At 44.0% G+C, this 72,089-nt stretch overlaps 1 long non-coding RNA gene across 1 annotated transcript; it reads right to left on the bottom strand.

Moving 5' to 3' along the window:
• Positions 1-40,841: 40,841 nt before the first annotated feature.
• On the bottom strand, positions 40,842-61,056 carry LOC122221476. Its single transcript, XR_006203242.1, has 3 exons — positions 60,972-61,056; positions 59,041-59,185; positions 40,842-41,329 (listed from the first exon to the last, which is right to left on the bottom strand). It is a non-coding gene; the product is annotated as an uncharacterized LOC122221476 (long non-coding RNA).
• Between the last annotated feature and the right edge of the window lie 11,033 nt (positions 61,057-72,089).

Genomic DNA, 72,089 nt, shown 5'->3' with positions numbered 1-72,089 from the left:
GCACACAATATAATGTTGGAAAGAGTTTTTTATCTATTCCAGTCACAAGGCTCATAGCATACATTCTGAAAAAATTCATGGCCTACACTGAAATAGGAAAAAATGAAAATAATAAGGATAATCCTATGTAAAGAAGGTGTGGAAGGAGTCAGAAGCTCCAGAAGACTTGAGGGTGCAGTGAAGTGTCATCCTCCTGAAGTTATTTCCACGAACACAAAGTGAGAGTCACATGGTCCTCAGCCTCCATGCACTTGTGGCATCCAGAGGCACTAGCTAACATGATGATGTTAAACTGGAGAAGCCTGGAGGCTTGACAGGACATAAATAGTAAAGACACCAGAGGACATAGAAAACCAGACAAGGCCAGATAAAAGTTTTTCAGAAAGCATTGCAACTGAAATGGGCAAGATAATTTACCTTGTCTTTCTCTGCATCCTTGGTAGAGACACGACTGATATTCCCCATGGGAGCTGCACCACGTTCTAGGTCTCATAACAGATGGAGGTGGATGGAGGTTGATTCTGACTTGCATAGAGTGTGTGGAAGAAAAACAAACCATCCACCACATGTTTCATTATATTCAACTCATTCACACTCTTGGGTCCCTTACCAGGGGCAGAGGGTATTTCATGTGCCTCGGGTGACCCTTGAGGACAAGAGGGAGATCTGATCCTGTCTCTTGAGGAAGGTTTACAGGACCTTGTTTTGGGTGTTTTTATAACTAATCAAGTAGCTGTGAACAGCTCAGGTCTCAACTCGCTAGAAAATAAGTTAGGGGTGTGTCTCATCCCTCAGAGAGCCCAGCACATGGTCTCTGTACAAGCTACATCCTAGGGAGTGCTATGTCTGTCAGCATGTATAAGGCCTCCTTCCTTCTCTATCAGAGACATGTGTTGCCCAGCTCACTATGGGGAAACGACTGCCCATTTTATGCATTTCCTGAACAACTTGAAGAACATTACAATGTCCTCACTCAGGCTGACCTGAAAGCCCTGTGGTGCCATCACTGCCTCTTCTCCAAACACATGACAAATAAAAGACAAAACGTGTTTTATAAGTCAACTCATACTGTCATATCATCTTCTACATGGTGGAGGAGAAAGGTGAAGTCCCAGAGGACTCCAGTTTGGAGAAGGTGGGGGTGGCCCAATGCCCACAGATAGTGATAAAGGGCAGCCCATGGGGTATGACATGGAGGGCACTTCTGGGAAAGGAGGAAATATCCTGGAAACCATGTGGACCTGCAGGACAGAAATTAAACTTTTGAGATTTGGTAGGGTAAAAGGTGAAAAATCCAACACCAACACCAACATACCTGAACCCCAGTGAAGCCGGAATGGTACCTGTCTCCTTCCCTTCCACCTGGTCTCAACAGGGCGGCATCAGTGCCACTAAAGTCCACCCTTCCCACTGGGTCCCACCTAGAAATTCTAGGAGTTGGAGGAGACAAAGCAGTGCATTGCTGGCAGCATGCAGGGTACTAGCTGTGTCTGCAAATGTAGCGAAGGAAGTGGATAGTCTCAAAGGATCAGAGGGATAATTCCAGACTACTAAAGAAAGTCTGTTCCACACACAGTCTTTTATTTCCAGGACTACTCTCCACCCAGCCCTCACCACCTCAACAGCTCCGTCTTGGCATAATAAGAGCTGAAATGATGAGGAAGAATTTTGTTTCCATACCATTCATTTACATCTTTAATCCATTTCAAGTTAATTCTTGGAGTGGTATAACAAGGTGCTAAGCTTTATTCTTACACATGTGAATATCCATTTTTCCCAGCACCAGTTATTCAAGAGACTACCCTTCTCCACTGTGTATTCTTGACGCCCTTGTCAAATACTAGTTGACTGTGCATGTATGGGTTTAGTTTTGGCTCTCAATTTCTGTTCCATTGTCTTGTGTGTGTGCTTATGCCAGTGACATAACTGATTTCTTTGTGTTAGAATGAGCTTGAAATCAAGAAGTGTGATGCCTCCTGTTTTGTTCTTTATTGCATTGGCTACTTGGGGTCTTTTTTGTGGTTCCAAATACATTTTAGGATATGTGTTTCTAATTGCATAAAAATTGCATCAGAGTCTTGAAAGAGATTGCACTGAATCTCTAGAGGGTTTTGGATAATATGGACATTGTATGTATATTAATTCCTCCGAAAGATGGATGTGGGATGGCTTTTCACTGACTTGTGTGTTCTGCTGTTTCTTTCTTCCAAATTGAATTTCTTCCATTTCTGCACACAGGTTTTATAGTTTTCTGTAGAGAGATCTTTCACTTCCTTGGCTAAATTTATTACTATAAAGTTTATTGTTTTTGATGCTACTGTAAATGGGATTGTTTTCTTTCCTTCTTAGATAATTTGGTTAGCGTATAGGAACGCTACAGAATTTGATATGGTGACTTTCTAGTTTGGAACTTACTGCATTTCTTGATTATATATTTACATTAGTAAATTATTATATATTTATATTAGTTTTATTTCATTCTTTTACCTTATTAAAAAAATCATGTTATTTGGGAATAGCTGTTACACTGTTACATTAGTTTCAGATGAACAACGTAGTGATTGGACAAGTGTATACATTTTGCTACGCTAACACATGTGTAGCTATCATCTGTCACCATGCATCACTATTAGAGTACCACTCTCTATGTTCCCTATGCTATATCTTCTATTTGTGATTTTTTCATTCCATAACCAGAAGCCTGCATGACCCAATCCCCTTCACATATCGAGGGCATCCTTGTCTTGTGCCTGATCATAGAGGAAAGTCTTTCACAATTTCACTATTGAGTATGTTGTTAGCTGTGGGCTTCACATACATGGCCTTTCTTATCTTGAGATATGTTACTTCTACACGGAATTTTTAGAGTTTTTTAGCACAAATGGATACGGAATTTTCTCAGAACTCTTTGCTGTGTCTATTGACATCATCACATGAGTTTTCTTTTTATTTTTTTAAATTTTTTTAACGTTTATTTATTTTTGAGACAGAGAGAGACAGAGCATGAGCAAGGGAGGAGCAGAGAGAGAGGGAGACACAGAATCTGAAACAGGCTCCAGGCTCTGAGCTGTCAGCACAGAGCCTGACACGGGGCTTGAACCCACGGACGGTGAGATCATGACCTGAGCCAAAGTCGGATGCTTAACCGACCAAGCCACCCAGGCACCCCTCTTTTTAATTTTTAAAATGTATGGGGCGCCTAGGTGGCTCAGTTGCTTGAGAGTCCGACTTGGATTCAGGTCAGGATCTCACGGTCTGTGGGTACGAGCCCCACATCGGGCTCTGTGCTTACAGCTCAGAGCCTAGAGCCTGCTTTGGATTCTGTGTCTCACTCTCTCTCTGCCCCTCCCCTGCTCAGGCGCTGTCTCTCTTTCTCTCTCTGTCAAAAATAAATAAACATTAAAAAATTTTTAAAAAATAGTATTCATTTATTTTAGTTTAAATTTATTTATGTATTTCTTTAGTATTTATTTTTTCAAGTTTTTATTTAAATTCCAGTTGGTTAACATACAGTGTAATGTTAGTTTCAGGTATAGAATGTAGTCATCCATCACTTACATACAACACCCAGTGTTGCTCACTACTAGTGCCCTCCTTAGCCCATCACCCATTTAACTCATCCCCCTGCCCACCTCCCTTCTAGTAACCTTCCGTTTGCTATTTATAGTTAAGAGTCTGATTTCTGGTTGATTTTTCTTTCATTCAATTATGTGAGGGGTCACATTGATTGATTTGCATTTCTGAAACATCCTTCCTTTACAGGGAAAAAATCCTTCATCAGGGCCAATGATCCTTTTAATGTGATGCTGAATTTGGTTTGCCTGTATATTACTGGGAATTATTCATCCATATTCATCACGGGGATACTGGCCTATAGTTTTCTGTTCAGGTAGTATCCTTCTCTGGCTTCCTACCAGGGTAATTCCAGTGTCATGAAATGAGTTTGGTGGTATTCATTCCTTCTGAGTCAGTGAGACGACTGCTGTTAGTTTCTTCTACAAATGTTTGGTCACATTCTCCAGTGAATCCACCTGGTCCTGGGCTATTCTTCCCTGAGAGAATTTCGATTACTGATTCAATTTACTTACATTGGTTATCTTCTTGTATTGATACAGCCTTCCTTTAATGGGTCCGTGCAAACCTTCTATATCTTCCTGATACAGTCTTGGTAGGTTGTGTGTTTCTAAGAACCTATCCATTTCTTCTAGGTAGGCGGTTTGCTGGCATCTAATTTGGCCATAGTTGCCTGTTTGTCGCCTTTATGTTTCTTTGGTATCAGCAATTTCTACTCTTTTATATATAATTATTTTGAATTGGGTCCTATCTCTGTCTTCGCATAGTCTATGTATAATCTTGACAATTTTGTTTCACTCTTCTGAAAACCCACTTTTGGTCTTCTTCATATTTCCTATTGATTTCATGGTTTCAGTTTCATTGGTTTCCACTCTCATATGTATTACTTTATCCCTTTTGAGAACATTCGACGTAGATTACTTTTTTTCTAGTTCTTTGAAGTTAAAGGTAGGTTGTTCAATTGAGTACCAAATCTACCTTCCATGCATGCAAATCTAGTGACTCATCAGAGAACCTTCAATAGGTCTTTCCTGTCCTATTTCTCGTTCTCAGAACTCTGAGAAATGGAACCAGAAAATTTATTTGAAGACACAATAGATGAAAACTTCCCTAATGCGGGGAAGGAAACAGATCCAGAAGCAGGATGCACAAAGAACCCCCAATATATTCAACAGAAGCAGATCCACACAAAGTCATATAGTAATTAAAACGCAAAATGTCATGATAAAAATTTTAACAACAGGAAAACAAAAGATGACAGTTACCTGTAAGGAAATCCCCATAAAGTTATCACTGCATGTTTTTCAGAAGAAACTTTGAAACCGTAAGTGAGCAGTATGGTATGGTAAAGGTGCTGAATGGAAAACATCTGCAGTCAAAGAGAGTCTATCAAGAACACTATCATTCAGATGGAAGGAGAAATCAAGAGGTTCCCAGATAAATACTAAGTAAGCTCACAACCAACAAACCACCCCTGCAAGAAATGTTAAATGGGACGCTTTAAGTGGAAAAGAAACACCTAAAGTGACAGTATTAAAGTGCGAAACGGAAAAGCAATAAAAATAAGTATATCTGTAAAACATCAGCCAAAGTATTCACGATATGAAAGGTTTTAAAATATGACACCGCATATCTACAACACAGGGAGGAGAGGAGTAAAGAACTGGTTCAAACTTAAACAACTGTCAACTTAATATAGACTTCTATATTCACAAGTGTTTAGGTACAAACCTAATAACCACAAATCAAACACCACTAATACATATGCAGACTATAAAGACAACCAATTTCAACTGTGCTACTAAAGAAACCCAGCAAACCATAAAAAAGAGAAAGAGAAGAAAGGATCAGAAAGATTCAGAAACAACCATCATCAAGTAATAAAAGGACAAGTACATGTATATCAATTCTTTGAAAGGAAACAGAATAAATGTTCGAACCAAAAGCACTGGGTGACAGTTAGGGGCACATGAATGGCTCAATCGCTTGAGATTTCCACTCTTGATTTCAGCTCAGGCTATGATGCCAGGATCACAGGATCGAGCCCCAGTTGGGCTCTGCACTGAGCATGGAACTTGCCTAAGATACATCCTCATTCTCATTCTCTCTTTCTATCTTCCCCCATTCCTCCCAACCCGCCCTCCCATGCCTTCTCTCTCTGTCCTCATAATAAAGGCACTGGGTGACAGAATGAATAAAATATATGACCCATCTATCTTCTACCTACAAGAGACTAATTATAGAACTAAAGTATCAAAAGAAAACTTCAGTATCCATACCTATATCAGACAAATAGATTTCAAAATAAAACCATAACAAGAGACAAAGAAGGACACTATAATAATAAAAGGTATAATCCAACAAAAAGAGAGAACAATTGTAAACATATATGTGCTCAACCTGAGAGCATCCAATACACAAAACAGTAAAAACCTAGAGTAAAGAATTGATACTCATACAAATATAGTAGGGCACTTTAACACCCCAATGACATCAAAGGAGATATCATTCCATTAGAAAATGTACATTTGTATATTTTCTAACAACATATGCACATGGGTTCGAGAATCGGTGAAGAAATACTTGACATGGAACGTGGAATATTACCATGTCATTTCCAAAGCACGATTGCAGCTGCACGAGATGATTCCTAAAGCCTACCCGAAGGGTGGCACATATATTCGTCCAGCCTTGGAGCCAGAGAATAATCCTGATCGGCACAGACCCTAGTGTACTCCATTCAGCCCTTTGGGGAGACAACTGATCTGTTGTGGGGTAACTGCCTGGAGCCTCCAGGGACCTAACCCTAAATCTAACGGTAACCCTAACCAGAACCCTCACCCTACATGTAACCCTATATATAAAACTAACTCTACAACAGATCCACATCCGAGCATGTGCCCTCACTTCAGACTTCCATGCAATTCACAACACTGGTGTTGCTTTGACCCTGGCAACATCTCTGGACCGAACCATAAATCTAGCTAAGGCCCTCTCCTCATGTCAACCCAATTCCAAAGTCTGACAACAGCAAGCACAAGCGTTCGAAACTCATTGCAGAAATACTCGGCATGGAAGATGGAACATCATCATTTCATTTCCAAAGCTTGACTGCAGCTACAAGAGAGGATTTCTGAGGCCTAAATGAAGAGCATCCCATAGACTTGTCTGGCTTGGAACCCAAGGACCAATCCTGACCGGAACCCTCCCTTGTGCACTCCACTCATCCATTAGTGGAGACAAATGAATTGCTGTGAGTTCAGTGCCTGGAGCCTCCTGGGACGAAACCATAACCCTAACTGTAACTGTAACCATAACCCTGAACCTACACATAACCCTATCTCTAAATCTAACCCTACACTTGACTCTCACCCTCGCGTGGGTCCTCAATAGAGCCTTCGAGGGAGATCACGAGACTGGAGTTGTGTCAGCCCAGGTGACTTCCCTGCACTGACCCAAACCCTAGCTAATGCTCTCTCATGTTGAGGACCCAATTCCAAAGTCTGACAACAGCAGGAACATCCGTTCGAGAATCAGTGCAGAAATACTCGGCAAGGAAATTGAAACATTACCATGTCATTTCCAAAGTGCAATTGCAGCTACAGGAGAGGATTTCTGAGGCTGACCTGAAGAGTGGCCATAGAGTGTCTGGCCTTGGAACCCAGAGTCTAATCCTGACTGGCACCCTCCTTTGCGTACTCCAATGAGCCCTTCGGGGAGACAAATGCTCTGCTGTGGGGTCAGTGCCTGGAGCCTCCTGGGACCTAATCCTAACTGTACCCATAACCCTAACCATAACCCTCACCCTACACCTAGCCCTATCTATCACATTAACTCTACACCAGACCCACAGCGGTGCATGTGCCCAATCTTAAGCCCTCCATGGAATTCACAACACTGGTGTCCCATAGGCACTGGTGAAGTCCCTGGACCGACCCAAACCCTAGCTAAGGCGCTCTCCCAATGGGGACCAAATCCCAAAGTCTAACAACAGCACACACACGAGTTCGAGAATCCTTGCAGAAATATCGGCATGGAACATGGAATATCACCATGTCATTTCCAAAGTGCGACTGCAGCTAAAAGAGAGGATTTCTGAGGCTTAATCAAAGAGAATACCATACAGTTGTCTGGCTTGGAACCCAAGGACTAATCCTGAATGGCACCCTCCATTATGCACTCCATTCAGCCCTTTGTGGAGACAACAGCACTGGTGTGAGTTCAGGTCCTGGAGCCTGCTGGGACCTAACCCTAACCCTGAACTTAACCCTTTTGTACATTACCCTAATGTACACCTTACCATAACTCAACCATGACCCTACACTTGACCATGCACCCTCTCATGGGCCCTCAATTCAGCCCTCGAGGGAGATCATGACAAGAGTCACGTTGGCCCTGGCAACATCCCTGGACCAAATGCTAACACTAGGTAAGGCTCTCTCCCCATGGGCACCCAATTCCAAAGTCTGATCACAGCATGCACACGGGTTGGAGAATCGGTGCAGAAATACTTGGCATGGAACCTAGAACATCACCATGTCATTGCCAAAGTGTGACTGCAGCTGCACGGGAGGATTCCTAGGCCTACCCGAGGGTCGCCCACATATTTTTCTGGCCTTGGAACACAAACACTACTCCTGAACGGCACCCTCATTTGTGTACTCCACTCAGACCTTCACAGAGACACCTGCTCTTCTGTGGGGTCAGTGCCTAGAGCCTCCTGGGACCTAACTCTAATGCTAAACTTAACCCTAACCATAACCCTCAAACTACACGTAACCCTATCTTTCTCACTAAATCTACACCAGACCCACAGCCACGCATATTCCCTCACTTCAGCCCTTCATGGAATTCACAACAGTCGTGTTGCTTTGACCCTGGCAACTTCCCTAGACTGATCCCTTACCCTAGCTAAGCCTCTCTCCCCATGGACACCCAATTCCAAAGGGTCAAAAAAGCATGGCCGCGGGTTCGAGAATTGGTGCAGAAATACTAAACATAGAAGCTAGAACATCACCATGTCATTTCCACAGGGCGACTGCAGATGCCAGAGAGGATTCCTGAGACCTACCTGAAGTGTGGCCCATAAATTTCTCTGGCCTTTGAACCCAAAGAATAATCCTGATCAGTACCCTCCCTTGTGTACTCCACTCATCCCTTCAGGGAGACAACTGCTCGGCTGTGGGGTCAGTGTCTGGAGCACCTGGGACCTAACCCTAACCGTAACCCTATCTATATCCCTCAACCTACACCTAACAGTATCTATCTGACTGAGTCCACAATAGACCCACAGCTGCCCATATGCCCACATTTAAGCCCTCCATGGAATTTACAACACTGGTGTGGCTTCAGCCCTGAAGACGTCTTTGGACCGAACCCTTATCCTAGCGAAGGCTCTTTCCTAATGAAGACCCAATTTCAAAGTGTGACAATAGCACGCACATGGGTTCAAGAATCGGTGCAGAAATACTCAGCATGGAACCTGGAAAATCACCATGTCATTTGCAAAGTGCGACTGCAGCTGCACTAGAGGATTCCTGAAGCCTAAATGAAGGGTGGACCATACATTTGTCAGGCCTGGAAACCCAAAGACTAATCCTGACCGGCACCCTCCCATGTGTATTCACTCATCCCTTGGGGAGACCACTGCTCAGCTGTGGGGTCAGGGCCTGGAGTCTCCTGGGACCTAACCTTAATCCTAACCATAACCCTAACATATAAGCCTCAACCTATACCGAACCCTATCTATCTCACTAAGTCTACACTAGACACACAGCCACGCATGTGTCCTCACTTCAGCCCTCCATGGAATTCACAACACTGGAGTCGCTTCAGCACTGGCAACTTCCCTGGACTGAACCCTATCCCTAGCAAAGGCTGTCTCCCCATGGGGACCCAATTCCAGAGTGTGACAACAACACGCATATGGGACGAAAATCCGTGCAGAAATACTCGGCATGCAATCTGGAACATCACCAAGTCATTTTCAAAGCGCAACTGCAGCTGCATGAGAGGATACCTGAGGCCTACACGAAGGGTGACCCATACATTTGTCTTGTGTTAGAAACCAAAGACTAATCCTGACCGGCACCCTCCCTTGTGTACTTCACTCAGCCTTTCAGGGAGAGAACTGCACTGTTGTGGGTTCAGTTCCTGGAGCCTTCTGGGACCTAACCCTAACCCTAGCCATAACCCTGACCATAAACCTCAATGTACACCTAACTGTATCTGTAACCCTAAACCTACATTTGACCTTCACCCTCTCATGGGCCCAAACCTCAGGCCTTGAGAGATCTCATGAAACCAGAGTCGTTGCAGCCCTGGCAACATCTCTGGACGGAAGCTTAACCCTAGCTGAGGCTCTGTCACCTTGGGGACCCAATTCCAGTCTGACAACAGCATGCACACGGGTTCGAGAATCGGTGCAGAGACACTCGGCATGGAAGCTGCAACATCACCATGTCATTTCCAAGGCACGACTGCAGTTAGTTGCAAGAGAAAATTCCTGAGGCCTAACCGAAAGGAGACCTACACGTTTGTCTGGCTTTGGAACACAAAGACTAACCCTGCCCGGCACCCTCCCTTGTGTACTCCACTCAGCCCTTTGGGGAGACAATTGCACTGCTGTGGGTTCAGAGCCTGGAGCCTCCTGGGATCAAACCCTAACACTAAACCTATAACGCTCAATCTACACCTAACATACCTATCTAACTAAGTATACGCCAGACCACAGCCAGGCATGTGTCCTCACTTCGCCCTCCATGGAATTCATAACATTGGTTTCCCTTTGGCCCAGGCAACTTCCCTGGACCGAACCCTAACCCGAGCTATGGCTCTCTATCCATGGGGACCCAATTCCAAAGACTGACAATAGCATGCACACGGAGTCGAGAATCAGTGCAAAGATACTAGGCATGAAACCTGGAACATTCACCATGTCATTTCCCAAATGCAACTGCAGCTGCATGAGAGATTCCTGAGGCCTACCCGAAGGGTGGCCCACACATTTGTCTGGGCTTGGAACACAAACACTACTCCTGACCGACACCCTCACTTGTGTACTCCACTCAGCCCTTCACGGAGACAACTGCTCTTCTGTGGGGTCAGTGCCTGGAGCCACCTGGGACCTAACCCTAATGCTAACTGTAACCCTAACCATAACCTTCAAACTACACATAACCCTATCTATCTCACTAAGTCTATACCAGACCCATAGCCACCCATGTGCCCTCACTTCAGTCCTTCATGGAATTCACAACACTCGTGCTGCGTCGACCCTGGCGACTACCATGGACTGATCCCTAACCCTAGCGAAGCCTCTCTTTCCATGGATACGCAATTCCAAAGTGTGACAACAGCATGGCCGTGGGTTCAAGAATCAGTGCAGAAATACTTGGCATAAAAGGTGGAACATCACAATGTCATTTCCACAGGGCGACTGCAGATGCTGGAGAGGATTCCTGAGACCTACCCGAAGTGTGGCCCATAAAATTATCTGGCCTTGGAACCCAAAGACTAATCCTGACCAGAATCCTCCCTTGTGTACTCCACTCATCCCTTCAGGGAGACAACTGCTCGGCTGTGGGGTTAGTGTCTGGAGTCACCTGAGACATAACCCTAACCCTAACCATAACCCTATCTATATCCCTCAACCTACACCTAACCTTATCTATCTCACTGAGTCTACACCAGACCCACAGTCGCCCATATGCCCTCACTTAAGCCCTCCATGGAATTTACAACACTGGTGTGGCTTCAGCCCTGAAGACGTCTTTGGACCGAACCCTTATCCTAGAGAAGGCTCTCTCCCAATAAAGACCCGATTTCAAAGTGTGACAATAGCACGCACATGGGTTTGATACTCGGTGCAGAAATACTCAGCATGGAACCTGGTACATCACCATGTCATTTGCAAAGCGTGACTGCAGCTGCACTAGAGGATTTCTGAGGCCTAAACGAAGGGTGGCCCATATATTTTCGTTCCTTGGAACCCAAAGACTAATCCTGACAGGCACCCTCCCATGTGTACTCCACTCAGCCCTTCGGGGAGACCACTGCCCGGTTGTGTGGTCAGTGTCTGGAGCCTCCTGGGACCTAACATTAACCTTAACAATAACCCTAACATATAACCTTCAATCTACACCTAACCCTGTCTATCTCACTATGTCTACACCAGACCCACAGCCACGCATGTGTCCTCACTTCAGCCCTCCATGGAATTCACAACACTGGTGTCGCTTCGGCACTGGCAACTTCCCTAGATCGAACCCTATCCCTAGCTAAGTCTCTCTCCAATGGGGACCCAATTCCACAGTGTGACAACAACACGCACACAGGTTGGAGAATCGGTGCAGAAATACTGGGCATGGAACATGGAACATCACCATGTCCTTTCCAAATCACCACTGCAGCTGCATGAAAGGATTCCTGAGGCTTACAGAAAGAGTGACCCATACATTTGTCTTGTGTTAGAACCAAAAGACTAATCCTGACCGGCATCCTCCCTTGTGTACTTCACTCAGCCCTTCAGGGAGAGAACTGCACTGCTGTGGGTTCAGCACCTGGGGCCTCCCAGGACCTAACCCTAACCCTAACCACAAACCTAACCTATAACCCTCAATCTATACCTAACCTATCTATCTCACTAAGTCTACATCAGACCACAGCCACACATGTGCCCTCACTTCAGCCTACCATGGAATTCATAGCATTGGTTTCGCTTTGGTGCAGGTGACGTCCCTGGAACGAAACCTAACTCAACCTATGGCTCTCTGTCCATGGGGACCCAATTCCAAAGACTGACAACAGCACGCACTAAAGTTCTAGAATCGGTGCAGAGATACCCAATATGGAAACTGGAATATCACCATGTCATTTCCAAAGCACGGCTGCAGCTACAGGAGAGTATTACTGAGGTCTCCCAAAGGGTGGCTCACACATTTATCTGGACTTGGAACCCAATGACTATTCCTGACTGAAACCCTCCCTTGTGTACTCAACTCATTCTTTCATGGAGAGATCTGCTCTTTGGTGGATTCAGTGTGTGCAGCCTCCTGGGACCTAACCATACCCTAATTGTAACCCTAATCATATCCCAAAACCTACACCTAATCCTGTCTCTAACCTCAACCCTACAATTGACCTTCACCCTCCATGGGCCCTCAATTCATCCCTCGAGGGAAATTATGAAACTGAAGTCGCTTTGGCCCTGGAGACGTCCCTGGACCAATCCCTCACCCTAGCTAAGGTTCATTCCCCATGGGGACCCAATTCCAAAGTCTGACAATGGCATGCACACGGGATCGAAAATCCCTGCAGAAATACTCAGCATGGAACTTGGGACATCACCATGTCATTTCCAAAGCACGACTACAGCTGCATGAGAGGACTCCTGAGGCCTACCAGAAGGGTGGCCCATACAATTGTCTGGCCTTGCAACCCAAAGACTAATCCTCTCCTGCACCTTCCCTTGTGGACTAGAGTGAGCCCTTAGGGAGACAACTGCTCTGCTGTGGGGTCCGTGCCTTGAGCCTCGTGGGAAATAACCCTAACCCTATCCATAACCCTCAACCTACACCTAACTCTAACTCGAACCCTAACCCTACACTTGATCTGCACCCTGTCCTTGCATGGACCCTCAAATCAGCCCTTGAGGGAGATTATGAAACTGGAGTCGCATCAGCCCTGGCGACATCCCAGGACCATTCCCTAACCCTAACTAAGGCTCTATCCTCATGGGGAACCAATTCCAAAGTCTGACAACATCAGGCACAGTTTGGAGAATCGGTGCAGAAATACTTGGCATGCAACCTGGAACATCACCATGTTATTTCCAAAGTGTGACTGTAGCTGCCCAAGAGGGTACCTGAGGCCTACCCAAAGGGTGGCCCATATATTTGTCTGAACTTTGAACCCAAAGAATACTCTTGACCAGCACCCTCCCTGATGTACTCCACTCAGCCTTTCGTGGAGACAATTGCTCTGTTTTGGGGGAAGGGCCTGGAGCCTCCTGGGACCTAACACTAACCCTAACCGTAACCCTAAGCATAACTCACAACGTACACCTGACTGTATCTCTAACCCTAACCCTACATTTGACCTGCACCCTCGCATGGGCCCTCAATTCAGCCCTCGAGGGAGATCATGAAACTGCGTCACTACGGCCCTGGCGATGTCCCTGGATGGAACCTTAACCCTAGCTAAGGCTCTCTCACCTTGGGTACTGAATTCCAATGTCTGACAACAGCATGCGCACAGGTCCAAGAAATGGTACAGAGATACTGGGCATAGAAGCTGAAACATCACCATGTCATTTCCAAAGCACGACTGCAGCTGCACGAGAGGATTCCTGAGGCCCTCAAGAAGGGTAGCCCATACATTTGTCTGGCCTTGGAACACAAAGTCTAATCCTCTCTGGCACCCTCAGTTGTGGACTAGAATGAGCCCTTCAGGGAGATAACTGCTCTGCTGTGGGGTCCATGCCAGGAGGCTCGTGGGAACTAACACTAACCCTAACCCTATCCATAACCCACAAACTACACCTAATCCTAACTCGAACCCTAAATATACACTTGACCTGCCCCCTCGCATGGACCCTCAAATCAGCCCTTGAGGGAGATCAGGAATCTGGAGTCGCATTGGCCCTGACCAGTTCCCTGGACCGTACCCTAAACCTAACCCTAGCTAAGGCTCTGACCCCATGGGGACCCAATTCCAAAGTCTGACAACAGCATGCACATGGGTTGGAGAATCAGAACAGAAATACTGGGCATGCAACCTGGAACATCAGCATGTCTTTTCCCAGGCCTGGCTGCACTTTCCAGGAGGATTCCAGAGGTCTACCCGAATAGTGGCCCATAGAGTTGTGTGGCCTTGGAAGCCAAAGACTAATCCTGACCAGCACCCACCCTTGTGCCCTCAACTGAGCCTACCAGGGAGACAAATGCAATGCTGTGGGTTCAGCGCCTGGAGCCTCCTGGGACCTAACCCTAACCCTACCCCTAACCAGAACCCTCAACCAAAACCTAACCTGATCTCGAAACCTAGTCAAACACTTGAGCCTCACCGTTGCCTTGTCCCTCACTTCAGCCCTCGAGGGAGATCACAAGACTGGAGTCGCTTTGGCCCTGGTGATGTCCTGGACCAAACCCTAATCCTAGCTCAGACTCTCTTCCAATGGAGACCCAAGGAACAAACCATAAATCATCTATGAGAAAAATTTAAGAAACCCAAAGAAATGGAAAAAATTCCATGGTCATGGATTAGAAGAACAAACATTGTTAAGATGTCAATACTATCCAAAGCAATGGACACATTCAATGTAATCCCTATTAAAATAACAAGCTTTCTTCACAGAGCTAGAACAAACAACCCTAAAATTTGTAAGGAGCCAGAAAAGACACCAAATAGCCAAAGTCATATTGAAAAAGAAAACAAAGCTGGAGACACAACAACTTTGGATTTATGGTGTATTAGAAAGCCACAATCATCAAGACAGTACAGTATGGGCACAGAAACGGAGACAGACATCAATGGAACAGAATAGGGAACCCAGAAATATACCCTCAAACATATGGCTGAGTAATCTTTGATAACGCAGGAAAGAATATTCAATGGAAAAAAAAAGTGTCTCTTCAAATGGTAATGGGAAAACTGGACAGTGAGAAGAATGAACCTGGGCACTCTTCTTAAAGGACACACACACACACACACACACACACATACACACACACACACCTCAAAATAGATGAAAGATCTAAATGTAAGTCAGGGACCATCAAAATCCTAGAGGAGATAACAGGCAATCTACCTCCTTGATCCTTGCTGCAGCAACTTCTCGCTTGTCATGTCTCCAGAAACAAGGGCAATAAAAACCAAAATGAACTATTGGGACCTGAATATTAAAAGCTTCTGCACCGCAGGGGACACAATCAGGAAAACTCAAAGGCAACGGAATGAAATGGGAGAAGATATTTGCAGGTGACTAATCAGATAAAGGGTTAGTATCCAAAATCTATAAAGACTTATCACACTCAACACCCAAAAACCAAATAATCCAGTGAAGAAATGGGCAAAGACATGAAGAGACACTTTAACAAAGATGACATCCAGATTGGTCACACATGAAAAGATGCTCAATCTCACTCATCATCACTGAAATACAAATCAAAACCACAATGAGATATCCCCTAACACCTATCAGAATGGCTAAAATTAACATTTCAGGAAATGACAGATGTTGGCAAGGATGCAGGGAAAGGGAACCGTTTTTGCAATGCTGGTGGGACTGCAAAATGGTGTAGCCACTCTGGAAAATAGTATGGAGATTCGTCACAAAAACAAAAAAATAGAACTACACTAGGACCCAGCAATTGCACTACTAGGTATTTATCCAAAGGATACATAACGCTGACTCGAAGTGGCACATGTACTCCAATGTTTAAAGCAGCACTATCAACAATAGCTAAATTATGGAAAGAGCCCAAATGGCCATTGACGGATGAATGGATAAAGAAGATATGTATATTCATACAATGGACTATTACTCGGTGATCAAAAAGAATGAAATCTTGCTCTTTGCAACAACGTGGATGGAACTGGACTTTATTATGCTAAGCAAAATATGTCAGAGAAAGACACACATCCTATGATTTCTCTCATCTGTCGAATTTAATAAAACTGATGAACATAGTGAAAGGAAAGCAAAAATAAGATACAAACAGAGAGGGAGTCAAATGATAAAAGACTGTTAAATAGAGGGAAGAAGCTCAGGATTCCTGGAGGGTTACTGAATAGGGGTATGAGCTAAATGGGTAATGGGCAATAGGGGTGGCACCTGGGATGAGTATTGGGTATATTTTGTACTTGATGGATCACTAAATTCTACTGCTGAAACTGTATTCCTCTATAAGGTAACTAACTTGGGCTTATATTAAAAAAAAGAAGAAATATTAAAAATAAGTAAAGAAATGTACTACCAGTCAAAAGAAAAGAATATTTAAATTGGGCTCTTTGAGTGGAAATGAAAGACTAAAAGTATTACAGACAAGAAAGGATCAGAGAAAACATCAAGAAACAATGACAAAACAACTAGTAGAATGGGACTAAATATATACCTATCAATAATCAACCTGAATATAAATGGAATAAGTGCTCCAATCAAAAGACATAGGATAGGGCGTCAGAATGGACAAAACAAACAAACAAACAAACAAACAAACAAACAAACAGAAACAAGACCTATATAGATGCTGCCTACAAAGCCTTATTTTGACTTAAGTCACTTGCAGATTTAAAGTGAAGGAATGAAGAAACATTTATCATGCCAATAATGTCAAAGAAATCCAGTAGCAATATTTATATCAGGCAAAATAAACTTTAAAACCGAGACTCTATTTTGGTACCCTTTGGGTAAATACCTAATAGTGACGTTGCATGCACCCAACATTTATAGTAGAATTATCAACCGTAGCCAAACTGTGGATAAAGCCCAAGTATCCATCAACTGATGAAGGTATAAAGAAGTTCTGGTGTGTGTGTGTCTGTGTGTGTGTACATATGTATACGCATATGTACATATGTGTATGTTCATATACACATACATACGTATATACAATGAAATATAACTCAGCTTCAAGAAGAATGAAATCTTTCCATTGGCAACGATGTGGATGGAGCTAGAATGTGTTATGCTAAGTGAAATATGTCAATCAGAGAAAGACAAATATAAGATTTCACTCATGTGTAATTTAGGAAACAAAACACATGAAAACTAGGGAAGGGGGCAGGAAAAGAGAAGAGTGGTAAAAAACCACATGAGTCTCTTAATGTTAAAGAAAAAAAACCTTAAGGTTGATGGAGGGAGATGTGTCAGCGCTGGGCTAAACAGAGGACGAGTATTAAGGAGAGCACTTGTTGTGATGAGCACTGGGTGTTGTATGTAAGGGATGAATCACCAAATTCTACTCCGGAATCTGAGAATGCACTGTATGTCAACTAAGACTTAAATTTAAATAAATAAATAAATAAATAAATAAATAAATAAATAAATAAAGCTATAACAAGAGATGAGGACAGACACAATTTCATACTAAAGGGGACAGCCAAACAAGAATATCCAATGATTGTAAATTTTGATGCACCCAACATGGGATCACCAAGTATATAAAACATTTAGCAACAACCATAAAGGAATTCATTTATAATAACACAATGATAATAGAGGACTTTAACACATCATTCACATCAATGGACAGAATCTATAAACAGAAAATCAACAAGGAAACAATGGCTTTGAATGGTACCAGATGGGTTTAACAGACATATTCAGAACACTCATATACATATTCAGAACAGACATATACAGAACAATGGCTTTGAATGGTTAAACCAGATGGGTTTAACAGACATATTCAGAACACTCCATACTACAATGACAGAGTACACATTCTTTTCAAGCGCACATGGGGCATTCTCCAGAATTGATCACATTCTAGGTCACAAATCAGGCCTCAACAGGTACCCAAAGACAGAGATCAGACCAAGCATCTTTTCTGACCACAAAGCTAGGAAACTTGAAGTCAACCGCAAAAAAAGGGCGGGGGGGGGGCGAGGGGGACGGCCACAAATAAATGGAGATTAAATAACGTGCTACTAAATGAATGGGTTAAACAAGAAATAAATGAGAAAATACATTGAAACAAATGAAAATGAAAATACACTGGTAAAAACCTTTGGAATGCAGCAAAAGCAGTCTATGATGGAAGTATATAACAATACAAGCCTACCTTAAAAAGCAAGAAAAATCTCAAGCAATCCTAACTTACAAATAAAGGAATGAGAAGAAGAACAGAAGAAGGAAGGAAATAATAGAGATTAAGGCAGAAATAAGGAATATAGAAACCAAAAAGACACTAAACCAAATCAATGAAACCAGAGGCTGGTTCTTTGAAAGCAGTAATCAACTTGAAAACCTCGTAGGCACACTTTTAACAAAGAAGAGAGAAAGGACTCAAATAAATAACATCACAAATAATAAAGGAGAAATAACAGTCAACACCACAAAAATACAGTTAGAAGATAATATGAAAAACTATATGCAACAAATTGGACACTCTGAGAAAAACGAACAAATTCCTAGAAACACACAAACTACCAAACCTGAAACACGAAGATATCTAAAATCTGAAAATAGAAAGAAACCATATCAGTAATTAAAAAAAATCTCCCCCCAACACAAGAGTTCAGGGCCAGATGGCTTCATTGATGAATCTACCATACATTTAAGGAAGAGGTAATATGTATTCTCCTCGAATTATTACAAAAAATAAAAAAGAAGGAAAACTTACAAATTCATCTTATGAGGCCATCATTACCCTGATAACAAAACCAGATAAAGCCTCCACTAAAACCGAAAACTGTAGCGGCGCCTGTGTGGCTTGGTCGGTTTACTGTCCAACTCTTAATTTCGGATTAGGACATTATCTTGCGGTGTGTGGGTTGGAGTCCCACGTTGGACCCTGTCATGACAGTGTGGGGCATGGCCAGGATTCTCTCTATCCCTGTCTCTCTGACCCTCCCTCACTGTTACGTACTCTTTCTAAGTAAAGAAATAAAAATTTCACAAAATGTTTAAAATTTTTTAAATAAAACTGCAGACCAATAGCCTGATGACTATGTATGCCGAAATTCTCATTAAAATACCTTCAAATTAAAGTCAACAATACATTAATAGAATTATTTACCATAATCAAGTGGGATATATCCCTGGGCTGTAAGGGTGGTTCACAGATCAATCAACATGATGCACCACAGTAATAGAAGAAAGGATGAGAACAATATGATGCTTTCAACAGATGCAGGAAAACCATTTGACAAAATGTCACATCCATTCATGATAAAAACCCTCAGCAAAGTACATTGAGACTCAACCTACCTGCACATAATAAAGGTCATCTATGAAAAACCCACAGCTAATCTCATCCTCAATGGGGAAAAATTGAAAAATTTTCCTCCAAAGTCAGGGACAAGACAGGGATGATCCCTCTCACCACTGTTATTCACATGGTACAGGAAATCCTAGCCAAAGCAATCAGACAACAAAAAGAAATAGGCATCCAAATCGGCAAGGAAGAAGTAGCACTTTTGCTATTTGGAACTGACATGATGTGCTCTATAAAAAATATGAAGGACTCCCTTAAAAATTGCTAGAATTGATATATGAATTCGACAAGTCACAATATACAGAAATCGATGTACATAAATGTATTTCTATACACAAATCATGAATTAACACAGAGAGAAAGTAAGGGATCAATCCCATTGACAGGTTCACAAATACCACAGGATACCAGGAATATACCTAACCAAAGAGGTGAAAGACCTGTACTCTAAAGGGTATGAAACACTGATGAAAGAAATGGAACAGGGCACAAAGAAATGGAAATACATTTCATGTTCATGGATGAGAAGCAAAAAATCCTGTTAAATTGTTTACACTCCTCAAAACAATCTACACATGTAATGAAATCCCTATCACACAAACAAAAACATTTGTCACAGAACTAGAACAAATAATCTCAAAACTTGTATGGAATGACAAAAGTACCCAAACAGCCAAAACAAACTTGAAGAAGAAAAGCAAAGCTGGAGACATCACAATTCCAGACTTCAGGTTATATTACAAAGCTGTACTGATCAGAACAGTATGGTACTGGCAAAACCACCACCACCACCACCACCACCACCACCACCACCACCACCACCACAACAACAACAACAGCAACAGCAACAACAACAAGAAAACACAGAGGCATAGATGAATAGAATGGAAACCCAGAAATGAACTCACACATATATGGTCAATTAATTCTCAACAAAGCGGGAAAGAATATCCAATGGGGGAAAAAAAACATAGTCTTGGGACACATGGTTGTCACAGTCACCAAAGCGTGTGATTGTGAATTCAGCTCAGGTCATGATCTCAGGGCACTGCAGAATGTGCGTGGGATTCTCTCTCTCCATTTCTCTCTGCCCCTCTTTTGCATGCTCTGTCTTTCAAAATAAATACATAAACTTAAAGTCTCCTTAACATACGGTTTTGGAAAAACTGGACAGCAACCTGCAAAACAAAACAAAACAACGGACCACTTTCTTACAACATACACAAAAATAAATCCAACATGGATAAAGACCTATGTGTGAAACCTGAAAACATAAAAATCCCAGAGGATAACAAGGGTAGTATCTTATTTGACATTGTCTGTACAAACGTCTTTGTAGATATATCTCCTGAGGTAAGGGAAACACAAGCAAAAATAATGAGACATAGTAAAAATAAAAAGCTTCCGTCACCAAGGAAATAATCAACAAAACTAAAACACCTATAGAATGATATTTGCAAACAACATCTGATAAAGGGTTAGTGTCCAAAACATATAAAGTTATACAGCACACAAAAAATGAGAAATCCAACTAAAAATGGGTAGAAGACACGAATAGACATTTTCCCAAGGAAGACATACTCGTGGCCAAGAGACACATGAAAAGATGCTCAACAATACTGATCTTCAGGGAAATTAAATTCAAAAGTACAATGAGATAACATATCACATGTCAGAATGACTAAAATCAATGAAGGATGAAACAGCAGGTGTTTCCAAGGATGTGGGGAAAGAGAAACCCTGTTGCACTGTGGGTAGGGATTCAAACTGGTGCAGCCTTTCTGAAAACATCATGGAGATTCGTCAAAAGAAAAAAAAAAAAAAAAACCCTGGAAATAGAACTACCTTACGATCCAGCAATTTCATTACGAGGTATTTACACAAAGAATACAAAAATAATTCTTCAAAGGGATACATGCACCCTGATGTTTACAGAAGCATTTTCTACAACAGCCAAATTACAGACACTGCCCAAGCATCCATCAACTGATGAATAAATTGAGATGTAGTATATGGAATGTAATATTATTTAGCCATAAAAACATGAAATCTTGTTATTTGCCACGAGCTGCATGGAGAGAGATAATGTTATGCTGGGTGAAATAAGCCTGTCAGAGAAAGACAAATACCCAATGATTTCACTAACACATGGCAATAAAACAAAACAAAGTGGGGGGAAAGGAGACAGTGACAAACAAACAGACTCTTAACTAGGAATCAAACTGAGAAGTTCCACAGTGAGGTGGGGGAATGGGTGAAACAGCTGATGGGGATTAAGAAGTGCACCTGGGATGAGCCCCGGGTGATGTGTGGAAGTGTGTTGCTCTATATTGTACACCTGAAACTAATATTACACTGTATCTTTACTCACTGGAATTTAAATTAAAAGATAACATAAGGTTAATGACATCTGCCTATTAGGTTTTCTGTAGTTTTCAATCACTTCACTAGGTTGGAAAAATAACCATGATTTTTTTTTAAAGCATGTATGATGTGGGAGACAGTTTGTGCCTTACCTCGGCCTCTGGTTCCAGCAGGACTTGAACAGTGGGTCCCAACTCATTCTTCTAGAAGGTCCTGAGACGAGCATTTCATGTATCCACATCCTAACTGAATGCAGCTCCCGTTCTTCTGAATTTCTGTCAGGTTTTCTTCCCAGAAACAAGCCTGAATCTGGAACAAACCATTGACTGCATCTATGAGGTGATGTCCTGGGACCCGGCAATCCATGAGTCCTTTAGTAAAATACATCTTGTTCAAATACTGTCCGGGAAGGGGAGGAATGAAACACAAGAACAGCCTAGAAAATGCAAAGGTCTGTGCAGCTCAGCAACCGGCTTGCCCAGGGAAGCCACCCAGCGCCCACTCCTCAGCACTCAGTACAACAAGGCAGCTTCTCTCTGATGACTCAGGACATGCCAAGTTGCTGCTAAGCTCCCAAGGTCTCCTCTGGGGTGGGTGGCAGAACCTGCTGGAAATGCAGCTCTGCTCTCTGTCCTGAGGAAGCAGCAGAGGCCCTGAGTCCTCTGGGAGCAATAGAAGCCCTTCCTGCTCTGAAGTGCCCTGGGTCAGAAAAGCCGATGGTGCGCCCTCTGCTGGCTATCACTGCCCAGCAGAGGAACCCGCCCCTCATGGCCTGTGGTCCTCGAGCTCTCTCTGTTGGCCACCATGGGAATTCCTTCAATGTTGAAGGCTCTGGTTGCTCACCTGAGAGACCGAAGGTGCTCTGGGCAACTAAGCCTGTTCTCCGCATTGGGAAGGGTTTTAGTGACAGGGCCAGGGACACAAAATCTTTTCCTCCTCCTTTCTTGTGAGTGAAGAATGAAACTGAATTTATTAACGTAATGACATCATTTGTAATGTTTTAAGCAATGTTCACCGAAAAATAGACTGCCAATTTCCACATGCTGAACAAGAGGTAACTTTATTTGCCACCAAAATACTTAGGTTAGATAAAGAGTGGACACCTCTGAGAGAGAGAGATACCTGTGTCCAGCTATGGAATGAATGAGTCCTAGAGATACAAGGGACAGCCAATGGAATGGAGTCAATCCTGTAATAATACGGTTTCATGCTTTCACATGATAGCTACACTTGTGGTTAAGTACAACATAATGTATAGACATATGGAATGACTACAAGGTATGCCTAAAACTAACACAACAAATGTGTGAACAATATTAAAATTAAAAATAGACATCCTTTACACTATCTTTATTTTCTCCTTCTTTGCCAATAAACTATCATTCCAGGGGCGCTTGGGTGGCTTAGTTGGTTAAGCGTCTGGCTTTGACTCAAGTCATGATTTTGCAGTCCATGAGTTTGAGCCCCCCTTCATACTCTGTCCTGAGAGCTCAGAGCCTGGAGCCTGCCTCAGATTCAGTGGTCTCCCACGCTCTCCCCCTCCCCAGCTCTGGTTCTCTCAAAAAAAGAAACATTAAAAATGAGAAATAATTCCTCATTTAGAATCTGTGGAATTCCATTTATACCAGATTCTCTAATATCACCTTCTTGATGTTGAAAGCTTATCTGAAAAGTCACTAATAATATCTTTGATGACACATATGTGACAAGGTCATAATGCAACTTACAGGGATCTACACATCTGTTGGGAATTTACAGTATGTATCCTTGGCTAATATTTTCAATGAAATGTGCTTTAGGGATATGGATGGATGAAATAATATCCATCAGTCATATAGGTGAATTTCCTATAGGACCATTATGCCTTCAATTATTAATTGCCATCTCTTCAGGATTAAAAGAAAGCTGGGACAAGAAAATGTCTTTGATTTTGATGTAAGAGAAGACTATGGTGTTTTAAAGGGTTCACCTACCTTCTGGAATCCTCAGATTGGTTGTGGACAGGAGGATAGCAACCCACGATTTGGATGCACACCGCTAGTCCCAGGGGAAGATATGGACCTTATTGTCAAATATTCTTTTATTTTTGAGACAGAGAGAGACAGAGCATGAACAGGGGAGGGTCAGAGAGAGAGGGAGACACAGAATCTGAAACAGGCTCCGGGATCCGAGCTGTCAGCACAGAGCCCGATGCAGGGCTCGAACCCATGGACTGCGAGATCATGACCTGGGCCGAAGTCAGACACTCAACCGACTGAGCCACCCAGGCGCCCCAGAAGGACACTATTGTAATAAAAGGTACCATCCAACAAAAAGATAGAACAATTGTAAACATATATGCGTTCAACCTGAGAGCATCCAAATACACAAAGCAGTTCAAAACTAAAGTAAAGAATTGATAGTCATACAATCATAGTAGGGCACTTTAACACCCCAATGACATCAATGGAGAGATCATTCCATCAGAAAATCAACAAGGAAGTAGAGACTTTGAATGATAGAGTAGACCAGATGGACTTAATCGATATACTTTAGACATTCCACCCTAAAAGAGCACAATACACATACGTTTCGCGTGCACATGGAACATTCCCACACTCGATAAAATATTAGGTCATAAAACAAGCCAAAACAAAATCAAACCGATCAATGTCATACGATGTGTCTTTTCAGACCACAATGCTATGAAAGTAGAAGCCTGCAACAAGAAAAAAAAATCTGGAAAAGGCACAAAAACATGAAAGTTAAATAACATGCTACTAAACAATCAATGGATCAACCAAGAAATGAAAGACAAAATCCAAAATGACATGGAAATAAGTGAAAATGGAAACACAGTAATCCAAACTTCAATAAAGCAGGAAAACTGGTTCTAACAGGGAAGTTTATAGCAATACAGGTATGCCTGCAAGAAAAACAAAACCCTGAAGTAAACCTTATAAATATCAAGGCCAGACAAAGGACAACAAACAAAACACTCAAACAGCAGAATGAAGAAAATAAGTAAAATAAGAGGAGAAATAAATGATATAAATATTAACTAGGCACCCCATGTACCAAAAATGGATGAGGGAGTACATGAAATCCTACTACAGTGAGAGACGGTAGTGTGACAGTGTGAAACACTCCACAACCAAGCTAGAATGGGGCGAGGTGAGAACAATCTCCAGTGCAGGGAGACAGGGGCTATAAAATAAACACATTCCTTCCAGTAGGAGGACAGGGTCCGCACATGAACATCCTCCCATTCCAAGTGGGTGTGAAAACATGACTTACTTCTTGCCGAAACCCTAACCGTAACACTACCCAAATCCCAACACCTAAACCTAACAGCTAACCCTAACCATAGCACTAAAACTAAACCCTGCCCCTAACCCTAGATCTAAACCCAACCCCAACCCTACAGAACTGTAAAAGTAAACATAACCTGATTTAAACCTAACCCTCTTACTCTAATCCTAAAACCATAACCCTAATGCTCTAACTCTACCTGCTAACGCTAAAATTATAAACCCTAAAACTAAAACTAACCCTAACCATAAAATTCTAACACTAACCATAACGCTAACCCCTAATCCAATCCCATAACCAATACCCGAACCCAAGTCCTAGACCTAGACCTCACCTTATCCCTAAACCTAATGCAAACCCCAACACTAACACTAACATCTAACACTAACTCTACCATCTAACCATAAACCCTAACTCTCAAACCCAAACCATAACCCTAAACCTAAGCCTAACCCAAGCCAAAACCTAACTCTAACTCCAAACCATAACCCCTAACCATAACCCTAAACACTAACCATAACCCTAAACCCAACCCTAATGCATAAACTTAACTCTAGCCCTTAACACTAACCCCTAACACCAACCCTAACTGTAACTCTAACCCCCAACACCAAACCCAATACCAAACCTTAACCCAACGCACACGACACACAGGAATGGTGTCACATCGGCACTGGTGAAGCCCCTGGACAGAACATTAACCTTATTTAAGGATCTCTCTGGATGGGGACCCAATTCCTATCTCTGAGAACACCACAAAGGGCCCAAAGCGGTGCAGGATTACTTGGCATGGAACATGGAACATCATAATGACATTTCCAATGCCCCCATGGAACTGCACAAAGGGGTTGATGAGGCCAAGATGAAGAGGGCACACACATGAGGCTGGCCTTGGCCCACAAAGACTAAGCCTGAACAGTCCGCTCCGATGAGGCCTACACTCAATCCTCTGGGGAGACCACTACCCTGCTGGAGGTTCAGCACTTGGAGCTTCCTGGGACCTAACCCTAACCTTAACTGTGACACTCACATACCGCTCAAACTAAACCTCACCTCAACTCTAAACCTAACCCTACACATGACCAGCACCCGCACATGGACCCACATTCAGCCCTCCAGGGTGACACGGCACCAGTGTCGCTTCGGCCCTGGCAACGTCCCTGGACCGAACCTTAACCTTGGCTAAAGCTTTCTTCTAATGGGGACCCAATTCCTAAGTCTGAGGAGATGATGGACATGGGCCCCAGAAACAGAGGAGGATTACTCAGCATGGAACCTGGAATATCACCATGTCATTTCCAAACACCAGAAGGAGCATCACAGGGGACTTCTTGAGGTCTAACCGAGGAGTGGCCCTGGCACCCAAAACTCAGCCTGACTGGGACCCGCCTTAGACACCTCTGCTCAGCCCTGCGGGGAGACAATGGCCCTACTGGGGATGTAGCGCCAGGAGCCTCCTGTGACCAAGCCTTAATCTTAATGGTGACCCACAGTATACATGTGAACCTAAACCTCACCTCATATTTAACACTCACCCTAGACCTGACTCGTACCATGCATGTGCCCTCACATCATCCATACAGGGAGATCACAGGACTGATGTCACGTCAGCCCTGGAGATTTTCCTGGCCCAAACCCTAATGATAGCTAAGTCTTTCTCTACATGGGGACCAAATTCCACAGTCTGACAACAGCACGCACAATGGGTTGAGAAGCGGTGCAGGATAATTCTATGTGAAACGTGGAACATCACCATATCATTTCCAAAACACGGCTTCTGATGCACAGGTGGATTCCTGAGGCCTACTCAAGAGTGTGGATATAGATGTCTGGCCTTGGAACGCAAAGACTATTGCTGACCGGTACCCTCCCTTCTGACTCCAGTCAGCCCTTCGGTGAGACAACTGTACTGCTGTAGGTTCAGGACCTGGAACCTCCTGGGAGCTAATCTGACACTAAACAGAACCATAATCCTAAGCCTAAACCTAAACCTAACATTATCTCTCACACAAACTCTACATCAGACCCACACCCGCCCATGAGCCCACATTTTAGCCCTCCATGGAATACACAGGAAGGTGTCGCTTCGGTCCTGGTGACACCCTTGGACCGAACCTGAACCCTAGCTGAGGCTCTCCCCCATGGGGACCCAATACCAAAGTCTGACAACAGCATGAACGTGGGATCCAAAATCAGTGCAGAAATATTTGGCCAACAGCATGAACATGGGATCCAAAATCGGTGCAGAAATATTTGGCATGGAATGTGGAACACCACGATGTCATTTCCAAAGTGCAACTTCAGCTGCACGAGAGGATTTCTGATGCCTACCCGACCAGTGTCCATATATTTGGCTGGCCTTGGAACCCAAGACTACTCCTGACAGGCACCCTCCCTTGTGTACGCCACTGAGCCCTTCGGGGAGACAACTCCATTGCTGTGGGGTCAGTGCCTGCAGCCTTCTGAGACCTAACGCTAACCCTAATGGTAACCATAAACATAAATCTCACCCTGAACCTAACCCTATCTATCTCACTATGTCTACAGCAGACCCACAGAAAAGGAGGTGCCCTCACGAGAGCCCTCCATGAAATTCATAACACTGGTGTTGTTTCGGCACTAACGTCCCTGGAACGACCCCGAAACCTAGCTATGACTATCTCCACATGGGGACTCAATTCCAAAGTCTGACAAAGAAGACTCACAGGTTCGAAAATTGGTGCACAAATACTCGCCATGGAACTAGGAATATACCCATGTCATTTTCAAATCAGGACTGCGACTGCAAAAGAGAATTCGTGAGGCGAACAGGAAGAGTGACCATATATTTGTCTGCCCTTGGAAACTAAATAATACGTCTGATCGCCATCTTACATTGTGTACACAACTCAGTCATGTGGGGAGAAAACATCGCTGCTGTGGGTTCAGGGATGAGAGACTCCTGGAACCTGGCCCTAACGATAAACTCTAAACCGTAACCCCTAACCCCTAACTCTAAGCCATAAGCCCTAACCCTAACCTAACACTGACCCTGACGCTAACACTAACCCTAAGCTTAAACACTAACCCTAACCCTAACCCTAACCCAAACCCTAACCCTAACCCTAACCTTAAACCCTAATCCTAACCCTAACCCTAACCCTAACCCTCACTCTAACCCTCATCTAAACCTTGATTTTTGACCCCTAAACCCTAAACCCCTATCCCAGACCTTGAGCCCGCTTTAGTGTTAACTCATATGCCGAACTCTATCCCATAACCCCTAACTCCTAGCCCCCTAACACCTGTAGCAAGACAGTACTCAAAGGCTGTAATTAAGGTCTTTGCCCAGAACCTGCTCACCCTTGGTGGAGAGGCCACGTGCTCTGCAGTAGGCAGCACGTGAACCACAGGCATGTGGGAGGGTTATATCCTCTCCACGTTTTTTGGGTGCAGTGGAAGCAGTGGGATTTGGAATTCCGGTTGTCCACAAGACGCCACTAAGAAGCTGTTAGAACTGTGAAAACCAATGAAGGGACATCTCACGGAAGTGGACTCGGGAGTTGGGGAGGGGAGGCTGGAAGGCGGAGCCCACCACCCAGGGTCAGGCTTGGGAACAACCCACGGCTACAGGCCCAAGATTAGAACCCTCCGCAGAGAGAAGCCCCAGGCTCAGGCCCCACCAGGGGAAGCTGTGCCCTGCGGCCCCTACAGGAAACCCACCGCCCCTGCAGCTGGGCCCGGGAGGCGCCTGCTCGCCCTGCAGCCCTGCTTTCCTCCTGCGGACTTCGCTTCAAAACCACCCTCCCAACTTCCTCTTCTCCGCGAAATAGCGTTCCTCTCCGTGTGCTCCCCACCCGGCCGTGGTTTTGCCACAGCTTTCTGGGCCCGGATGGCAATTCTCCGCTACTCCTGAATAAACCCACGTTTCCTGGTAACATAACTGGTGGCGTTATTTCCAAGGGAAACGGAGGAACAAACAAGGACACTCGCAGGATAGGAGATCAGCACACAAACACCACGTGCACGTCTGCACGCTCCTGAGGACCCGTCGGAAAGAGAAAGTAAGAGAGGGTGCCATTTACAAGCACAGCAGAAGGAACCACGTGCCCCAGAGGAAATCTAAGCAAGGAGGTGGCAGGCCTGCTGTCCCAGGACAGGGCACTGGGGACAGAAACGGAGGAAGACGCACGGGGGCGGAAAGCTACTCTGTGCTCCTGGATGAAGAGGAACCGACCCTGTGAGCACGTCTGTCCTGCCCGGAGTGATCTGCAGATCCGGGGCCATCGCAGACTTGGGAGGGACACCCCGCCCCGCGCGGAGGCTGAAGGGACCCGCAAGGCCCGAGAGGCGGGAGTGCAAGCTCCGCCAGGGGACCCCAATCCTGGACCTGGAACCCCTCCCACATGAGAAAGGGGCGGGAACCGAGTGGGCGTGGAGCAGGAACATGGCCGCACAGCCCCGCAGCCCGGCGCCCGTGAGGTAACCCCCGCGGGGACACAGTGTCACCGCGCACGAAGCTGCGCAGGGTCCTTCCCCCGCAGGGTCTGGTGAACACCGCCCCCCTCAGCCTCCAGGTTCCGGAAGTTCCTCGTCCCTGGGCCTCGCTTTCTCCTCACCTGCTCCTCCCTTGGCGGGACCTGAGGAGACCGGGTTCTTGTCAGTGTGGACGCGGGGCCACGTCCCCCTGAATCCTGGACAGCGGGTCCTGAGGAGACCGGGTTCTTGTCGGTTTGGACGTGGGCCCTAGTCCTCCTGAATCCTCTACAGCGGGTCCTGACAAAACCCGTTCTTGTCAGTGTGGACGTGGCCCCATGTCATCCCCAAGCCTCCACAGCGGGTCCTGAGGAGACCAGGTTTGTGGTATCTGTGGACGTAGCCCCTTGTCCTCCTGAATCCTCCACAGCAGGTCCTGAGGAGACACTGTTCCTGTCCCTATGGACACAGGCTCCTATTCCATCAAACCCCCAACAGCGGTTCCTGAAGAAACTAGGTTATTGTCCCTGTGGACGTGGACCCTATACCTCCTGAATGTTCCCTAGTGGGTCCTGAGGGAACTGGGTTCCCCTGGGTGTGGTTATGGCCCCACATCCTCCCAAAGCCTCCATGGCGCGTCCTGAAAAGACCTGGTTCTTGTCAGTTGGACTCAGCCACATGTCCTCCTGAGGCCCCCACAGCAGGTCCAGAGGAAACCCGCTCTTAACCATGTGGACATAGGCCCACATCCTCCCGAATCCTCCTTAGAGGGTCCTGAGGAGGCTGGACTCCTGTTCCTGTGGAAGCGGCCACACGTGCTCCCGAGTCCTCCACCGCAGGTCCTGAGGAAATCCGATTCCTGTCCCAGTGGACGCAGCCGCACGTTCTCCCGAGTCCTCAACTGCGGGTCCTGAAGAGATCAGGTTACTGTCCATGTGGACGCGGCCCCACATCCTCCCAAATTCTCCATGGCGGGTCCTGAGGAGGCTGCTCTCCCGACCCCTCTGACCTGTGTGAATTTGTGGTAAGCACTGGGAGGGAGGCAGTGAGCACTCAGAGTGAACACTTCCAGGCCCAGGCAGGTGACATCCCTTCCTGATGGCTTAGCTCACAAAAGCCCCTCCGCCTTCACTGATCCCTCAGAGTCAGGGCGAGCAGTGACCGGGGAGAGGACATACCCTTCCCAGCAATACCCTAGTCCAGTGTATTGATTATTCTGAGCTGAAGGCTCTTGAGGACCAGCAGATGCAGGAAAAGCCTTTTGTGTCCCCCAACCGCCTAAAAACAAAGTACACATTTCCACCTTTGTAAAGGGAATTTACATTGGCCAAAAAGAAGAAAATTTGCAAAGCTACCTCCATGACAGAAGAGAACTACCCTGGGGACAACCCTTACCACTGAGAGACTCTCATATGCCTCACGAGATAAAGCATCCTTTCCACACGTTCTCTCCCTGTCCTCCCCACTAGGTGCCTCAGGAGATAGATAAGCTTCAGTCATCTGGGCAACTCCTTCAGTCTCATTTTTCTGTGAAATTCCAGGTGTGGGGTTATGAATGGGCACTAATGACTCCAACTCCTCTGGAAATTTTTTGCCATGGGGGTTTTTACCCAAGACTTCAGGGTAGTTACCAGACAAGCTGGACATCTCCTGGGAACCCTCCCTGATGCCGGGAATATAGTGGCTAGAACATCTCCCAGGGACACCTGCAAGAACCCAGGAGGGGCTTTGCTGGAGACTGGCATTCTCTGTACTCGGCTGAGCTGGTTGAGGTTGGACTGTGTGCTCAGAAAGAAGGGGAATGTCCCTGGACACAGGTGGGATGCTGCATGAAGACTTTTCAAAGGGGTGCTGCATTAAAACCCAAGCTCCAGAGCATAGAAATAATTTCATTTCTGCCAAATCAGATACCTTGGTAATACAAAGAGGAAAATCAAAGAGAATGTAGTTGGATGGGCCGCACCATCCCTCAGGTGCCACTCAATCATCTGAAAATAGTTTGAAGGAAAACATGAGGGAAAAGGAACCTAAATCAGACTGTCTTATAAAGAGAGTCTCTACAAGAGCAAAAGTATGAGTCTCCAGTGGCTCAAGGACCACTATTCATTAGCAAACACGGGACCTCCCTATTTGTCTCTAAATGTTTCAAGATGGTATCAAATCCAGACATTGAAGAGAACAATGGTCCTGACCTTAAGATAAGGGTAACCTTGGAGAAAGCTCTCTCCAGATGCCAGCAGCCACAGAGGATTTGACTTCCCCTCCTTTGTGACAATTCCCCAACTCCTGAAGGGTTCAGCTAGTCTGCAGTCCATCCCCAGTGCTCCCTGTTCAATAAATTGAAATAGAGGATTGGGAACTGGGTTTCTTAACTGACAACTGGTGTGACTATGCTGTTGCTCAGAGGATATATATCTCTCTGTCAACTGATTTTGTTGGGACTGTGGGGTCTCTGGGTTCCCATCCCATTGCTCACACCTCAGTCACTGAGCCTTTAGGGTCCTTAACATGATCATGCCTTTCTGGCTCCTGGTTCCTGGCCTGAAAACCTTGTAGGAAGAGCAGTGTTATGCAAATCTAGTGCCCCCCACAATAGGACAACAAAGGTGTTCTCATTTCCCTGCCATGAGACGACACCTCAAGCTTCCCTTTCCCCAGTGGAGACCCACCTCCGTTCAAAGTGCTCTGCAGAGGATGTCTTTAAAACATGTGCCCTCTAGTGTCTGGGTCTCACATGCACATGAGAATGGATTGCCTCTGGTGCAGATCCTGTGCTCAGGGGGCCTGGGAAAGGAACTGCCCCCTCCCATGAATAGCCAGATGCCCTGTCTTGCTGCAGAGGGAGGACCTAATCCTGTGATAGACTCTGTTACAACAGGATGTTCTTGCTTTACCTCCTCACCCTGTAACATCCCAATCCTGTGAGTAAAGAAAGGGTGGAATTTGGTTCAGATGACAATCAAAGCTATTGATTTGTACATTGTAGGAACCATAAAGCCTTTTGTCACCTCTCCCCCCACCCCGCCTTGGTCCCTAACCAGGCTACCACTCATTCTTCAATTCCTGGTTTTGAAGATGCATTACTGGAATGAACCTCTGCTCAACTTTATGTCAATGCCATTGCACCCTGACTCACACTTTCTCTTTGCAGGTATGCTTGTGGAAGGCAACTAACTTGGCACAATATTACTCCAAGTTCCTGAAGCCAACTTACATTCTGTAGCTTCACCCAAGAGTACACGCTTGTGCAGTATGTCCATGACCTGTCCCTCTATTACCAAATGAGGCAGAGAGCCCTTGCAGACTCCCCCACCCTCCTAAAGCATGAGAAGAACAGGGCTGTACACCCTCCAGCCTTCTTAATATCCATGTTTGCAAACAGCTACTACCAATAGGACTATGTCACAGTGCTTCGAATCTCCCCACAAAGTGTCCTGGAAATTTTTCACATCCCTCTCCCCAGTACACAAATGCAACTGTGTAAACCTCTAGGGAAACCTGGCTACTGCTTCCCACAGACCCCTAAATTCACTGTCCTTGCTCCGTCTCTATAAGCCCCTCACCCCTACCCAATACTGCCCCATAGTACTTTTCCTGGCTCTCAGAGGCATTAACCTACTTTAAAGCCTTAATATTATCTGTGCACACCCCAACTCTCAGATGAATCAATATTAATAACTCATTTTCCCACTCATTCCACAGAAATATTTGAGTGGCTACAGGTATCCTGGGACAACTTGTGCCTCATGAGTATGTGATATAACTTCCTTCCCTTGAAAATTATATCTTGGTCCATCAGGCACCCCTGAATTCTTGCACCCCCACAGCAGCTTCCTGGATACATTAGGATCCCCACTGACCTCTGTGTTCCTTTCTGATAAGTTTGTAATTCCCAGGCCAACCACCGACCCACCAGCATGCCACAGGACCAACCCCTCCATCACGTTGCGTTATGTTAATGCTTTAAATCTGGCTTCCTCACTCCCATCCCTAAAAAGGCAGACCCTACTCCATTCCACAAGATTGCCTTCAGCTATAGACATGATTTCTGGGACGCCTGATAGTCATCCCTAACTTCTATTTTGTGACGGCTTCTGTAGGTGGGGAAACATAGGAAACACTCAGACAAGTTTCCCTATTGGAAGCACTCAAGGCATACTCTGCCTGTTTTAAAATCAGTCTAAGCCACTGGGCTTCCAGATTTTCCCAAGCTTGCACATCTGTAAAGGTAAAGACCGCCACTATTCACAGCCATTTCAGACATACCTTTGGAATCTTCAGGGCTGTTGGCACCATCTGGAAATCCCACAGCTCCTAACTGCCATGAGTACCAGAGGACATTTTGCCAGTGGACATATAATTGCTGCCCCATTACAGACAACTGATCTTGCTGCTAAAATTGCTAACAGTCACTCTCCAGCCCAAAGTGTAGGGAGACTGACACTATCTCTCCAGCGACTGATAGAACTGACAAGGCTGTCAAATACACAGCCAAGAACAGAGGGCCCTGTTCTTTCCCCCACTGTAGAAGACTTTTAGACTGTTACTTACCATGGAAGTTCCTCGCAATGTGAAAAATACAAGTGGATACAACAGGTGGACAGATAATGATCAGATGGGGTGTACATCAGGGTTGAGTGGGCCTCCTAAGGCCCCTTTCTTCTGACCTTTGGTCTTGCACTAACTCCATCAGATGGGATAATTAAGAAACTGAGAGACAGCGGGTTCTTCCCAGGCACCCATAAAATCTCTGACCAAATTATTTCCCAGGGCACTACTAGTAAACCTCACCATGTTTCTGTAGAAAATCAGCAGGCCCCAGGGAGTCCCACCAGGCTCTCCCTGCCCTCTGGGGCTCTCCAGATGGTTTTGATAGATTTCCTTCCACTTTGGTTAATGTCTTCATATTTGGTGGGTGGACTGATGCTGTCTGACTACACATGCCAATGCCACAACAGTGGTAAGGAATATAATGCCTGAGACAGTTCCTGGCTTTGCCATTCCATTATGGATTTAGCTAGACCAAGGAACTCACTTCAGCACAGAGACAAAACACCTACTTGCAAAGACTCTGGAGTACTCATCAGAATTTCATACCCCACATCATCCTCAATCATCACAGATGAGGATGATGAGGATATAAGAATGTGGGGAACAGATGTGGAACATGAAAAAACTAGACACAAAAAGGACTTTAAGAAAAATCTGTCTGGAAACTGGTCTGGAATGTCCAGAATCATTGTCCTTTGTCCTTAATGAGATTTGGAACACTCCAAATGGCAGGCGTGTAATGACCCCTTTGAGATAGTATTTTAGAAAGGAATCCCTAACACTTTCATTCCTGGGTTGAGTGAACTTTATGAGGACTTATGTGAATAAGTTGTTGCCATGAATAGCCATGTCCAAGAACTAACTGGTAGACGTGGAGCACATCATCCACAGATAATAAGAACATGACCTCTGCCACTGACAAGCCTTGACACCCCTTCTAATGGAACATTGGAGGTGCATCAAGTCTTCAGAGAGCAAACAGTGTCACCTCACTGGGAAGGACCTTATGATGTACTGCTAACCGACTACATGGCCATCAGAATGAAGGAAAGATGCTCCTGGATTTATGCAAGATGCAGAAAATAGTTCCAGAAAATGCCACTTTCAAGCCCCTGGATGGCCATTCCCATGACAACCATAAGTAAGGATTCCCAGAGCCAATTCCCAGGCTCCAGAAGCACATAGAATCACAAGGTAGGTCACGGATCAAGAAAGTACATTTCCACCTATTTTCTTCTTTCAGTCTCTCTCCTGTCAGGAAAAGAAACTTTTTAAAATGGAACCTGCCTTTTTCCCCACTATTAAAAGACTGCATCTCCTGCTCTCTCTCTGACCCTCTATGACTGGCTGTCTTTCAGACTGTGTCTGCCCCATTCACCTGTGTGGCTATCTCAGCAGGGCAGACACAGACCCCTACACCAGGTTTCCAAGTCTCTTCTTCATTAAATATTCAGTCTGATTGTCAGTTGTGTGTCAGACTTCAGGATAGCAAGCAATCCCCTGAACTAGTGTTCATTCCTGCCAGTGCAAATAGCTGGCACATAATGTGGATGGATAAATGGAAGGGTGTGGTATCCACAACCAGAACAACAATGTCACTCTCCCTTTCTTTCCACTGCATTGATTGGGCCCAGAACTTTCATGGAAGCTTCAGGATGGTCCTTTGTGCAGGTGAAGTATTGGGAGAGAATATTTCCCTCTGCATGAAGACAGGCATGGTGGTCGGTTCTCTCTCTTGGTGACATAGCAAGGCTATTTGGTGCCAGACAGTCACTAGTGCTCCAGTGTAACCCCAATGGCACAAACACTTTCCAGATCACAAAATGTTTCATATCACCCTCAGGCCATGTGTGCATGAACTGACATAGCTCAGCCACTTCCCAGGTAACGCTGCCTAACACTACAAGTTATATAAAAGTAGACTGAATATCTGGACTAGCTTGGCCAGGTGACAAAACCCGCCTTATAGCTGCCAAAGGGCTGCAAGCCTCCCATGTCTTACAAACTGGCAGGAGCACATGGAAATTGACCAGTGACAATGGGTCTCAATTGCCCAGATCAAGGGAACTCATGATAAGCTCCATATCACCTGGTCAGACAAACATCATGGCACTTATTGGGCTGTTAGGATGGCCCATGGCCACAGGGTAGAGGCATACAGGTTGAGAGCAGGCTGTGGGTGGGACACCTCAGTCGATGCTGAATGGGGCATACTGGCTAGCTCAATCGTGGAAAAGTGGTCTCCTGGGGCCCTTTGGATGTCCTCAACTACCTAGACAGTCTTGAGAAAGTGAACAGTCTTGCAGACACCTGGGCATTTACCTTTCAGCAGTCAACTGTAAAGTGCCACCTGTTAGGAGGGACTTTAATGCCTGTCAAATGGACGGATTGAAAGGAGGAACGGTGTGTTTCATGTACCCCCTCCTTCAGTAAGTCTTGAATTATGGGCTGCAATTACTCAGTCTCCTATTGTACACAATATTGTTGTATATATACTGTCTTAATTGGGTGTGGGGGGTGTGATTTGCAGCCCTACAGGCTCCTGATATGTAGCTCCCACCAAGAATGTCAGGCACTGGGTTTGTTCCCACTGGCCTTGATGGCACATGTTGGCATCCACACCTTTAACAAAAAAGGGTAGGGTCAAAGGGGCCCGTCGCTAAAAGAGTTTCAGTAACGGTTGTTCCAACAGTGACATCAAAGGGAAGAGGAGAGCCTTCTACTATCTCTCCTGTTATACTTCATAAGCTAGAGGGCACCACGTTTATACTTGAAGAGGTTCCTGGGAAGAACAGTAACTTGGCTCTAGGGTCAATGAGAGAAATAAAGTGTTGTCTATGTGTGTGTCCTAGGGGGTAGCTAAAGAAGTATACAGACAGTTGTCCCCAGAGGAAGGACATGCTCCAGGAACCTCCATGTCACTAGGCAGGGTCCTTGGCATCTCCCCACCCACTCAGAACTGAGATCCTCCCACCAGGGCTGTCATGTCCAGAGAGGTGATGGCACCCACCTGAAGGGTAGGGCCAGCAGTCTCTTGAAGATCCCAAAGTGCCTGAGCAAAAGTTTCTGACTTGTGCTCAGGCTGTCCTGAGATTAAGTCATCAGGGACCCCTGTTTTCAGAGCTTCCCATAAAGAGAAGTGTGGGAGTCATCTCCAGAGCAAGAGAGCTGGGTTGAAGTGCCACTCCTTGATTAGAGCAAGAGTCTAAGCAAGGATAAGAGTCCCCAATCCTCATATCCTGTTGGGACCCTCCTCTGGGATCCTGTCTGTGGAGATGGTGAGCCTATCAGCATTTGCAGCAAATAAGTCTTGGGCTTCATGAAAATTCCCCTTGTCACATCTGACTATGGCATCCATGCTAATGCCTGCTATACTGAATCTGGTATTTATATAAATTGCAATGGCACAAACTTAGAGTGGTTCTTCATGAAGAACTATTTAAATTCTGTTGTCAAGGGCCTCTCCACCAGGGTGGAAGTGGTCAAGTGATCTTGGGAGCATGATGCAAGGCAAAAAAAAAAAACCAAAAAACAAACAAAAAAAAAAACCAACAAAAAAAAACACCAAAACACCCATCGAATTGTCCCAATTGTACCTAAGGGTAGGCTTGCTTCACCTGGGCTTGTTCTCTCCCAATGGGCCTGTGCTGTCATACCATAAAAATCCAAGTCACAGAAGTCAGAGCTTCTTTCTTCCTACTTTTGTGGGTTCTGGGATCCTGGGGAACCTCTTCCTCAGAGCCTTCCCCTTTTTATTTGTTCTGTGTCTCCTGCACCATGCCTTAGTGTGCTTGTCATGGCCTTTTGATACAGTGAAATGTCTTGAAGCTCCTCTAGGGTGTCTCTAAGAAAACAGGCCATTGATACGTTGAGTTTTTCAGTGAATGATGAATTTGGGGGTCTTGGTCCAATCCAGCCAACTGCAGCATGTCAAGTGCTGTAAGCAACAGCTTGGAACCAATTAAGAAGACCCACAAGAGCCAATCAATGTCCTTGTCTCCCTCCCTATGGACAAATGATTCCAGGAAACCTTGCATTTCCATGATGGTATAGTACCTATGAACATTTCTGTCTCTCACGTTGGTCCTTTGATATGTTGGTGCAGTGGATCGTGACAGGGAAGACTTGGGATAGAAGTTACCTCTTCGCAGGATCGTAAGCTGTGGCCTCCCAAACTGGGGTGTGCCACTCAACACCTACAAGTGGGGAGCCATTGGCGACAGCAACGAGGATTGCAGCCACTAGGGGGATCTTGCCTTGGCCATGACCTCCACCCAGGATGCCATGATGCTTCTGGTGGAGTTGTCTCTGTTGCTAGCTAACCAAGCACAACACCACAGTGCTGGCTGCACCACAGTGCACCCAGCAGCTGGCGTCTTCTTTAACACTAATCTAGGAACACAGAGTTACTTGTTGTCCAGCAATATCTCATTTGGAGATGAATAGGAAATGCATACCCCTGGACCCCAGACTTTTGCCTGCTTATTGGTCTCTGTAGGGAGTGTCACCTTTTATGGCATTGATAATTTAGGGTGGGGGTTTCTGGCAACACCTGGCGTCATTCCAAAGCAAAGCTACAGATCATCAGAAGCACCAGCTCCTTCCCACAGCATCTGAGAGTTGAGGGTGAATAATGAGTGAGCCATTCTTATCTGTAAGGCATTGTAGGGGAGCACCAGCTAGGCTCCCAATCCCATCCTTGGGGACTGAATTAAGAACATGTAGATTCTTGGGGCGCCTGGGTGGCTCAGTCGGTTGAGCGTCTGACTTCAGCTCAGGTCACGATCTCACGGTCCGTGAGTTCGAGCCCCGCGTCGGGCTCTGGGCTGATGGCTCAGAGCCTGGAGCCTGCTTCTGATTCTGTGTCTCCCTCTCTCTCTGTCCCTCCCCCGTTCATGCTCTGTCTCTCTCTGTCTCAAAAATAAATAAAAACGTTAAACAAATTAAAAAAAAAAAAAGAACATGTAGATTCTGACCTGCTAAAGGAAGAGGCAAGTGCCAATCACAGGGCTTTGATAGGTGGCTCCCTAGGCATTGAACTCCCACCCTGGGTACATGAGATACACGTGGCCCTTCTGACTAAAGTTGGGATTTCAGTACACCCCCAACAAAGGAAGTGGAGGCACAGTATTTATGACTTACAGAGCTCAGAAGCAAGGGGGCACAAGGACCCAGGGAAGGCAGGCCTCCACCCCACATTCCCAGTGATCAGGACATAGAAAACAGGGTAGCAAGTACCTGATTGCTTGGGAGTGGATAGGGCTGAATTCCCTAACTTTTCACAGGCTCACCTCTGTGTGGTTATTCTAGAAGGCACTTGGAAAAGCAAAGTGGGAATCCTAGGCAGATCCCTATCTAAGGTTAAACTCACTGAAAAGTAGGCAAAAGAAAGGGAGCAGGGATTCACATTCACTGGGTTTCCTCTGGATGCCAGAGTAATCCATAGGCACTTGTGCCTACCTTTCTGATTCATTTCATTGGGTGCTCCTTTCAGCTTCATGGTCTCAGTCTCCCACATTTGGAAATTTGCTCTCCAGGGTAACACAGCTTTCACTGGGTGGGATCAAAATTATGTTACCTTCCCTCACGGCCCACAGACACCCCAGTGTGGGACAGACAGTATAGGTGGGTGGTAGCCCTCCATCACCTTGAACCCACATAGGGACCAGGGAAGGAGAGATTACCTGGAGAATGAGAGAAAGCTCAGTGTGCAAGAGCACAGTTCTGGAGAAAACTCATGAATTTGTCCATAAAGTAGCTTGTGGCAACTTGTCTTATTTCTGGGACCAGACACCTAAGCTCAAGACACAGCTGCTGACTCAGGTACTCTGCACATAGTCTTGGGCTCAGTTTGGGCACTTACAGGCTTACAAAAAAATATATAGGACACAGCCATGCATTTTTCAAGTTTCATTTCAGAGTGCTGGTCAATGACCCATCAGAGACCTGGTGTCAGAGCCATGATATGCTGGGGACCCCTGTGTCTCATGCAGACGCCCAGAGATGTGGATGTCAGCTGTGTGGCCTCATTACTGTATTTTCACAGATAAGCCAGATGTATTGCCTATAGCTGTCCAGCGGTCTGGAGGCTGAATTATGGATTGCCTTCACCAACAATCACTTCCTTAATTTTCTCAGTGTTGATAGTTCTGACATTTGTGGTGATGCCACAAGGAATGCAGCTATTATGGCATAAATGTGACCAAAAACCACTCTGAGATATACCACGGATCCATGAATTTGCCTGTCTGACTGCATTCTTTTTGGAGGGGTCCACTGTCTGTGCTCCCACCAGTGCCTCGTCCAGTGCACCATGGAGGATGCTAGCCTACGTGGCAATGGCAGTTCCTGTTATTGTTGCACATCCCTCTGTGACTGCATTTCTCCAGGATAAAGTCATAATTCAGCTTAGCCACACTGCCAGTGCTGTAGGTATCCTGACAGAACTTTCCAGGAGCACAGGAAGTACTAGTTCTCACATGACCAATCTTGATTGTTCCTGTGCTATGATGTGAATCCAGCCCCAAACACCACAACCCTGAGATCTCAGATGGATGGAATCCAACATGCTCTTGCAGCTGAGGGAGATGTGTGACATTACTACACTGCAGCCTTCCACATGGCACGTCTGTGTAGGAACGGGGCTCAGTGTTGAATTCCCCAGGGTCTTCTGCAGTGTCCATATTGGCTGCTTTTTTGATTTATGATATAGCAGATATCTTCACCTTTCACAGCATTTTTGCCAACGATTTCTTGGCAATGCATAGTGTGGCCAGTGCAATTTTCACGATAGCAGCAGCCCTCTTCAATACATAGGGTTCCATCTTGCTTATAGAAATCAACAGGGCACGCCAAGGACACCCCACGTCAGGACTCTGGAAGATCACATATATTTTAGATTGGTCTGCAGAGTGTCCCAGCATCGGAATAGGTGCAGTATGTACAGCATCTGCCTGTATTATATTTGTTTCCGGGGGTTAAGATGCAATCACTTGTACAGCAGAGATTGCTGTAGCACCACTTGAAGGAGCCACAGTCCTATTGCTTGCCTGGATCTGCTATGTAGTTTCCACGATGATAGTGGGTCAGGCTTTTATTTAAATGTACCACTTCGGTGTTGAACATGCACTTGCCTAATCCGCCATTCATATGTGCTGCGTATGAAGGAAGGAACAGTTACTGAAAGCTTCAGTTATACCAGGGAATCAGGTCCTAATGCAGTTGGGCCTTTTTTGGCAAGCACATTCATCAGTGTCAAGCCACAAATCAGTATTTCTTGCAATCTGATGTGTTGCTATGACAGACAAGAGTAAATAATGTCTGCCTAAATAACCCATCATGATGTAGCTTTGTGGATAGCATATGGAATATACAACTGGGCTGAAATTAACTTCATGGGATCCATCTCAAATCGCAATTAAGTTGAATGTGGTTTAAGAATTTGAAAATACTTTGATTCATAATATCGAAAAAAAGGACTCTGATGCAATACATAATTGCCCAAGTTAGCTGGATCTCTCTTACTATAAGTTATCATGAAACCAATATAGTAACTTATATAAATTCCATGAAACACTAAGTCAATTAAGCTAACTAGCTTTATCAGGAATTGGGCACATTTTGACACGTTGTTGACCATACTATATATTGTTTTGGAACTGAGAACAAGTCCTTTCAAAATTCCGTGATGGGATGAATACAACTTACTAGAGATCCTGGGGGGCTGCACTGAAAATTGCTTGAGAGAACAGGGGGTCCCTATCCTCCTTATATTCCAGGTTATAAGTAGGTCCCATTGCATTGGTGTCTGCCACTATCTGAGAAACAACGTGTTCAAACCGTTGGGAATTGCTGAGGGTCTGATTTCATAGGCAAGGTCATCCAAATTCATGATACCTTCAAGGCCCCCATAGCATGTGTCCATGGTGAACATGGAAAGAGGAATCTCCTCCAGGTAGCTGAGGTAGTAACAGTCTGTAGGGATGAAGGGGTAGTCCATCTGCAAGGCTCCCTGATCATCCTGAGTCATCATCAGCAGGTTTCTGGGCCAAAACAGTTTCTTGCTCCTCAGGTAGATAACGTGCCTTTGCCTCTAAAACGCAGGCTATAGGACAGGCAACCAGGCATCTGAATGCCCTCGTCATGGAGCAGCTCCTTCTTGGGAATTACCACCTCAGAAGAGACGTAGCGCCATGAGGGACGACCTTGAGAACCCTGGACAGAAGCCAGCACTGCCCAGAGTGCAAAAAGCAAGAGGGACACCCTCAAGGTGACCTGGCCCTTTGCCAGCCTCATGCCCCTGCTCAGGGACATCTGCCAGTGAGAATGGATAAATGGAGGATCCTCAGCAAGGCCAGGTCTAGACCATCTGACAAAACGTAGGGCTGTGCCAGGAAACCAGCACCCTACTCCTGGGGTCCACCTGTGGGGTTAGGTAACAGTCACAGTGTGTGACCTTGGGTGACACTGCATATCAGTTCAGCTGGGGTAGATATGGGAGAGGCAGGTGGGCCAGTTCAAGAGTGCTCACATGGACATCCATAGGGACTTGGACCCAGAGACATGGCTCTATTCAACACATTTCATCTTTCCTCCAGCTACTTGGATATGGGATATGCAATTATAACACCCTGAACTTCTCCACCAATTCCATGTCCTGTGGTACTTCTGGGTCACTTTCTAAGGATTACTACTTTTCCTCATTATGGAGACCACTGCTTCCTACTTCTTTGGGATGTGGAGGTAGACATTGTCAATTTTACTTTTATAGGTGTTTCAAAAAATTGATTTGTAATTTTACATGTTTTATTCTGGATGGCTATTAGTTTGCAAGCCATTCGATCCTTTTGGTTTTTGCTCTGAAGCTTTGTCTCAGCTTACTGAGGAACACATTTCCCAGTATTCCATGTGATGATTGGTGAACTACAAGGTTGTATAATGTTTTTTTCTTATGCCAGCTGGTGATAACAGAAACTACTGCTGACCATGTGTGAACCCCAAGGGTTTTTCTTTCTAATCCCTTATTGTGGTTCTTTACTACCTCTGGCAGTCTCGTCCCATGCATGTGTGGTTCCCTCCTCAGCTGGGGATACAGGGGAGTTGAGATAACTTTGGCAGCTTGAACCATGGAGTCTGCTGATGATCAAAAGATGGTAACAACCATGGCACTCCTTGTTTAAGTACCCTCTACTCCTTTAAAGACCCCTGTATTAGGCAGAAACCTCAGAGTTGGCTTTTGGAGAAGAGTGCATTTTTCTAGGTGGCTGTCCTCCTGAACAAAGCTCAAATTCCTTTCCCACCAAAACTAAAACTTTGAACATTGCCTTTTCCATTAATAGGCAGCTGAATTTGGGTTTTGATACCAATAAAACAGAGTGCAATGCTAGTTGCCAGGGGCTTGCAGGGAGGGACAATGAGGAGTAGATCTCAAGAGGTATGATTTTCTGTTGTGCAAGATGATTAAGTTCTTGAGGGCTTCTCCACAACATTACACCTGTAATTAACAATACTGTAGTGCACGATTAAATTTTTGTGAAGAGGGTGGGTCTCATGTTCAGTGAGATATTACCACAATACACAAGTGGAAGACACGATTTTTTCTTCTCACATGGCAGTATGCTGAACTGCATTGACACACTGTCTACTGATAATGTGAAAATAATTTATAAAAAGCATTTACAGGGACACCTGGCTGGCTTAGTCTGTTAAGCTTCTGACTTCAGCTCAGGTCATGATCTCATGGTTGGTGGGCTTGAGGCCCATGTTGGGCTCTGTGCTGACAGCTTACAGCCTGGGGCCTGCTTCTGATTCTGAGTCTCCCTCTCCCCCTTCCCCTCCCCTGCTCTCTCTCCCTCTCTCTCTCTCAAAAATAATAAAAATGTTAAAAAATTAAAAAGTCTTAACATGTTTTGAATACTAAACCTAAGGATATGTCATTTACAAATATCTTCTCCCTTCTGTGGGTTGCTTTTTAGTTTTGTGCATTGTTTCCTTCACTGTGCAGAAGCTTGTTATTTTGAGGTAGCCCCAAAAGTTCGTTTTATGCATATATGTATTATATATTTAATTTTGTTGTATTATTTTCTAATTTAAGTTCAAGCTTGTTAACATACACTATAGTATTGGTTTCAGGGGCAGAATTTAGTGATTCATTAGGTACACATAACACCCAGTTCTCATCTCAACAAGTGCCTTCCTTAATGCCCATCTCCCATTTACCCCACTCCCCCACCCACAGTTTGTTCTATGTATTTAAGAGTCTCTTCTGGTGTCCTCCCTCTCTGTTTTTATCTTATTTCCCTTCCCCTATGTTCATGTATTGTGTTTCTTAGATTCCACATATGAGTGAAATCATATGATATTTAACTTTTTCTGACTGACCTATTTTACCTATCTTAATACACTCTAGTTCCATCCACACTGTTGCAAGTGGCAATATTTCATTCTTTTTGATGGCTGAGTAATATTTCATTGTATATATCTTTATCCATTTATCTGTTGATGGATATTTGGGCTCTTTCATCTACTGTTGATAGCACTGCTATAAACATTGCGGTGCATGTGCCCCTTTGAATCAGCATTTTGATATCCTTCGGATAAATACCTAGTAATGCAATTGCTCCATCATAGAATAGTTCTATTTTTAATTTTTTTGAGGAATCTCCACACTGTTTTCCTGAGTGCCTGCAACAGTTTGCATTCCCACCAACAGTGCAAAATGTTTCCCCTTTCTCCACATCCTCACCAACATCTTTTCTTTCTTGTGTTGTTAATTTTAGCCATTTTGACAGGTGTGAGGTGATATTTCAGTGTGGTTTTGATTTGTATCTACCTGATGATGAGCAATATTGAGCTTCTTTTTATGTGTCTGTAGGATATCTGGATATCTTCTTTGGAAAACTGTTCATGTCTTCTGCCCATTTCTTTAGTGGATTGTTTTTTTAGGTGTTGACTTTGAAAAGTTCTTTATAGAATTTGGATACTAACCCTTTATGAGATATGTCATTTTCAGATATCTTCTCCCCTTTCATTGGTTCCCTTTTAGTTTGGTTGATTGTTTCCTTTATTGTGCAGATGCTGTTCATCTTGACAAGAACCCAATAGTTCAAGTTTTCTTTTGTTTTTCCCTTGCCTTTGGAGACACAAGTAGGAAGAAGCTTCTGTGGCCAAGGTCAAAGAGTTTGCTGCTGGTTTTCTTCTGTAGGATTTGATGGTTTCCTGTATCACTTTAGGCCTTTCATCCATTTTGAATTTACATTTGTGTATGGTATAAGAAAGTGATCCTTTATTAAGGAAGGAAAAAATGTTTCTGCATGTCATGTCCAGTTTTCCCAACACCGTTTGTCGAAGGGACTGTGTTTTTTTTTTTTTCCCATTGGATATTCTTTCTTGTTTTGTCAAAGATGAGTTGATCATATGGTTGTGGGTCCATTTCAGGGTTTTCTAATATGTTCCATTGATCTATGTGTCTGTTTTTGTGTCAGTGATAACTATAGCTTTGTAATATTGCTTGAAATCCAGGTTTGTAATACCTCTAGTTTTGAGGGTCTGTTGTTATTGTTTTGTTTGTTTGTTTTTGTATTTGGGGTCTTTTGTGGTTCCATGATAATAATAGAGTTATTTGTTCTAGCTCTGTAAAGAATGCTGGTATTATTTTGATAGGGATTTCATTGAATTTGTAGGTTGATTTGGGGTGGTAAAGACATTTTAACAATTTTTGTTCTTCCAATATATAAGCATGGAATATTTTTCCATTTCTTTGTGTCTTCTTCAATTTATTTCATCAGTGTTCTATAGTTTTCACAGTTAAGATCTTTTACCACTTTAGTTAGGTTTATTCCTAGGTATCTTATGGTTTTTGGTGTAATTGTAAATGGGATCATTTCCTTGATTTCTCTTTCTCATGTATACAAATGCAACAAATTTCTGTATGTTGACTTTGTGTCCTGTGACTTTACTGAATTAATGTATCATTTCAAGCAGCTTTTTGTCGGTGGAGTCTTTCATATTTTTTTTTCTATATATAGACCATAAAATTTGATTCCAAATCCATCTACTCTAATTAAAAAATGGGCTAGAAAACTCATTGGAGGATTCACACAACAATCTGCACAACCTGAACCACAGAATTCACCAGGTATGTGGAGCCAAGAGGAGAATTTGGGGAGTGAGAAGCCACAGAGGTAGGGAACCGGTTTTGTGGGTGGAGAGAGGATGGAGACTGGGGAGGGGGTTAGAATATGGGAAAAGCACCCCTGCCCAAAAGCAGATGGAGAGAAAGTGGAAAATTGGAAACAGCTGCAGGGACTAAACTAAAAAGGGAGAAAGGAGAAAGGAGAGGGTTTAAATTCTATTAAGACTGTAAACAAGGGGAGTGCAAAGGCTGCAACTCTGCAGCTTGATACCTGACGGTGCTCTGGTGGGAAGGGCAAATCCCCAGGAACAGAGTGGGGTCCAGGTTCTCGGGCCACATGGGGAGGCCACTGCTTTAAGGGCATTAGGTAGAGACTGTTGAAGCCGCCTGGTCCCAGCAGACGCCAGAAGGCAGCCACATTCGCTGGTGCTGGGGCAAAGTCATTAAGGGTGAATCCTGGTGCCAGATGTATGTTGTGATTTTCCATAATCCCTAAACACTGCTGCTACACTGTCTCGCAAACATTTTCTGGGGCGGCTGACACCTGGCTGTAGTCTCAGGGCACTGGCAACAACAGGCTCCAACGGGCATTCCAGGGTGCAGCTGACATTTGGCCATTGCTTGTTGGGTCATTGCTCAGTGAGACCCTTCCACAGAGGAGTAGAAAGGGTCATAGCTGCAGTCCTTCAGAAGTAAGGGGCTGGGGAAAACAGTTGCATCTGAGACAAAACTCAGGAGAGATGTATTGCCTGGGGCCTGGTCATGGAGAGTGAAAAAGGGGGAAGTAGATGAGAGCTGATGACAGAGGACAGTTGCGTGATTGCTGATCTGGGAAAACAGACGGGGTAGCTGGGTGGCGCCATTTTCACCGCTCCCACGCATGTGCATAGGCACCTAAAAGCTCTGCAACAATCCACCCCAGTAGGCTAGCAGCGCCATCTAGTGGAGAGCCGAGCTGTTACACTGAGGCCCGCCCAACTGGGCCAGCTTTTCTCTTCAAGAACACATGTGTCACCTCCGACTTAGTTTAAGGACTATAAAGAGCTACACAGATGACTTCTAGGGGAAAACGAAGCAATTTCAGTCCTACTTCAATCTGTTAGCAGGTTCATCTATTCAAGTTTCTTTGTTCTTTTTCTTCTTTCTTTTCCTCTTTTTCACTTATTTTTCTTGAATACAGGAGAAAATTCATTTTTATTTTCAATTTTTATTAAAACTTTCTTTAATTTTTATCACTGTATTTTTTAATTTTGTATAATTTTTTTCAAATTCTACTTTACTTCCATCATGTTAGTTTAGTCTACTTCAATGTATTCACCTTTTCAAATTTTCAAACAATTTCCTTTATTTTTCTTTCTTTTTCATTTTTTTCACTTTTTCATTTATTTTCTTTTTCTTAAATGCATAAAGAGAAAAACTTCATTTTTATTTTCAATTTCTATTAAAAATATTCCTATTTGGGGAGAGAGGGGAAGATCGCGGCATAGGAGGACGCTGGGCTCACCTTATCCTGCTGATCGCTTAGATTCCACCCGCATCTACCTAAATTCCCCAGAAAACTTCCAAAAGACTAGAAGAATGGACTCTCTGGAGCCAACCACAAACAGGAGGCCTACAGAAGAGGGTAGGAAGGGTAGAGAGGAGATGCATGCTATCCAGAAGGTCGAGAGGGAACCAGGGAGGTGGAGGGGCAGACTGCCCAGCAAGGCACAGCCCCTGAAGTCTGGCTTGCAAAAGTGGAGGGGCGAGACTCTCTGAGTTCTGACAGCCAGCAGGGCTTAACATCGGGAATGCTAAAAGTCAACAGCTCTGCTCTCTGAAAGCAGGGAGAGCGAGAGTACACCTGGAGGAGGAGATGTTGAGCCCCAGAAGACAGAGCTCAGCTCTGTGGGGAACAAAGGCGGTGGCCAGCGCCATCTCCCTCTCCCAACCCCCAGCCAAAATCCCAAAGGGAAACACTTCCCATCACTGAACTTGCTTGCATCGCACAAACACCCAACACTGTGCTTCTGTGGATCCATCCCTCTGACGGGCCTGCCTCCCTCCTGGTGCTGCCAGGCCCTTCCTGCAGGGGACCATCGATGGCAAAGCGAGCTAATCCTTCCCCTCCTACCCCTGTACACCTTGTGGATCCACCCCAGATAATACACCAGATCCCATCAAAGCAGCACCACAAGCCTGGCAGTGTGCAAGTAGCCCAGCAGGGGACACACCACTCCACAGTGAGTCCTACCTCTGGGAGAGGGGAAGATAAGGTACACACCAGTCTGATTATGGCACCAGTGGTGGGCTGCGGACAGACATTTGGTCTGACTGTGGTTCTGCCCACCAGCACAAGTTACTCCAGACAGCACAGGGAAGTGCACTGCAGTTTGGCGCCACCCCAGGGACTACCCAAAATGATGAAACAGAAGAACTCTCCTCAAAAGAAACTCCAGGAAGTAGCGACAGCTAACAAATTGATCAAAAATGATTTAAGCAATATAACAGAACAAGAATTTAGAATAATAGTCATAAAATTAACCACTGGGCTTGAAAAAAGTATAGAGGACATCAGAGTATCTATTGCTACAGAGATAAAGGGACTAAGAAATAGTCAGGAGGAGCTAAAAATTGCTATTAAATGAGGTTTAAAATAGAATGGAGGCGACCCAGCTCGGATTGAAGAGGCAGAAGAGAGAATGGGTGAATTATAAGATAAAATTATGGAAAAAGAGGAAGCTGAGAAAAAGAGAGATAAAAAAAAAATCCAGGAGTATGAGGGGAGAATTAGAGAACTAAGTGATGCAATCAAACGGAACAATATCTGTGTAATAGGAATTCAGGAAGAGGAAGATAAAGAGAAAGGTGCTGAAGGTGTACTTGAAGAAATCATAGTTCAGAACTTCCCTGATCTGGGGAAGGAAAAAGGCATTGAAATCCAAGAGGCACAGAGAACTCCCTTCAGACGTAACTTGAATCGATCTTCTGCATGACATATCATAGTGAAATTGGCAAAATTCAAGGATAAAGAGAAAATTCTGAAAGCATCCAGGGATAAATGGCCTTAACATACAAAGGTAGACACATAAGGGTAGTAGCAGACCTATCTACTGAAACTTGGCAGGCCAGAAAGGAATGGCAGGAAATCTTCAATATGATGAAAGGAAAAAAAAATATGCAGCCGAGAATCCTTTATCCAGCAAGTCTGTCATTCAGAATAGAAGGAGACATAAAGGTCTTCCCAAACAAACAAAAACTGAAGGAATTCATCACCACTAAACCAGCCCTACAAGTCATCCTAAGGGAGACTCTGTGAGTGAAATTTTGCAAGGACCACAAAGTACCAGAGACATGACTACAATCATGAAACCTACAGATATCACAATGACTAAAACCATATCTTTCAACAATAACACTGAATATAAAAAGACTAAATTCTCCAATGAAAAGATATAGGGTGTCATAATGGATAAACAACAGACCCATCTATTTTCTGTCTACAAGAGACTCATTTTAGACCTGTGGACACTTTAAGATTGAAAGTGAGGGGATGGAGAACTATTTATCATGCCACTGGAAGTCAAAAGAAAGCTGGAGTAGCCATACGTATATCAGACAAACTAGACTTTAAATTAAAGGTTGTAACAACAGGTGAATAAGGGCATTATGTAATAATTACAGGATCTATCCATCAGGAAGAGCTAACAATGAAAAATGTCTATGCACCGAATATGGAAGTCCCAAAATATATAAAACAATTAATCATAATCATAAGCAACTTTATTGATAAGAATGTGGTAATTGCAGGGACCTTTAATACCCCACTTACAACAATGGATAGATCATCTAGACACAGGATCAATAAGCAAACAACGACCCTGAATGATACATTGGATCAGATGGACTTGACAGATATATTTAAAACTCTGCATCCCAAAGCAACAGAATATACTATCTTCTTGAGTGCACATGGAACATTCTCCAAGATAGATCACATATTGGGTCACAATACATCCCTAAATAAATACAAAAGAATTGAGATCATACCATGAACACTTTCAGACCACAATGCTATGAAACTTGAAATCAACCATAGGAAAAAGGCTGGAAAACTCTAAAACCATGGAGCATAAAGAACACCCTACTAAACAATCAGTGGGTCAACCAGGCAATTAGAGAAGAAATTTAAAATATATGTCAATAAATGAAAATGAAAACACAACAATCCAAACCCTTTGGGATGCAGCAAAGGCAGTCCTCAGAGGAAATGCATTGCAATCCAGGCTTATCTCAAGAAACAAGAAAAAAATCCCCAATACAAAATCTAACAGCACATCTAAAGTAAATAAAATCAGAACTCAAAGACACCCCAAACCCAGAAGAAGAAGAGAAATAGTAAAGATCAGAGCAGAAATAAACAATATGGAATCTTAAAAAACTGTAGAGCAGATCAATGAAACCAACAGTTGGATTTTTGAAAAAAATAAATAAAATTGATAAATCTCTAGCCAGACTTCTCAAAAAGAAAAGAGAGATGACCCAAACAGATAAAATCATGAATGAAAATGGAATTACTACAACCAATCCCTCAGAAATACAGGCAATTATCAGGGAATACTATAAAAAATTATATGCCAACAAATTGGACAACCCAGAAGAAATGGACAAATTCATAAGCACCCTCACAGGTCCAAAACTCACACGGGAAGAAATAGAAAATTTGAATAGACCCATAACCAGTGAAGAAATTGAACCAGTTGTCAAAAATACCCCAACAAATAAGAGTCCTGGACCAGGTGGCTTCCCTGGGGAATTCTACCAGACAGTTAAAGCAGACAATATCTATCCTTCTCAAGCTGTTCCAAAAACTAGAAAGGGAAGGAGAACTTCCAGATTCATTCTATGAAGCCAGCATTACTTTAATCCCCAAAGCAGACAGATACCCAGCAGAAAAAAAAAGAAAAAAAAAAGGCAACTAAAGGCCAATATCCCTAATGAATATGCAAAAATTCTCAACAAGATACTAGCAAATCAAATTCAACAGCATATGAAAATAATTATTCACCATTATCCAGTGGGATTCATTCCTGGGCTGCAGGGATGGTTGAACATTCACAAATCCATCAAAATGATACATCACATTAATAAAAGAAATGATAAGAACCATATGATGCTGTCAATCGATGCAGAAAAAAACATTTGACAAAATTCAGCATCCTTTCTTAATAAAAACCCTCAAGAAATTCAGGACAGAAGGAATATACTTAAACATTATGAAAGCCACTTATGAAAAACCAACAGCTAATATTATTGTAAATGGGGAAAAACAGAGCTTTACCCCTAATATTAGGAACATGATAGGGATGTCCACTCTCACCGCTGTTGTTTAACATAGTGTTGGAAGTTCTAGCATCAGCAATCAGACAACAAAAGGAAATCAAAGGCATCAAAATTGACAAAGATGAAGTCAAGCTTTCACTTTTTTTCAGATGACATAATACTACACATGGACAACCCGATAGACTCCACCAAAAGTCTGCTAGAATTGATACATGATTTCAGCAAAGTCAGAGGATACAAAATTAATGTACAGAAGTCAGCTGAATCTTTATACACTAATAATTAAGAAACAGAAAGACAAGTAAAGAAACTGATCCCATTCACAATTGCACCAAGAATCATAAAATACCTAGGAATAAACCTATCAAAAGATGTAAAAGATCTGTATGCTGAAAACTATAGAAAGTTGAAAAAGATAAAAATAAATGGAAACACATTCTGTGCTCATAGATTGGAAGAATAAATATTGTTAAAATGTCAATAATACCCAAAGCTATCTACACATTCAATGCAATCCCAATCAAATTTGCACCAGCATTCTTCTCCAAGCTAGAACAATCATTCCTGAAATTTGTATAGAATCACAAAAGACCCCGAATAACCAAAGTAATATTGAAGAAGAAAACCAAAGCTGAACACGTCACAATCCCAGACTTTAGCCTCTACTACAAAGCTGTAATCATCAAGACAGCATGGTACTGGCACAAAAACAGACACATAGACCAATGGAATAGAATACAGACTCCAATACTGGACCCACAAATGTATGGCCAACTAATCTTTGACAAAGCAGGAAAGAATATCCGATGGAAAAAGGACAGTCTCTTTAATAAGTGGTGGTGGGAGAACAGGACGGAAACATGTAGAAGAAGGAAACTAGACCACTTTCTTACACCATTCACAAAGATACACTCATAATGGATGAAGGACCAGAATGTGAGACAGGAAACCATCAAAACCCTAGAGGAGAAAGAAAGAAAAAAACCTCTCTGACCTCAGCCGCAGCAATTTCTTACTTGACACATCTCCAAAAGCAAGAGAATTAAAAGCAAAAATGAACTATTGGGACCTCATGAAGATAAAAAGCTTCTGGGAGAGGTTCAAGGAAGATGACAACGTAGGAAGATGCTGGGCTCACCGCGTGTCCTGCTGATCACTCAGATTCCACCTACACCTGCCTAACTAACCCAGAAAACCACCAGAAGACTAGCAGAATGGAGTCTCCGGAGCCAAGCGCAGACGAGAGGCCCACAGAAGAGGGTAGGAAGGGCGGAGAGGCGGTGCAGGCTGCACGGACTGGCAGGAGGGAGCCGGGGTGGAGAGGCAGCCTGCGGGCCAAGCAGAGTCCCCGAGTCTGGCTTGCAAAAGCAGAGGGGCCAGACGGAGTGTGTTCTGACAGAAAGAGCGACTTAGCATCTGGGAGTTCATAAGTTAACAGCTCTGCTCGGAAAGCAGGAACACTGGAGGACAAAGGGAGGGAGAGTTGCTGAGTCCCGGGACAACAGAGCTCAGCTTGGCGGGGAACAAAGGCGCTCGCCAGTGCCATCTCCCTCACCCATGCCCCAGACAAAATCCCAAAGGGAACCAGTTCCTGCCAGGGAGGTTGCTTGCTCCACGCAAACACCCAATGCTGTGCTTCTGTGGAGCCAAACCTCCGGCAGCGGGTCTGACTCCCTCCCACTGCCACAGGGCCCCTCCTGAAGTGGATCACCTAAGGAGAAGCGGGCTAAGCCTGCCCCTCCTGCCCCCATGCACCTTGCCTACCCACCCCAGCTAATATGCCAGATCCCCAGCATCACAAGCCTGGCAGTGTGCAAGTAGCCCAGATGGGCCACGCCACCCCACAGTGAATCCCACCCCTAGGAGAGGGGAAGAGAAGGCACACACCAGTCTGACTGTGGCCCCAGCGGTGGGCTGGGGGCAGACATCAGGTCTGACTGTGGTTCTGCCCACCAACTCCAGTTATACACCACAGCACAGGGGAGGTGCCCTGCAGGTCCGTTCCACTCCAGGGACTATCCAAAATGACCAAACAGAAGAATTCCCCTCAAAAGAATCTCCAGGAAATAACAACAGCTAATGAACTGATCAAAAAGGATTTAAATAATATAACAGAAAGTGAATTTAGAATAATAGTCATAAAATTAATCACTGGGCTTGAAAACAGGATAGAGGACAGCAGAGAATCTCTTGCTACAGAGATAAAGGGACTAAGGAACAGTCAGGAGGAGCTGAAAAACGCTTTAAACGAGATGCAAAATAAAATGGAAATGACCACGGCTCGGACTGAAGAGGCAGAGGAGAGAATAGGTGTACTAGAAGACAAAATTATGGAAAAAGAGGAAGCTGAGAAAAAGAGAGATAAAAAAATCCAGGAGTTGGGGCGCCTGGGTGGCGCAGTCGGTTAAGCGTCCAACTTCAGCCAGGTCACGATCTCGCGGTCTGTGAGTTCGAGCCCCGCGTCAGGCTCTGGGCTGATGGCTCGGAGCCTAGAGCCTGTTTCCGATTCTGTGTCTCCCTCTCTCTCTGCCCCTCCCCCGTTCATGCTCTGTCTCTCTCTCTGTCCCAAAAATAAATAAAAATAAAAATAATAAAAAAAAAAATCCAGGAGTATGAGGGGAAAATTAGAGAACTAAGTGATACACTAAAAAGAAAAAAGAATATACGCATAATTGGTATCCCAGAGAAGGAAGAGAGAGGGAAAGGTGCTGAAGGTATACTTGAAGAAATAATAGCTGAGAACGTCACCGAACTGGGGAAGGAAAAAGGCATTGAAATCCAAGAGGCACAGAGAACTCCCTTCAGATGTAACTTGAATCGATCCTCTGCACGACATATCATAGTGAAACTGGCAAAATACAAGGATAAAGAAAAAATTCTGAAAGCATCAAGGGATAAACGTACCCTAACATATAAAGGGAGACCTATAAGACTCGTGACTGATCTCTCTTTTGAAACTTGGCAGGCCAGAAAGGATTGGCACAAGATCTTCAATGTGTTGAACAGGAAAAATATGCAGCCGAGAATCCTTTATCCAGCAAGTCTGTCATTTAGAATAGAAGGAGAGATAAAGGTCTTCCCAAACAAACAAAAACGGAAGGAATTTGTCACCACTAAACCAGCCCTACAAGAGATCCTAAGGGGGATCCTGTGAGACAAAGTACCAGAGATATCGCTACAAGCATAAAACATACAGACATCAGAATGACGCTAAACCCGTATCTTTCTATAATAACACTGAATGTAAATGGATTAAATGCTCCAACCAAAAGACATAGGGTATCAGAATGGATAAATAAACAATACCCATCTATTTGCTGTCTACAAGAGACTCATTTTAGACCTGAGGACACCTTCAGATTGAGAGTGAGGGGATGGAGAACTATTTATCATGCTACTGGAAGCCAAAAGAAAGCTGGAGTAGCCATATTTATATCAGACAAACTAGACTTTAAATTAAATGCTGTACCAAGAGACGAAGAAGGGCATTATATAATAATTACAAGGTCTATCCATCAGGAAGAGCTAACAATTATAAATATCTATGTGCCGAATACCGGAGCCCCCCAATATATAAAACAATTACTCATAAACATAAGCAACCTTATTGATAAGAATGTGGTAATTGCAGGGACCTTTAATACCCCACTTACAACAATGGATAGATCATCTAGACACACAGTCAATAAAGAAACAAGGGCCCTGAATGATACATTGGATCAGATGGACTTGACAGATATATTTAGAACTCTGCATCCCAAAGCAACAGAATATACTTTCTTCTCAAGTGCACATGGAACATTCTCCAAGATAGATCATATACTGGGTCACAAAACAGCCCTTCATAAGTATACAAGAATTGAAATTATACCATGCATACTTTCAGAACACAAAGCTATGAAGCTTGAAATCAATCACAGGAAAAAGTCTGGAAAGCCTCCAAAGGCTTGGAGGTTAAAGAACACCCTACTAAAGAATGAATGGGTCAACCAGGCAATTAGAGAAGAAATTTAAAAATATATGGAAACAAACAAAAATGAAAATACAACAATCCAAACGCTTTGGGATGCATCGAAGGTAGTCCTGAGAGGAAAATACATTGCAATCCAGGCCTATCTCAAGAAACAAGAAAAATCCCAAATACAAAATTGAACAGCACACCTAAAGGAAATAGAAGCAGAACAGCAAAGGCAGCCTAAACCCAGCAGAAGAAGAGAAATAATAAAGATCAGAGCAGAAATAAACAATATAGAATCTAAAAAACTGTAGAGCAGATTAACCAAACCAAGAGTTGTCTTTTTGAAAAAGTAAACAAAATTGATAAACCTCTAGCCAGGCTTCTCAAAAAGAAAAGGGAGATGACCGAAATAGATAAAATCATGAATGAAAATGGAATTATTACAACCAATCCCTCAGAGATACAAACAATTACCAGGGAATACTATGAAAAATTATATACCAACAAATTGGACAACCTGGAAGAAATGGACAAATTCCTAAACACCCACACTCTTCCAAAAACTCAATCAGGAGGAAATAGAAAGCTTGAACAGACCCATAACCAGCGAAGAAATTGACTCGGTTATCAAAAATCTCCCAACAAATAAGAGTCCAGGACCAGATGGCTTCCCAGGGGAGTTCTACCGGACGTTTAAAGCAGAGATAATATCTATCCTTCTCAAGCTATTCCAAGAAATAGAAAGGGAAGGAAAACTTCCAGACTCATTCTATGAAGCCAGTATTACTTTGATTCCTAAACCAGACAGAAACCCAGTAAAAAAAGAGAACTACAGGCCAATATCCCTGATGAATATGGATGCAAAAATTCTCAATAAGATACTAGGAAATCAATTTCAACAGCATATAAAAAGAATTATTCACCATGATCAAGTGGGATTCATTCCTGGGATGCAGGGCTGGTTCAACATTCGCAAATCAATCAACGTGATACATCACATTAATAAAAGAAAAGATAAGAACCATATGATCCTGTCAATCGATGCAGAAAAGGCCTTTGACAAAATTCAGCACCCTTTCTTAGTAAAAAAGCCTTGAGAAAGTCGGGATAAAAGGAACATACTTAAACATCATAAAATGCATTTATGAAAAGCCCACAGCTAACATCATCCTCAATGGGGAAAAACTGAAAGCTTTTCCCCTGAGATCAGGAACACGACAGGGATGCACACTCTCACCGCCATTGTTTAACATAGTGTTGGAAGTTCTAGCATCAGCAATCAGACAACAAAAGGAAGTCAAAGGCATCAAAATTGGCAAAGATGAAGTCAAGCTTTCGCTTTTTGCAGATGACATATTATACATGGAAAATCCGATAGACTCCACCAAAAGTCTGCTAGAACTGATACATGAATTCAGCAAAGTTGCAGGATAGAAAATCAATGTACGGAAGTCAGTTGCATTATTATACACTAATAATGAAGCAACAGAAAGACAAGTAAAGAAACTGATCCCATTCACAATTGCACCAAGAAGCATAAAATACCTAGGGATAAATCTAACCAAAGGTGTAAAAGATCTGTATGCTGAAAACTATAGAAAGCTTATGAAGGTAATTGAAGAAGATATAAAGAAATGGAAAGACATTCCCTGCTCATGGATTGGAAGAATAAATATTGCCAAAATGTCAATACTACCCAAAGCTATCTACACATTCAATGCAATCCCAATCAAAATTGCACCAGCATTCTTCTCGAAACTAGAACAAGCAATCCTAAAATTCGTATGGAACCACAAAAGGCCCCGAATAGCCAAAGTAATTTTGAAGAAGACCAAAGCAGGAGGCATCACAATCCCAGACTTTAGCCTCTACTACAAAGCTGTAATCATCAAGACAGCATGGTATTGGCATAAAAACAGACACATAGACCAATGGAATAGAATAGAAACCCCAGAACTAGACCCACAAACGTATGGCCAACTCATCTTTGACAAAGCAGGAAAGAACATCCAATGGAAAAAAGACAGTCTCTTTAACAAATGGTGCTGGGAGAACTGGACAGCAACATGCAGAAGGTTGAAACTAGACCACTTTCTCACCCCATTCACAAAAATAAACTCAAAATGGATAAAGGACCTGAATGTGAGACAGGAAACCATCAAAACCTTAGAGGATAAAGCAGGAAAAGACCTCTCTGACCTCAGCCGTAGCAATCTCTTACTCGACACATCCCCAAAGGCAAGGGAATTACAAGCAAAAATGAATTACTGGGACCTTATGAAGATAAAAAGCTTCTGCACAGCAAAGGAAACAACCAACAAAACTAAAAGGCAACCAACGGAATGGGAAAATATATTCGCAAATGACATATCGGACACAAAGAACCCAGTGAAGAAATGGGCAGAAAACATGAATAGACACTTCTCTAAAGAAGACATCCGGATGGCCAACAGGCGCATGAAAAGATGTTCAACGTCGCTCCTTATCAGGGAAATACAAATCAAAACCACACTCAGATATCACCTCACGCCAGTCAGAGTGGCCAAAATGAACAAATCAGGAGACTATAGATGCTGGAGAGGATGTGGAGAAACGGGAACCCTCTTGCACTGTTGGTGGGAATGCAAGTTGGTGCAGCCGCTCTGGAAAGCAGTGTGGAGGTTCCTCAGAAAATTAAAAATAGACCTACCCTATGACCCAGCAATAGCACTGCTAGGAATTTACCCAAGGGATACAGGAGTACTGATGCATAGGGGCACTTTTACCCCAATGTTTATAGCAGCACTCTCAACAATAGCCAAACTATGGAAAGAGCCTAAATGTCCATCAACTGATGAATGGATAAAGAAATTGTGGTTTATATACACAATGGAATACTACATGGCAATGAGAAAGAATGAAATATGGCCTTTTGTAGCAACATGGATGGAACTGGAGAGTGTGATGCTAAGTGAAATAAGCCATACAGAGAAAGACAGATACCATATGGTTTCATTCTTATGTGGATCCTGAGAAACTTAACAGAAACCCATGGGGGAGGGGAAGGAAAAAAAAAGAGGTTAGAGTGGGAGAGAGCCAAAGCATAAGAGACTGTTAAAAACTGAGAACAAACTGAGGGTTGATGGGGGGTGGGAGGGAGGGGAGGGTGGGTGATGGGTATTGAGGAGGGCACCTTTTGGGATGAGCACTGGGTGTTTTATGGAAACCAATTTGACAATAAATTTCATATATTAAAAAATAAATAAATAAATAAATAAAATACAACGTGTACTTCACCAATCATTACATGGAATACTGGGAAATGTTTTTCACTGTAAACACAGAAGAAGCTTAAAAGCAATAACCAAAAGGATCAAATGGCTTGCAAACTAATAGCCAATCAGAATAAGACACATAAAACTACAAAGCGTTTTTTTTTTATCACCTATAAAGGTAAAATTGAAAATGTTTACCTCCACATCACAAGGAAGTAGGAAGCAGTGGTCTCCATAATGAGGAAAAGTAGTCATCCTTAGAAAGTGACTCAGCAGTACCACAGGACATGGAATTGGTAGAGAAGTTCAGGGTGTTATAATTGCATATCCCATATCCAAGTAGCTGGAGGAAAGATGGAATGTGTTGAATAGAGCCATGTATCTGGATCCAAGTCCCTACCCATGTCCATGTGAGCACTGTTGACCATGGCCCACCTGCCTCTCCCATATCCACCCCAGCTGAACTGATGAGCAGGGTCATCCAATGCCACACCCCGGGACTTATACCTAAGCCCACAGGTGGCCGCCAGGTGCAGGGTTCTGGAGCAGCCCTCTGTTCTGTCAGATGATCTAGACCTGGCTTTCCTGAGGATCCTCCATTTATCTATTCTCACTGGCAGATTTCCCTGAGCAGGGGCATGAGGCTGGCAGAGGGCCAAGTCACCCGGAGGGCACCCCTCTTGCTGTTTGCACTATGGGCAGTGCTGGCTCATCTCCAGGGTTCTCAAGGCCATCCCTCAGGTGCTACATCTCCTCTGAGGTGATAATTCCCAAGAAGAAGCTGCACCACAGCAAGAGCATTCAGCTGCCTGGCTGGCTGTCCTATAGCCTGTGTTTTGGGGACAAGAGACACAGTATCCACATGTGGCACAAGAAACTCTTTTGGCCCAGACATCTGCTGATGCCTCCATGCCTCAAGACTGTTACTACCTCGGCTACTTGGAAGAGATTCCTCTTTCCATGGTCACCATGGACATGTATTATGTGGGTCTTGAAGGTATCATGAAGTTGGATGATCTTGCCTATGAAATCAGACCCCTCAGCGATTACCAAAGTTTGAACATGCTGTTTCTCAAATAGTGGCAGACAAAAGGGCAAAGAGACCTACTTATAACCTGGGATATAAGGAGGATAGGGAACCCCTGTTCCTCAAGCAAATGCCAGTGCAGTCCCCAGGATCTCTAAGAGGTTGTATTCATCCCATCACGGAATTTTGAAAGGACTTGTTCTCAGTTTCAAAACAATGTATAGTGTGTTCAACCATGTGTCAAAAAGTGCCCAATTCCTAATAAGGCTAGTTAGCTTAATTGACTCAATGCTTCATGGTATTGATGTCAGTGACTATATTGGCTTCATGATCATTTTTAATGAGAGAGATCCATAAACATGGGTAAATATGTGTTGCATGAAAGTCCTTCTCCTCCCCCCCCGATATTATGCATCAAAGAATTTTTAAATTATTAAACCACATTCATCCTTAATTGTGATTTCAGATGTATCCCATGAACTTAATTTCATTCCAGTTGTATATTCTATATGCCATCTATGAATGGTAATATGCCATTATACTAGCTTATTTATGCAGACATTAATTATTGTTGTCAGAGCAACACATAAGATTGCAAGAAATATTGCTTTCTGGGTTTACACTGATGAATATGCTTGCCAAAAAAGGTCCAACTGCATTATACCCGATTCCCTGGTATAACAGAAGCTTTCCGTAACTATTCCTTCATTCATATGCAGCACATAATGAATTGTGGAACAGGCAAGTGTATGTTCCACACCGAAATGTGCATTGAAATAAAATCCTGACCAACAATCGTTTTGGTAACTACTTAGCGGACCCACGTAAGTAGTGAGACTGTGGCTCCTTCAAGCAGTGCTACAGCAATCCCTGCTATAAAAGTGATTGTATCTTAATCCCTGGAAGCAAATGTAATACAGACAAATGCTGTACAAACTGCATCTATTCCGATGCTGGGACACTCAGCAGACCAATCCAAAATATATGTGATCTTCCAGAGTCCTGACGTGGGGTGTCCTTGGCGTACCCTGATGACTTCCATATGCAAGATGGAACCCCATGCACTGAAGAGGGATGCTGCTATCATGGGAACTGCACTTACCGCACTATGCACTGCCAAGAAATCTTTGGCAGAAATTCTGGGAAAGGTGAAGATGTCTGCTATACCATAAATCACAAAGGCAGCCGATATGGACACTGCAGAACACCCCGGGGAATTCAATGCTGAACCCTGTTCCCACACAGACGTGCTGTGTGGAAGGCTGCCGTGTAGGAATGTCACATATCTCCCTCAGCTGCAAGAACATGTTGGATTCCATCCGTCTGAGATCTCAGGGGTCTGGTGTTTGAGGCTGGATTCACATCGTAGCACAGGAACAACTGAGATTGGTCATGTGAGAACTGTTACCCCCTGTGCTCCTGGAAAGTTCTGTCAGGACACCTACTGCACTGGAAGTGTGGCTCAGCTGAATTATGACTGTATCCCACAGAAATGCAGTCACAGAGGGATGTGCGACAATAAAAGGAACCGCTATTGTCACGTAGGCTGGGATCCTCCATGGTGCACTGGACGAGGCACTGGTGGGAGCACAGACAGCGGACCCCTCCAAGAAGAGTTCAGTCAGTCAGGCAAAGTCATGGATCTGTGGTATATCTCAGAGTGGTTTTTGGTCACATTTATGCCATATAGCTGCAATCCTCTTTGGTATTGCCACAAATTTCAGAATTATCAATACTGAGAAAGTTCAGGAAGTGATTGTTGGTGAAGACAATCCATAATTCAAGCACCAGACCCCTGAATAACTATAGGCAATGCACTTGGCACATCTGTGAAAACACAGTAATGAGGCCACATAGCTGACATCCATGTTTCCGGGGCTCTGCAGGAGACACAGGGGTCCCCAGCACATCCCAACTCTGACACCAGGTATCTCATGGGTCACTGACCAGAACTCTGAAATAAAACTTGAAAACTGCATGGTTGTGCTCTCTACGTATATTTCTAAGCATCCAAGAGCCCAAATTGGGCCTGAGACTCTGTGCCGAGGACCCGAGTCAGCAGGCGTGTCTTGAACTGAAGTGTTTAGTTCCAGAATTAAGAGAAGTTGCCACAAGCTCCTTTATGGACACATTCATGAGTTTTCTCCAAAACTGTGCTCTTGCGCACTGAACGTTTTCTCATTCTCCAGGTAATCTGTCTTCCTCCAGTCCCAATGTGGGGTCAGGTTAATGGTGGACTACAACCCTCCCAAAGCGCCTCTCCCACACTGGGGTGTCTCTGGGCTGTGGGGGAAGAGGATGGAGGTTAGGTTCCACTTAGCACAAGCTGTGCCTCCCTGGAGAGCAAGTTTCCAAATGTGAGAGACTGAGACCATCAGGATGAAAGGAGCACCCAATGAAATGAATCAGAAAGGTAGGCACAAGTACCTATGGATGACTCTGGCATCCAGAGGGAGCCAGTGAATATGAATCCCTGCTCTCTTTCTTTTGGCTACTTCAGTGAGTTTAACCTTAGATAAGAATCTGCCTAGGATTCCAACTTTGGTTTTCTAAGAGCCTTCTAGAATAAACACACAGAGGTGAGCCTGTGAAAAGTTCGGGACTTCAGCCCCATCCACTCCTAAGTAATCAGGTACTTGCTACCATGATTTCTATGTCCTTATCACTGGGAATGTGCAATCGAGGGCTGTGCTTTTCTGGGTCCTTGTGCCCCCTTGTTCTGGGCTCTTAAGTCATAAATCCTGTGTCTCCATTTCCTTTGTTGTGGGTGTACTGAAACCCCACCTTCAGTCAGAAGGGCCCCACACATCTCATGTACCCAAAGCAGGAGCAGGGATTCCTAGGGAGCCCCCTGTCAACCCCTGAGCAAGTGGCTCTTGCTTCTTCCTTCAGGAGGTCACAGTCTACATTTTCTTAATTCAGTACAACACCTGGGGTCCCCCAATACATTTGCCCCAAGGATGGGATTGGTAGCCTAGGTGGCGCCCTCCTACAAGCGTTAGAGCTAAGAAGGGCTCACTAGTTCCTCACCCCCACATCTCAGTTGATCTGAGATGTACCCCCCTACTGGCCATATTCCTCGCTGCTGTTGACAATGGCTCCCTATCTGACAAGTGTTGAGTGTGTCACCCCAGTGTGGGAGGCCTCAGCACACGTGTCTGGGAAGAGCTAAAGTCTATATCAGGTCTTCCCTGTCATGATCCACTACAACAACATGTCCAAGGACCAGCGTGAAAGACAGAAATGATAACAGGCACTATACCGTCATGGAAGTGCAAGATTTGCTGGAATAATTTGTCCAAAGGGAGGGAGACGAGGACACTGATTGGCTCTTGTGGGTCTTTGTAATTTTCTCCAAGCTGTTGCTTACAGCACTTGACATGCTAAAGCTGGCTGGATTGGACCAAGATCCCTAAATTCATCATTCACTGAAAAACTCAAGGTATGAATGTCCTATTTACTTAGAGACAACCTAGAGAAGGCCCCAGACATTTCACTGTTTCAAAAGGCCATGGCAAGCACACCAAGGCACAGGTCAGGAGACACACACCAGGGAAAAAGGGGAAGGCTCTGAGGAAGAGGCTCCCTAGGGCCCCAGAGCCCACAGAGGTAGGAAGAAAGAAGCTCTGATTCCCAGGGCATGGATTTTTGTGGCATGACAGCACAGGCCCACTGGGAGAGGTCAAGCCCAGGTGACTCAATCCAACTCTAAGATACAATGGGTACAATTCAATGGGTGTTTTTTTGTTTTTTGTTTTTGTTTTTGTTTGTTTTTGTTTTGTTTTGTTTTGTTTTGTTTTGTTTTGTTTTTGGCCTTATGTCATGCACCCACGATCCCTTGTCCATTTCCAACCTGGAGGAGAGGCACTTGACAACAGAATCTAAGGAGTTCTTCATGAAGGACCACTCTGATTTTAATCCTTGTGCCAATACAATTCATGGAAACACCAGCTTTAGTACAGAAGACATTAGCATGCATGCCATAGTCAGATGTGAAAAGGAGAATTTTCAAGAAGCCCAAGACTTCTTTGCTGCAAATGCTGATGGGCTCACCACCTCCACAGATAGGAGCCCATAGGAGTGTCCATTCGGCATATGGAGACTGGGGGACTCTTATCTGCCCCATTCAAAGGGTGGCACTTCAACTCAGCTCTCTTGCTCTAGAGATGATGCCCACACTTCTCTTTATGCACAGCTCTGAGAAAAGGGGTCCTTAATGACTTAATCTCATGACAGCCCAAACACAAGTCAGAAACCTTTGCTCAGACATTTGCGATCTTCAAGAAACTGCTGTACCTACCCTTTGGGTGGGTGCCATCACTTCTCTGGACATGACAGCCCTGGTAGGGTGAGCTGGGATCCCAGTGGGTGGGAAGATGCCAAGGCCCTGCCTAGGGACCTGGAGGTTCATGGTGTATGTCCTTCTTCAGGGGACAGCTGCCTGTATACTTCTGTAATTACCCTGTAAGACACAGATATAGACACTTTATTTCTCTCATTGACCCTGAAGTCAAGGTACAGTGCTTCCCAGGAACCCCTCCAAATACAAGTGTGGTGCCCTTTATCTTACAAAGTATAAAGGGAGGGATAATAGAAGTGTCTCAATATTCCTTAGATGTCACCATTGGAAGAATCTTTACTGAATCTTTTATCAATGGTAGCCCCTTTGACCCTACACTGTCTTCCTAATGGTGTGGATGACCTCATATGCCATCAAGTCCAGTGGGAACAAACCCAGTGCCTGGCCTTCCTGGGGGGAGCAACATATAAGGAGATTTTAGGACTGCAAATTGCACCACCCACACCCGATTAACTCAGGACATATACATCAATATTGTGTGCAATAGAGGATGAGTTATTGCAGTCCATAATTAAAAATTTATTGAAGGAGCAGGTCATTAAACACACCATTTCTCCTTTCAGCCCACCCATTTTACAAGCATTAAAGCTCCCTCCTAACAGGTGGCGCTTTACAGTTAAATACTGAAATGTAAATGCCCAGCTGTCCATAAGATGGCTCACATTCCCAAGACTGTCTAGGTAGTGAGGGTATCTAAAGGGCCACAGAGGAGACTTTGCCATTACTGAGCTAGCCAGTATGTCCCATTCAGCATCAATGACCAAGGAGCCCCAGCCACAGTCTGCTCTCAACCAGTACATCTCTAACCTGCTGTCTTCAGAATTCCTAACAGCCCAAAGAGTTCCAAGATGTTAGCCTGACCAGCTCATGTGGAGCCTGTCATGAATTCCCCCTTCTCTGGCAATTGAGGCCCACTATCACTGGTCAATTCTCATGAATTACTGCAAGTATGTGAGACATGCGATGCCTGCAGCCCTTCAGCAGCTATAAGGTGGGTTTTGTCACCTGATTGAGCTACTCCAGATTTTCGGTCTACTTTCACATGACTTGTGCTGTTAGGCAGACTTACCTGGAAGTGGCTGAGCTATGTCAGTTCATGCACGGGTGGTCTGAGTTCCAATGAAACATTTTGTTATGTGGAAAGTGTTTGTGCCATGGGGGTTATGCTGGAGCATCTATTGGCCATCTGGCACCAGGTTGCCTTGCTATGTCACCAAGAGAGAGCACATCACCATGCTTGTCTTCATGCAAAGGGAACTATTCTCTCCCAACAATTCACCTGAGCAAAGGACCATCCTGAAGCTTCCATCAAAGTTGTGGTCCCAATAAATGCAGTGGAAGGAAAAGCAGAGTGACATTGCAGTTCTGGTTGTGGATACAGCACCCTTCCATTTCCATCCACATGGTGCATTCACCTGCTTGCATTGGCAGGAAAAAACACTACTTCAGGGGCTTACTTGCTATCCTGATATCAAAACAATTGACAATCAGACTGATTATTTACTGTAGCCGGGACTTGGAAAACTGGTGTAGGGGTCTGTGTCTGACCTGTTGAGATAACTCCACAGGTGAATGGGGCAGATGCAGTCTGAAAGACAGACAGTTGTAGAGGGTCAGAGGGAGAGAAGGAAACGTAGTCAGTCTTTAAATAGTAGGGAAAGGGTAGGCTCCATTTTAAAAAGGGTTTTTTTTTTTTTTTTCCTGAAAGGAAAGAGCCAGAAAATGAAACTGGGTGGAAATGCAGTTTTTTGATCCGTGACCTACTATGTGATGCCATGTGCTTCCAGAGCCTGGAAATTGGCTCTAGGAATCCTTACCTATGGTTGTCATGGGGATGGCCATCAAGGGTCTTGACGATGGCATTTTGCGGAACTATTTTGTGCAGCTTGCGTGAATCCAGAGGCATCTTTCCCTAATTCTGATGGCAGTGTAGTTGGTTAGCAGTTCGCCATAAGGTCCTTCCCAGCGAGGTGGCACTGGGTGCTCTCTGAAGACCTGATGAGCTTCCAGTATTCTGTAGAAAGCGTGGCAAGGCTTGTCAGTGGCAGAGGCCATGTTCTTATTGTCTGTGGATGATACGACCCAAGTGTACCAGTTAGTTCTTGGACATGTATATGCATGGCATCAACTTGGTCATATAAGTTATCATAAAATTCACTCAATCAGTAATGCAAGGGTTAAGGATTCCTTTCTAAAATACTATTGCAAAGGGGGTCAGTCCCTGCCTGCTATTTGGAGCATTGTGAATCTTATTAAGGGCCAAGGACAATGATTCTGGACGTTCCAGACCAGTTTCCAGGCGGATTTTTCCTGAAGGACTTCTGTGTCTATGTTTTCATGTTCTGTATCTGTTCTCCTAATCCTCATATCTTCATTGCCCTCTTCTGTGATGATTGAGGATGATGTGGGGTATGAAATTCTAATTATCACCCCCAAGTCTTTGCAAGTACGTAGTTTGTCTATGTGCTGAAGTGAGTTCCTTGGTCTGGCTAAATCCATAATGGAAAGGCAAATCCAGGAACCGTTTCAGGCATTACATTCTTTAACACAGTCATGGCATTAGCATGTCCTAACATCGTCCTAACACCTGTTGTTATGGTTGTTGTTTCTATGGGTGTACAGAATCACATGAAATTATTCCCACCAACACAGACACATGCACACTTGTATGAAATCTTCTCTGTGCATAAAACATCTTTAGGGTTAATATCATATATTGTATGATTTTCAGTCATGTCCATGCATAGTTAAATTATTGCTAGCCAAATGTATAGTATAGGAATGTCTTCTAAGAATACCTTTTTTTTTTGGCCCCAGCTTTATGGAGATATAATCAACATATAACATTATGTAAGTTTAAGTTGTACAATATGATGCCTTGATACATGTATATAATGCAAAATGTTTACCAAGTTGAAGTTAGTCAATACATTCTTCAGCTAATTATGGTAAGAACATCAAGCAACTTTCAATATACATTATGTATATTAATTATTGTCATCTTACTGTACAATAGATCCATGGAAGCTTTTTGTCTATCTTCTAACTGGAAGTTTGGACACACTGAGCAATTCGACCACCCCCATTTTCCCTGCCCCTCAGTCCCTGGAACCCACCATTGCACACTCTGTTTCTGTGAATTTGATGTTTCTAGACTCCACATGTAAGTGTGATCATACAGAATGTGTCTTTCTCTGTCTGACTAATTTAACTTAGCATAATGTCTTCAAGCTTCATCCATGTAGTCACAAATGGCACGATTAACTTTTATATGGATGAAATCTATCATCTATCTATCTATCTATCTATCTGTATCCATCCATCCATCTATCTAATCTCACATCTTCTTTATTAATCTCTTGATGAACAGTTAGTTTTTTTCAGTGTCTCAGCTATGGAGAATAATGCTGAAATGAACATGGGGTGCACAATATCTCTGATATAGTGACTTCATCCCCTGTGTATATCACTCAGAAAAGGGATCGCTGGGCACAACCATACTTTTGTTTTTCATTTTTTTTGAGAACTCTCCATATTGTTTTCAGTAGTAACCTCATCAGTTTACATTCCTAGGGACAGTGTACCAGGTTTGCTTATTTCCACATGCTCACAAGCATTTGTTATCTCTTGTCTGATGGTAACAGCCATAATAACAGGTGTGAAGTGTTATGGGATTGTGGCTTTCATTTGCATGTCTCTGGTGATGAGTGATGTTAAGCACCTTTTAATGCACTTGCTGGACGTTTGTACATGGACTTTGGAAACATGCCCTTTCAAGTCCTCTACTCCCCCATTTTTTAATTGGGTTGCTTGTTATAATATTGAGCAGTATGAGCTTTTTTTAAATTTTGGATATGAACCTCATATCACACATGTTTTACATTTTTTTCCATCCCTGTAAAATGTCTTTTTCTTTGGTGAATGTTTCTTTTCCTAAGCAGGAGATTTTTAGTTTGATGTGTTCTCACTAACTGATTTTTGTCTTCATTGACTGTGCATTTGCAGTCATATCTGAAACATTATTTCCAAGACCAAGGTCAAGGAGATTTTTGCCCATGTAGTTTTTAGGTGTGTTATGGTATCCCTATCTGGTTTTTGTGTAAAAGGAAGGCAGGCATTTTAAAACTAGTGGGGACATTCACTCTTCCTCTCAAGTTGGGCACCAGCGGACCGCCCCTTTGTGTCTCCAGCTGAGGAGGGAACCCCACATGCATAGGAGGAGACTGCCAGAAGCCAGGAAAGAATCACAAGAAAGGATTAGAGGGAAAAAGATCCCGGGGCTCACACGTGGTCAGCAGTAGTTTCTGTTCTCCCCAGCTGGAATAAGAAAATACTAAAATACAACCTTGTACTTCACCAATCATGACACAGAATACTGGAAATGTTTCCTCAGTAAACTCAGAGGAAGCTTCAAAGTAACAACCAAAAGGATCAAATGGCTTGCAAACTAATAGCCAACCAGAATAAGACACAGAAAATTACAAAGCAATTTTTTTCATCACCTATAAAGGTAAAATTGGCAATGTCCACCTCCACATCCCAAGGAAGTATGAAGCATTGGTCTCCATAATGAGGAAAAGTAGTCATTCATAGAAAGTGACCCAGCAGTACCACAGAACGTGGAATTGTTAGAGAAGTTCAGGGTGCTAAAACTGCATATCCCATATTCACTAGCTTGAGGAAAGATGGAATGTGTTGAACAGAGCCATGTCTCTGGGTCCAAGTCCCTACCCATGTCCATGTGAACACTGTTGACCATGGCCCACTTGCCTCTCCCACACCCACCCCAGCTGAACTGATGAGCAGGGTCACCCAATGCCACACCCTGGGACTTATAACTAAGCCCACAGGTGGCCCCCAGGTGCAGGGTTCTAGCCACCTGGCACAGCCCTCTCTTCTGTCAGATGATCTAGACCTGGCTTTTCTGAGGATCTTCCATTTATCCATTCTCACTGGCAGATGTCCCTGAGCAGGGGCATGAGGCTGGCAGAGGGCCAGGTCACCCTGAGGGCACCCCTCTTGTTGTTTGCACTATGGGCAGTGCTGGCTCCTGTCCAAGGTTCTCAAGGTCGTCCCTCATGATGCTACATCTCCTCTGAGGTGGTATTTCCCAAGAAGGAGCTGAACCACAGCAAGGGCATTCAGATGCCTCGCTGGCTGTCCTATAGCCTGCGTTTGGGGGGCAAGAGACCAAAACTTCATTTTTACTTTCAATTTCTACTAAAAATATTCCTATTTGGGAAGAGAGGGGAAGATGGCGGCGTAGGAGAATGCTGGGCTCACCTTATCATACTGATGGTTTAGATTCCACCCACATCTGCCTAAATAACCCAGAAAACTTCCAGAAGACTAGCAGAACGGACTCTCCAGGGCCAATCACACACCAGAGGCTTACGGAAGAGGGTAGGAAGGGCAGAGAGGCAGTACATGCTATATGGATGGTTGGGAGGGAGCCAGGGCAGTGGAGGGGCAGACCGCCTGGCAAGACACAGCCCCCAAAGTCTGGGTTGCAAAAGCGGAGGGGCCAGACTCCATGAGTTCTGACAGACAGTGGGGTTTAACATCTGGGATGCTAAAAGTCAACAGCTCTGCTCTCGGAGAGCTGGGAAAGCAAGAAGACACCTGGAGGGAGAGTTGATGAGTCCTGGAAGATAGAGCTCAGCTTGGTGGGAAACAAAGGCAGTGGCCAGCGCCATCTCCCTTTCCCATCCCCCAGCCGAAATCCCAAAGGGAACCAGTTCCTGTCACCCAACTTGCTTTTATCACGCAAACACCCAGTGCTGTGCTTCTGTGGATCCATCCGTCTGGCAGGTCTGCCTCCCTCATGGTGCTGCAGGGCCCCTCCCACAGGGGACCACTGATGGCAAAGCGAGCCCTGATGGCACTTCCCACTGATGGCAAAGGGAGCTAAGCCTGCCCCTCCCGCCACTGTGCACCTTGTGGATACACCCCAGGTAATATGCCAGATCCCATCAAAGCAGCACAAGCCTGGAAGTGTGCAAGCAGCGCAGACAGGGGCCACACCACTCCACAGTGAGTCCTGCCCCTGGGAGAGGGGAAGATAAGGTACACACCAGTCTGACTGTGGCCCCAGCGGTGGGCTGGGGGCAGACATCAGGTCTGACTGCGGCCCCGCCCACCAACATGAATAGACAATTCTCTAAAGAAGACATCCAGATGGCCAACAGGCACATGAGAAGATGCTCAACATAGCTCCTCATCAAGGAAATACAAATCAAAATCACACTCAGATACCATCTCACCCCAGTCAGAGTGGCTAAGATGAATAAATCAGGAGACTATAGATACTGGCAAGGATGTGGAGAAACAGGAACCCTCTTGCACTGTTGGTGGGAATGCCAACTGGTGCAGCCACTCTGGAAAATAGTGTGGAGGTTCCTCAAAAAATTAAAAATAGGTCTACCCTATGACCCATCAATAGCACTGCTATGAATTTACGCAAAGAATACAGGAGTGCTGATGCATAGGGGCACTTGTACCCCAAGGTTTATAGCAGCACTTTGAACAATAGCCAAATTATGGAAAGAGCCTAAATGCCCATCAATTGATGAATGGATAAAGAAATCGTGGTTTCTATTCAAAATGGAATACTACCTGGCATTGAGAAAGAAGGAAATATGGCCTTTTGTAGCAACGTGGATGGGTCTGGAGAGTGTTGTGCTGAGTGAAATTAGTCATATGGAGAAAGACAAACACCATATGTTTTCACTCTTATTTGGATCCTGAGAAACTTGACAGAAGACCATGGAGAAGGGGAAGGAAAAAAAAAGTTAGAGAGGGAGGGAGTCAAACCATGTTCCCTGATGAACATGGATGCAAAAATCCTCAACAAGATATTAGCTTACTGGATCCTACATACATTAAAAAAATTATTCACCACGACCAAGTGGGATTTATACCTGGGATGCAGGGCTGGTTCAATATCTGCAAAACAATTAATGTGATTCATCACGCCAATAAAAGAAATGACAAGAACCATATAATCTTCTCCATAGATGCAGAGGAAGCATTTGCCAAAATACAGCATCCTTTGTTGATAAAAACCTTCAAGAAAGTAGGGATAGAACAAGCATACCTGGAGATCATAAAAGCCATGTATGAACGACCCAACGCTAATATCATCCTCAATGGGGAAAAACTGAGAGCTTTCCCCCTAAGGTCAGGAAAAAGACAGGGATGTCCACTCTCACCACTGTTATTCAACACAGTATTGGAAGTCTTAGCCTCTGCAATCAGACAACACAAAGAAACAAAAGGCATCCAAATCAGCCAAAAGGAGGTCGAACTTTCACTCTTCACTGATGACATGATTCTCTATGTGGAAAACCAAAAACTCCACCAAAAAACTGCTAGAATTGATTCATGAATTCAGCAAAGTGGCAGGATATAAAATCAACACAGAGAAATCGGTTGCATTCCTATACACTAACAATGAAGCGACAGAAAGAGAAATCAAGGAATATTTTCCATTTACAGTAGCACCAAAACCCATATACCTAGGAATAAATCTAACCAAAGAGGTGAAAAATCTATACACTGAAAACTATAGAAAGCTTATGAAAGAAATTGAAGAAGACACAAACAAATGGAAAAAGATTCTTTGCTCCTGGATAGGAAGAACAAATATTAAAATGTCAAGACTACCCAAAGCAATCTACATATTCAATGCAACCACTATCAAAGTGACACCAGCATTCCTCACTGAGATAGAACAAATAATCCTAAAATCTGTATGGAACCAGAAAAGACCCCGAATAGCCAAAGCAATCTTGAAAAACAAATCCAAAGTAGGAGGCATCAAAATCCCAGACTTCAAGCTGTACTACAAACCTGTAATAA

This window comes from Panthera leo, chromosome B3, assembly GCF_018350215.1.
Source record: "Panthera leo isolate Ple1 chromosome B3, P.leo_Ple1_pat1.1, whole genome shotgun sequence".
Classification (NCBI taxonomy): Eukaryota; Metazoa; Chordata; class Mammalia; order Carnivora; family Felidae; genus Panthera; species Panthera leo.
This window is presented reverse-complemented; position numbering and strand designations above follow the sequence as displayed.